Source organism: Arachis ipaensis, chromosome B10 (genome assembly GCF_059453495.1).
Source record: "Arachis ipaensis isolate K30076 ecotype BB chromosome B10, ASM5945349v1, whole genome shotgun sequence".
NCBI classification, from domain to species: Eukaryota; Viridiplantae; Streptophyta; class Magnoliopsida; order Fabales; family Fabaceae; genus Arachis; species Arachis ipaensis.
The window spans coordinates 112,444,097-112,516,185 of NC_142435.1; the positions used below are offsets into that span (position 1 = coordinate 112,444,097).

Consider the following 72,089-nt stretch of genomic DNA (forward strand, 5'->3'; position numbering starts at 1 on the left):
AAGGGAGCTAATCAAGGTTAACACCACCTCATTCTTTTCTCTTATGTGCTGTCTGAACATCCTCATCCATGTAAACCAAATTTGATGATTCATGAGAATGTAATTAATGCAAGCTTGCATGCAAATTGACAAATGCCACCAAACTATCTCTTCAATCCACTATCCATTATACTTCAATAGCCTCATATGTTAACAAAAGAAAAAGGAGAGCTAAAGAGAGTGGCCGAAGCATTGGAGGAAGGAGAATCAACAAGTACTAGCCTTTATCAAGTCCTTTCCTTCAAGAAAAACCAGCAGTCTCACCATCTTCACCAAGCTCTTCTTCTTCAAAATTTAGCAATGAAATTCACACCAACTATTCTCCAAGAACTCCTTTCAATCTGGCCAAAGCTAATTGAAGTAAAGCTAGAACCAATTTCTTGAGCAAGGGTGAACTCCATTGAGGTAGGGGTTAGGTTAGTGTAATTGTATATTTGTGTTTATGTGAATGATGCTTGTTGATGATGAAATGAGTAATTGCTACTAGCTATGATGTTGGTTTGTGTTTGATAATGATGAAGATGATTAAGAGATGATAAGAAGCTTAGGAAACCAAGATGGTTAGTTAGAATCTAAGCCAAATTCTGTCAATATGGTTACTGAAAAATAGGCAGCAACTTGCACAAATTTCTGGGAAAAATATAGCCACTCAAAAATCGTGTAATAATTCTCTGGTAATCCTTGATGAGTTTATACAATCCTCTCAAAATTTCAGAATTTTCTGATGAGTAGGTTGGAAGATAAAAATGTTTGAAAATAAATAGTTTCTGCTAAAAAGTCTGTTTTTGAATTAATTTAGTAGCAACTTTCAACCTATACAACTTTTGATTCTGGTTTTTGGGTTGAAACTAAAGAGAGTTGAAAGATTGGCATGTGAAGAACATTGTGTCCAAATTTTGGGGTAATCCCATTTTTATAGAATTAAATACGCAATTTACAAAATGGAAGGTTCACTGTTTTATTGATATGCATTTCTACAACTCGTTGATAATTCTAGTGATTTGTTTGAGTTACTGGTATTGATCCTAAACTCCAAATTGTGTGAAACCAGTTTTGATAGAACCCTCATGATGTATATTTTGTTCCCTCTAAAGTTATATGGTGATGTGGAGGTATGTGTATTTATAAGGTGATACAGAGGCATGATGAAAAGAAAGAAAATGAGAAACCATGAATAGATAATGAATCATGAGAACTATTTGTTTGAACGGGCCTTTGTGCCAAAGTGCTAATGCGGAAGTGCCCGCCTAACTGATAGCCTGAGATTACTAATGCGGGAATGTCCGCCTAACTGATAGCATATTGTATGTTGAATGAGTCTTGTGCCAAATTGCTAATGCGAAAGTGCCCGCCTAACTGATAGCCTGAGATTGCTAATGCGGGAATGCTCGCCTAACTGATAGCTTGTTTCTACCGTGATGCCAAGATATCCTAACTGACATACCCATGATGATAATTGTGCCTGACTGACACGGTAAAGAAAACATATTCGAGGTTCACCCCGAGTAACGTCGGGTTGCGGATAGACAACCGACGCATGAGCTCATGGCTTGCACTAGGTGCAGGCATGCATCATAAATTGTTTGCTCATAGCATCAAACAATTCTTTGCATAAATCTCATAAAAGTCGGGGTTCATTCTTTCTGATATGCGTTATCTGCTTATTAATTTTCTATTCTCTGTTTCTTGTTTGTATTTTTAAAATGATATGATTTAACTTTGTCCAAAGCTTAGAACAAGATAATAAAGTTAGGAATAATAGTCATAGAGAATAGCGTGATAACGGCATTGATCCCAAAGAAAGATGCCAAGAAAGAGTTATGTCAGACCCCACGATACGGAAGTAGTTGAGAGACTTAGTAAGCGAGATATTACGATAGAGCCAAAACTCTAGGTTTCACGAGAGATATGAGCTTTCACGATGTCACCATACTGGGAACCATATAGGTTCTCACCCCTTCTTTTTCCCTTTCTCCCACAGATGGAAGATCCAGACTTGATCACCGCCACTGGAGTTATATTCAAAGAGGTACCAGAGGAGCAAGTGTTGTCGGACCCTACAGGAGATGCTCGAAACTAGTCTTAAGCTGATGGTTGCAGACTTGTGCCTCGACGATAGAAAGAATGTACGATAGATGGTATTCGTTCCTTAGACTTTACTTTCCCTCACTTCTGTAGCATTTTTGAGGGATAGGACTTGATATTTTCTTTTCTTTTAGTCCGGGTACTAGCTTAGGGGTTTTTATATGAACCAGGTATCTGGGAAGTTGTTAGTTGTATACACATCTATATATATATATATATATATATATATATATATATGTATTTCTAAGTATGTCAAGTTTGTGTGAACTAACTTGAGGTATACATATGCACGAAGCTTTTCTGTAATCTTGTTGCTATTTTAATTTTGCTGTTAGTTTGGTGTTTATTTTATATTGTATATCTCTGAAGATGTTTATAGTTTTGCTAATAGATTTGTTAAGAAAGACATATGATAAAAATAAGCTAACATACACGATTCCATTAGTACGAAAGGCTCATATGTAGTAAATATTATCGAGTCTAGAGTAATATAGGGCTACTGGGAAGTAACACCTGACGACTGGCGGTGATTCGGACCTGCTGAAAATTGGGTTGTTACATCTACTACACAGTAGCCTCATCTCTTATATTTTCCTTATCTATTGTCATGAGAGTGTTGATAAAACCTCTCCCTATATATCATTGTCATTTTAAATCCAAACGTACCATGATTCATTCTTTGCATTAGCTATTCTTATCCATGTGTCATACTTATCGAAGATGTTTTGTTCTCTATACTCCAAAATCAAGGTCTGCAAATCTATAAAAATTTTCAAAAGTCATTCTTAAAGTTTGATAAACTACAATATCAAATCAAAAGCATGTTTAATTTTAATTTATATATGAATTCATTCATTACAGATGAACAAATTCCACACATATTATTATGACATTATAATTTTCATACCATCATGCTAATTTATTTTCATGAATTATATTTATTTATTTATTTTTATTATCATCTATACAATTAGATGAGTCCAAGCCTCGAATGTAATTGAATTCTTTCAAAACTCATAATAAAATTTTCCAATAATACTATTTCAATCTCTATTATTTATTTTATTATCAATACTTCATTCTTTTTTCCTATAACATTTATAAATTTAAATATACTTTTGCATGAACTTAAATTAAAAATTATATTGTTCAAAAATAATCCTAATAGCTCTATGTCATTTAATTGATTATATATTCTTTATTCTCTAACAATATATAACTATTACACTATTTATTTTATTAAATTTTATATCACTATTTATTTAACACAAAAAGTTAAGCAAAAATCTATGCAAACATTTAAAATTTACTATTATTGCACGAAGAATATTGTAACGACCCATATTTTTAGAAATATATAAATATAAATAAGTTATAATTTATTTTATAAATTGGAGTTTCTTATTTTTAGAAATTATTTTATTTTAAGTAACTAAATTAAATTTTATGATATTTTGAGTTTAAAATTTATTAAAATTTTAAATAATTTTTATTATAATAAAATATTTCTAAAAAGATAAAAAAATTATTATTATTATTATTATTATTATTATTATTATTATTATTATTAAAGTTAAAAAAAATGAAACTGGGCCGAAACCTTTATGAAAGCAAATATATATATATAACCTTGACATGTGGACTTAGTAACATATATATAAACCTTTTTTCTTTCATTAATCACCATCACCATTTCTCATTCTGCATTTTGAACCACCGAACCAAAGGAAAGGAAAATAAAAGAGAGAGAAGGCCGGGTGGAATTCCATGGTACCTCCAACCTTTGGCATTTGATTTTTTGAGATCCGTAACTCTAATAAAAAATTTAATCCAATAAAATGTTTGTATATTCCTCTTCTATGTGTTGGTATCACTTTTGTTTGGTGGAAGTTGACGGTGGCATAGCTCCTCTTTCTTTTGAGTTCGGCCAATTGGAGTTTTAGGAGGCACAGATAATTTCTGACATTTTCTTCTTCGGTAGCTCGGTTAGTTAGCTTATCCGTAGCCTCGAGTATTTTGATTTTATATGGAGGTAGGCTTTTGGTTAAAATGGTTTCTTAGTAAGCGGTGAAATATATGAAATGTCATTTTGTGTGAAATTTTTATAAGGAAAATAAGCGTTTTAAATTTGGATAATAAACTTAACTTCTAACCCCGATCCTACTAAGAACTTCCTAGTTCTTACCCCCTATCTCCACCCCCATTTTAGCTACCGGTGCGAAGGCTTATTACGAAGTTGCGGGAGCACAGAGGAATATGTTTACGAGTTGAGTTGCTAGAATTTATTTTTCCCTCGCCTTGTCAGTTAGAGTTTTATTCAAAGGGGTAGGTTCTGTAATTGCTTTTGTATGTAATACTACAATGTATTATTAATATTAAGTATGTGAATATGTGTTGTTTATTCTTGTTGAAAAAGTTATAAGTTTTAGTAAAATCATCGATAGTTTTATGTGTAAAGGCTCAATATTAAATAGATAATAAAAGGAACTAGGTTAGTAACACCTCACTTTTGGTACAATCATGAGGTGCTAAAAGTTAGGGTGTTTGATTTACGAAAATTTGCCTCTCAACAAATTTCCTACCGGCAAGCGCACCGGATTGTCGTCAAGTAAAAACTCATTATAGAGTGAGGTCGAATCCCACAGGGATTGGTAGATCGATCAATGTTAATTGGAGAATTGTGCTAGTTGAGCGAAATCAGAATTGAATTGGGATTGCAGAAAGTAAAATTTGGCTGGAAACTTAAATTACAAGAATTAAATGACAGAAGTTAAATTGCATGAAATTAAATGACAGAATCTTAAATTGCAAGAAATTAAATGGGAATGGGGATTTGGCATGAAATTAAAGAAGCAGAATATAAAAGAATGGGTAGATCAGAGATGGGGATTCATTGGGTTTCAGGAGATATTGAATTTTCCGGATCAAATCATTTTCATCTCTTCCTCAATCAATGCATTCATTGACATTGCTTGGCAATCTTAGATGATTGGATCCCAATGTCTTGGCTCACCAATCACTCTAAGCATGAACAATTGTCCAATATCTTGATTTAATTGCTCATGGAAAGAGTTGAAGTTCGGTCACTGACTATACCACACACATTCATAGATCAAAGTATTGGTAGCATTACATGTCACTATATCCATCCAACCCCCAATCTAATCCAATGTGAGAAAGCAATTCTAGCATGAATTCTTCATCCCTCTCTCAAGGATCCGAAGAATTCCAATTATGGATAGCTTCTTTCTCAAGACAACTATCCAATTGAATTAAGACCGAAAGCTTTCTAGCAAAAATCAAGAGAAAAGAAAGAAGATGATGATGAAAACTACTATTGATCCATTAAATTACAGTAGAGCTCCCTAACCCAATGAAAGGGATTAGTTGTTCATAGCTCAATTCAATTTACAGAGAAGAAGAGTGCATGAAAATTAAAGCCTAGTTAGAAAGTAAAAGAAAAAGAAAGTACAACAACAAAAGGGAAAAGTGCAGAAGAAAAATAAACAAAGTGCTGAACTCCCAGAGCCCCCTCAGGGCCTCCCAGAGAGCTCCCTTTCAATCTTCAATAATTCTCTATTTATACCCATCTTCAATTGGATCTAGTACTTGAATGTGGGCCTTGGCCTTGATTGAAGCTATGAGGAATGATTCTTAGTGATGGGCATTGGCAACTAACTTTCATATTCTGTATAGGTGCAATTTGGAATTAAATTGGCCTTAACGTTAGTGATCACGTTTGAAGGCAAACGTTGAATCAAACGCCGCTTTGAAAATTCAGTTCTACTTGCTATCATCGACGTTTGACTCAACGTTGGAGTGCCAACATTTTCGCAGTCACGCGTACGCATGCGCGTGGTTGGGCTGAAAAAGTATGTTCACGCATACGCGTCATCAACGCGTACACGTCGATGTAAAATTCCCAACTCCCATTTCTGAAATCTTATCACGGACATTGGAGGCAGCGTTTGAGGCAACGTTGGACCTCCAACGTTCGCACATCCACGTGTGCGCGACATCTACGCGTGCGCGTGGATGCTAGATTCTCAAATTCCAAATATGAATGTTGCACATCAAGCCTTGAGACGTTACTTTGTCCTCTTGTCAACATTGCCAATTTTATGCCCACTATAGACTATTATATATGGTTGGAAAGATCTGAATGTCAGCTTTCCAACCCAACTAGAATCACCTCAACGGGACATCTGTAACTCAAGTTATGCTCCTTTGAAGGGGAGAGGGTCGCTGGCGTCGGTGTGCAACGTTGGAGGCAACGTTGGCGCACCAACGTTTACCCCAACGTTGGGAATATTGCCAGATTTGGAAGCTCAAACGTGATGTCCACCCCATACTATTATATATTATTGGAAAGCCCTGAATGTATACTTTCCAATGCTGTTGGAAGCGCATCATTTGGAGTTTCACATCTCGAGTTATACTCCATCGAAGGTGCAGAGGTCAGCTGACCTTACTACAGTTTGGTACCATGTTCGTTTATGCACTTTTCGGGATAGTTTTCTCCCTCAATTTTAGTATCCATGATGAGCGGATATTTTATACGCTTTTTGGGGATAATTTCATATAGTTTAGAGTATGTTTTAGTTAGTTTTTAGTCTATTTCTAGTGGTTTTTAGGAAAAATTCATATTTCTGGACTTTACTATGAGTTGTGTATTTTTCTGTAATTTCAGGTATTTTTCTGGCTGAAATTGAAGGAGCTGAGCAAAAATCTGATTCAGGCTGAAAAAGGACTGCTAATGCTGTTGGATTCTGACCTCCCTGCACTCAAATTGGATTTTCTGGAGCTACAGAACTCGAAATGGCATGCTTCCAATTGCATTGGAAAGTAGACATCCAGGGCTTTCCAGCAATATATAATAGTCCATACTTTGCACAAGGATAGACGACGTAAACTGGCGTTCAACGCCAGTTCTCTGCCCAATTCTGGCGTCCAGCGCCAGAAAAGGATAAAAAACTGGAGTTGAACGCCCAAACTGGCATAAAAACTGGCGTTCAACTCCACAAATGGCCTCTGCACGTGACTCACTCAAATCTCAGCCCCAGCACACACCAAGTGGGCCCCAGAAGTGGACCTCTGCATCATCCATCATAGTCCACTCATATTTTGTAACCCTAGGCTACTAGTTTAGTATTTAAACAACTTTTAGAGACTTATTTTGTATCTCATGACATTTCAGATCTAAACTTTGTATTCTCTGACGGCATGAGTCTCTAAACCCCATTGTTGGGGGTGAGGAGCTCTGCTGTGTCTCGATGAATTAATGCAAGTATTTCTGTTTTCCATTCAAACAAGCTTGTTCCTATCTAAGATGTTCATTCGCGCTTAACTGTGATGAAGGTGATGATCAGTGACATTCATCACCTTCCTCAGACCATGAACGTGTGCCTGACAACCACCTCCGTTCTATATCCGATTGAATGAGTATCTCTGAGATTCCTTAATCAGAATCTCCGTGGTATAAGCTAGAACTGATGGCAGCATTCATGAGAATCCGGAAAGTCTAAACCTTGTCTGTGGTATTCCGAGTAGGATTCAAGGATTGAATGACTGTGACGAGCTTCAAACTCTTGAAGGCAGGGCGTTAGTGACAGACGCAAAAGGATAGTAAATCCTATTCCAACCGGATCGAGAACCAACCGGTGATTAGCCGTGCTGTGACAGAGCGCGTGAGCGTAGTTTTCACTGGAAGGATGGAAGGTAGCCATTGACAACGGTGATCCACCAACACACAGCTTGCCATAGGAGGACGTGCGTGCGTGAATCAGAAGACAGAGGAAAGCAGAGATTCAGAAGACAAAGCATCTCCAAAACTCCAACATATTCTCCATTACTGCACAACAAGTAACTTTTAATTTATGCTCTACTGGTTACTCACAATTCAATTGATAAACATAATTGACTTCCTGACTAAGTTACAAGATAACCATAGATTGCTTCAAACCAACAATCTCCGTGGGATTCGACCCTTACTCACGTAAGGTATTACTTGGACGACCCAGTGCACTTGCTGGTTAGTGGTACGAGTTGTGAAAAGTGTGATTCACAATTCGTGCACCAATCCATCATGTAGTGCCATATATGCTTGGAAAGCTCTGGATTCCTACTTTTCAATGCCTTTAAAATCACCTCATTTAGAGCTCTGTAGCTCAAGTTATTCTTGTTTGAAGTATACCCCTTCAGGCTGTGAGGAGCAACGTTTCCAGCAACGTTGGAGCACCAACTTTGGCTCCAACGTTGCTTCCCTTTGCTTCCTTTCATGGCTTTCTTGTTGCTTCTTTGCCTTATATTTTCTTAGCTTCTTCTTACCTATCATCAACCAAACAAAATGCATCAAAGTATTGCCTTAATCACAAGATAATGCATCATTCATAGCATCAAACAATTCTTTGCATAAATCTCATGAAAATGCACAAAATTAACAATGTTTGATCGAATCAAGACAAGCATGAATTTCTCATCCAAATACTTACTTATTGCCTAAGAAATGCATGAAACTACTCTAAAACAAACTAAAAATGGCTTGTGAAACTAGCCAAGATGCCCTGGCATCACAACACCAAACTTAAATCTTGCTTGTCCTCAAGCAAGTGATAAAACATGAAAATACAAGAGATACAAGTCCTTATTCAGAGAATTCAAATCCTTGGTTCATGGAGTTTCATGCATGAAAATTTAGGTTCATGTTCATGCTGGTTTCTAGGCTCTCATATGCTCTTGAACTCTCACTCTATTGCTTTCTAGGAGACTCTTATTTTTTATCCTTAGCTTCTCTGTTTTTTTTTTTTTTGTTTGTTTGTTTTATTTCCTTCTTTAGAGCTTATTACTTTTTGTAGCTAAGTGTTCTGTGTTGAGACAACTCTTTAGGATAGGTTTTCAGCCAACACTCCCAAACCAGTTGGTTTAAGGTGCTTGGTGTTGAAACACCCCTAAGGACTTAATCACCCAAGTCTCTCCTCAGCACATACACACCACAGGCACATGGTTTGTTATTCATTCCTTAGACCTTGGTGTCCAACACCTCTTTGGGTTGCTAAATACCTTTTGACAAGGTTGCTCTTGATAGTGGACTTTCAGTTGACATTCCCAGGTTAGTTAACCCAAGTTGTCAAGTGATGAAGCACTCCTAAGAACTTACTCATCCAAGCAGATCCTTGCACAAAAACACCACAGACACATGCCTCAAGATCCAAACTTTTGGTGCCTAGCTTTATTTTCTTCTCTTTTCTTTCTTTTTCATTCTCTTTTTCTCTTTTTAGGATCTTTATTAATTCATTTAAGTCTCATAGAATGCACTTCAAGCTCATAATTCAAGAGATATCTTAGCCCTTTACCTTATTGATGAATCAACTTAGCTAGCAAATACCACCACAATACTAGGAGTTAATTCTGCACATTGGATTTCACTCTTGTCTTTCACAGCAAATTCTCATAGTTTCTTTTATTAAGCTCAAGGACACAGCATACAATTCAAGCAAGATGAAAATGAAGTAGTTACTTAGACTAGTAGCCCAAAATTGACAATAAGCAAAGACAAACAAAATGTAAAGGTTCATGAAAATAGGATACAATCATACTTCCAATTCAAGCACTACAAATCAGAGACAGTTAAGTACAATACAACCTCTTGGTGTCTTCTTGTTTCTTCCTTGTCATCATCATCCATAACTTTTGCATCCTTCTTTGTCTCCTTGGATGATGGTGCATCATTTTTCCAAGAGATTGATTGAATTTCTGCAAAGTTATTGGAAGTTGCTTGTTCCCAAAGCACTTGAAAAATAGTTAGCATGCATGTATGCTTGTGAATTCCTGAACTTAATTTGGTGTGTGAACACCAAACTTAGTTCCTTGCCTAATGCAGCAGATTGAATACATGCAGAAACCTCATGTGCTTTTATTAATAAAACAACTATAAACTAGAAAGCAAATAATTGTTAAGTAAGTTCCCTGATTGTTTGGAGTTAGTGACTATTAATACCAAGGGTTGAAATGTGCTTTTAATGAAATTTTTGGTGGAACACCAAAATTAGAATCTTACATTCACCCTTTGAATTATTTTGGTGTGCAACACCAAACTTATCTCCTTGCAATACAGAGAAATCTACTTAACTCTTTTATTGAAATAACTAGAAAAAGAAAACTACATCTGGTTGGGTTGCCTCCTAACAAGCGCTCTTTTAATGTCATTAGCTTGACATTTTGGTCATGAATTTCTTCCTCTTCTTCCAGTTTGTTAAGCAGAATGACCTCAAGGGTAAAGAGGGACCAGTTAATGCCCCTTGCTTTGAGTGACTCCTTCCAGCAAGCTTTCTTTTGTTCTTGACTTGAGTGAACTTGCTTGTTGGATTAGCATTTGGATTGTCCTTTGACCTTCTCTTTTTCATGGATATGATCCTTTGTTTCTCGGTCACAACCCTCCTTTTGGTGCTTGTTTCTAGTGCCTTCACATCTTTGATCTCAGAACTTGGATATTGTTGGATAGTTGGAGCCTCCTCTTCATCAAGAGCTTCTTGAATAGGTGGTTCAATGAACTCACCCCTTATGCAACTCTCTGGTTCATTGGAGTGTGAACTCCCTTGATTGACTTCCTCCCTTTCTTCTACATGATGTTGCATTGAGTCTTTTGGGAGTGAATTTGCATCTTCCTTTGTCACTCCTAGTAGCCTCTGTGGGTATGGAGCTTTGGGCTTGTATATTCTCATAACCTCCTCCTTCTTCATAGGAATCTCACTTGGTACGAATGCCTCTTTTTCTTGTTCTTTTGATTCCTCCCATGTACCCTCCATTTGGTCCTCATCTTTCTTGCTAAGCTCTCCTTCAAAGTAATTTGTATTCGCTTCCATGTTTTTGGAGGCACTGTCTTGTTCTTTCCTCCTTGCTCTGGACCATTGAATGAATTCCCTTGCTGCTATTTCATTCTCTTCCTTTATCTTTATCATTTCTTCAAGGAGGAGTTCTATCCTAGCAAGTTGATCTAAAGGGGGTTGTGTAGATTGTGATGGTTGGTTGGGGTGGGCTTGTGAATGGAATTGGTTGTTTTGTGGTTGTGTGTTTTGAGAGTAGTATGACTCTTGTGGGTAATAGAATGAATTTTGTGGACTGTGAAATGAATTGTATGAGTTTGGGAAAGAGTTTTGTGCTGAGGCATACTCAAATGATGTAGAATTTGGACATGTGAAACTAGGAGGTGAGGTTGGATAATTAGGAGGTGATGGCTCTTGATGAATGGGGTATGAATGAGTAAAATTACTTTGATTTTGATCTTCCCAGCCAAAACTTGAGTAGTGATCAATTTCACCAAAATATGGATCATTTTGTGGCTCTGGGAAGTACCCCATTTCAGCTTCTTGATTCTCCCACCCACCATGAGCATAATAACATGAATCATTCTGTGGTGGTGGAAAGCTTCCCAGGAAATTCGATTGACCAGAATATGATGGATGCTCCTTTCTTTCTTCCAAGATGCTCTGTCTCAAACAATAATCACCAAAAGACATTAGAATTTCCATAGTGAGGCAATATCACAAACTGCTAGTGGTTATCGTGGTTAGTGTACTGGAAAGTATATGAACAAAGAAAAACAACTTAAAGTGCAGAAAATAGAAGTAACAAAAACTATTAACAAAAGAAAAGAAAAATTGCTCAATCTAGTAATTTTCCAATTTAATCATTGTCAATACAAAACCAATCCCCGGCAACGGCGCCATAAACTTGATTCACAAAAATTTGCCTCTCAACAAATTTCCTACCGGCAAGTACACCGGATTGTCGTCAAGTAAAAACTCACTATAGAGTGAGGTTGAATCCCACAGGGATTGGTAGATCGATTAATGTTAATTGGAGAATTGTGCTAGTTGAGCGAAATCAGAATTGAATTAGGATTGCAGAAAGTAAAATTTGGCTGGAAACTTAAATTGCAAGAATTAAATGACAGAAGTTAAATTGCATGAAATTAAATGACAATCTTAAATTGCAAGAAATTAAATGGGAATGGGAATTTGGCATGAAATTAAAGAAGCAGAATATAAAAGAATGGGTAGATCAGAGATGGGGATTCATTGGGTTTCAAGAGATATTGAATTCTCCAGATCAAATTATTTTCATCTCTTCCTCAATCAATGCATTCATTGACATTTCATGGCAATCTTAGATGATTGGATCCCAATGTCTTGGCTCACCAATCTCTCTAAGCATGAACAATTGCCCAATGTCTTGATTTAATTGCTCATGGGAAGAGTTGAAGTTCGGTCACTGACTATACCACACACATTCATAGATCAAAGTATTGGTAGGATTACATGTCACTATATCCATCCAACCCCCAATCTAATCCAATGTGAGAAAGCAATTCTAGCATGAATTCTTCATCCTTCTCTCAAGGATCCGAAGAATTCCAATTATGAATAGCTTCTTTCTCAAGACAACTATCCAATTGAATTAAGACCGAAAGCTTTCTAGCAAAAATCAAGAGAAAAGAAAGAAGACGAAGATGAAAACTACTATTGATCCATTAAATTACAGTAGAGCTCCCTAACCCAATGAAAGGGGTTAGTTGTTCATAGCTCAATTCAATTTACAGAGAAGAAGAGTGCATGAAAATTAAAGCCTAGCTAGAAAGTAAGAAAAAGAAAGTACAACAACAAAAGGGAAAAGTGCAGAAGAAAAATAAATAGAGTGCTGAACTCCCAGAGCACCCTCAGGGCCTCCCAGAGAGCTCCCTTTCAATCTTCAACAATTCTCTATTTATACCCATCTTCAATTGGATCTAGTACTTGGATGTGGGCCTTGGCCTTGATTGAAGCTATGAGGAATGATTCTTAGTGATGGGCATTGGCAAATAACTTTCATATTCTGTATAGGTGCAATTTAGAATTGAGTGGGCCTTAACGTTGGTGATCACGTTTGAGGGCAAACGTGGAATCAAACGCTGCTTTGAAAATTTAGTTCTACTTGCTGTCATCGACGTTTGACTCAACTTTGGAGTGCCAATGTTTTTGCAGTCACGCGTACGCGTGCGCGTGGTTTGGCTGAAAAAGTATGTCCACGCGTACGCGTCATCGACGCGTGCGCGTCGATGGAAAATTCCCAACTCCCATTTTTGAAATCTTATCGCGGACGTTGGAGGCAGCGTTTGAGGCAACGTTGGACCTCCAACGTTCGCACATCCACGCGTACGCGTGGATGCTAGATTCTCAAATTCCAAATCTGAATGTTGCACATCAAGCCTTGAGACGTTACTTTCTCCTCTTGTCAATGTTGCCAGTTTCATGCCCACTATAGACTATTATATATGGTTGGAAAGATCTGAATGTCAGCTTTCTAACCCAAATAGAATCACCTCAATGGGACATCTGCAACTCAAGTTATGCTCCTTTGAAAGGGACAGGGTCGCTAGCGTCGGTGTGCAACGTTGGAGGCAACGTTGGCACACCAATGTTTACACCAACGTTGAAAACATTGCCAGATTCGGAAGCTCAAACGTGCTGTCCACCCATACTATTATATATTTTTGGAAAGCCCTGAATGTCTACTTTCCAATGCCATTGGAAGCGCATCATTTGGAGCTCCACAGCTTGAGTTATACTCCATCGAAGGTGCAAAGGTCAGTTGACCTTACTACAGGTTGGTACCATATTCGTTTATGCACTTTTTGGGACAGTTTTCTCCCTCAATTTTAGTGTCCACCATGTAGTGCCATATATGCATAGAAAGCTCTGGATTTCTACTTTCCAATGCCTTTGGAATCATCTCATTTAGAGCTCTTTAGCTCAAGTTATATTTGTTTGAAGTATACCTCTTCAAGCTGTGAGGAGCAACATTTCCAGCAACGTTGGAGCACCAACTTTGGCTCCAACGTTGCTTCCCTTTGCTTCCTTTCATGGCTTTCTTGTTGCTTCTTTGCCTTCCCTTTTCTTAGCTTCTTCTTACCTATCATCAACTAAACAAAATGCATCAAAGTATTGCCTTAATCACAAGATAATGCATCATTCATAGCATCAAACAATTCTTTGCATAAATCTCATGAAAATGCACAAAATTAATAATGTTTGATCGAATCAAGACAAGCATGAATTTTTCATCCAAATACTTACTTATTTCCTAAGAAATGCATAAAACTACTCTAAAACAAACTAAAAATGGCTTGTGAAACTAGCCAAGATGCCCTGGCATCAGTGTTACAAATATCCCTCGTCATACTGTAACTGCTAAAAACATTATACTAAATGTATCATTCAATGACTGTTATGTTATTGTTTTATTATCAAATTAAAGCATGTCCTACAAAATAAAATTTAGATATTTACATTTGGCATGTATGACATTCATATATGTCGTATTCTTCTCTACAATTATCAACTTTTAAGGTATATTTTTCTACTTTGAATTCTTTAACTTTTACAATATATATTATTCAATATAAGTTGTGACTTTGTACATATTCATTTTCTCAATTTATCTTATTCATGTTAGACCTTCACTATAAATTGTAAATATTCAATAACTAATTGCTTTGAGCAAAAAATTCATCAATAAGCTGTTGTGGGCCGAAAAAATTTCCAAGACAATTAAAGATTATATTCTCGGATTATACAATCGATTTCGTTAATGGATATCTATTTTTGAATTTTTCAGTTCACATACAATCAAATGCTAAAATTGTTCTTAAGCGAAAAAGTATTTCCCACACAATTATCTTGATTGAATGACTCTTATCACTCAATTATTTTTTGAATAAGTGCCGACATAATAACCCGACTAAGCTTGGGGGCTCACCATATCATTATTCACTTATTTTTTAACCGAGTTATAACTCATTTTATTTCTAAGCTTAGCCTGGATCATATGATCGGCAGACAAAGCTTAGGGTGTAACACCCTAATTACCCTAAGCCTTACCTCTAGCCGTAAGGCAAAGGCTAATCAGAGGTTATGACAGTTCTAAGGCTTATACATATTTTTATATAGAAGGAAATAATATATATTCTAGAAGCCCGATGAAGGATATAGCTCAAAGCAGGATTTCAAAAGCGCAAAACGTACTAACGAAGCTACTAGATTAAGGCACAAGAAATAGATATAGGATAACATAGATAAGTATATAATAATTATAAGAAACTAGCCACTGCTCGTGGAGTTTAAAACGACTAGCCATATACAGACGACCAGAAACTGAAGTTTTAAAAGAACTTATACAAGTTTTGTCCTCTTAAATACATGCCTCTAGGCAAAATAAAATACAAAAGATGAGAGAAGTATAATCAAAAGAGACAAAAAACTCCAAAAAGGTATCCGGATCCTCCGCTTCTGTCACCATCCAAGCAACTCACCGAGGTGAATTACAACCTGCATCTGAAAAATACAATAGAAATATGGTATGAGAATCGGAGGTTCTCAGTATGGTAACAGTGCCCAGTGATGTAGGATATAAGACCCTGGGATGCCAAAGGCAATCCTAGACTTCATACCCATTACAATATTCATCTTAAGGCATACTAAAACAATAAAGCATAATCATATAAAACCTTAACAAAACTTAAGACCTGAGCATATCAAGAGGGTATTCTATCTTAAAGGATTTCTACTCTAACCAAACACTGCTGTCCCATAGCCTTCACCAACCTATCCTCCATGCGATCCCATCGCCACCGCCTTCCGAACCTCCTCAATCCCAGTAGAAAACACAATTATATACAATGCAACTAAATCACAAGTAAAATCATATAAGCAAGTAATACAAGTAGCATCTAGGCATGTTATCCAAATAGACAAACCATTACAAGTCGGCAAAGCATACAAACAGATAGAAGATGCACATGATGAATGCCTGTCCTATTGGCTGTGATATCACATTGTCGGTTCCACTGCCAACCCGACACATCTCCATGGAGACATCGCCCTTCGGAATCATTATATGGGAACCCCCGAGATATAGTGCTCGGATCACTATCCAGGGTTTTGCGCCTGTACGCTCTATTGATCCGAAGAGATGCAAGCGGGATACTATTGCCACCGACCTCGCATCTCAACGCAAGCGGGACGAACCACCGCGCTTACGCCACCGCCGCTACCTCGACAGGCGGGATCCAACCGCCGCCCCTGCCGGGCGCATAGTGTCTTATAATCTCAATATACAATGATATATCAGTGGTTTTCAGAAAACATTTTCAGTAGGCCATGGATCCGCCATCTCATTCTGAGTCCTCGACTCATCTCAACCACTGTCAATCCAACATCTCCATTCCTCTTTCTCACTCCACCAAGCCCATCCTCAGTACACCAGAAACCTAAACCTCCGTTCGCTAAATTTTCATAATAACCATCAACTGAAACCCTTAGCTTATTCCCCAGATTCCCATACTCGAAATTTAGCCCAAAAGCCTTAAAATGGTGTTATAGAAGCTTTCGACCTTGTTGGGAAGGTGAAATAGTTGAAAACAAAGTTTAAATTTGTGAAACCTGGCATGTGCATCCGCACAGGGGTGTGCGTGCGCACGCCCAGGAAGATTTTTAGAGTGTGCATATGCACAGGGGTGTGCGTATGCACAGATACTAAAACTTGTAAGGTCTGTTCACTCGCACAAGACGTGCTAGCACCCCAACAGACGACCCTTCCCGACTTGTGCGTGTGCACAGGGCTGTGCGTACGCACAGGTCGCAATTCTTCATTGATGTGCGTGCACACAAGCTGTGCTAACGTTGCAAGCAGAGAGCCTTTTCCTGCCTGTGCATACGCACAGGTCTGTGCATCTGCGCAGAATGAGATTTTTGCAGCATTGTGCGTGCGCACATATCAGAAATCCTAAAAAATTCTGCAAGTTTGTAGAATTTCAGATTTTTAACACCATCTTTGAATGATCATAACTTCCTCTACAAAATTCCAATTATTTCAAACTTTATATTGTTTTGAAGAGTTTTCAATAAACTTTAATTCTAAACCAATTTCAACCGATTTTTGAAAACTAAGGCAAAAGCTATGATCAGACAAAGTTCACCAAAAATTAACTTTTATCCAAAATCAAACTTTCCACAATTTCTTTGTAAAATATAACCAAAACCAAACTAACCCATTCCAAACTCCATTTTTCCACCCAAATCAACCCTCTATGTCATATTACACCAAGCTTACCACACTTTCCTTCACCTTTCCTCATATACAATCTCAACATCAATATGTCACATTATCATCACACCTCATTACAATTTTCTAACTATATTACCAATTCATCAACATCAACATCACAAATAGTAACATAATTTCCTTCCCAACTTCACCCATCATTCATCCTCAGCATATCATTATCAATCATTATTATCAAACTCAACAATCATCATTTTCATCATAAATCATTACATACCATCAATCAATAACTCAACAACCATTCAAATCTAACCCTATCCTATGGGTCACTAGCCTAAGTGTCCATGAATATTATATACTGCATAGAGAAAACCGAAACCATACCTTGGCCGATCCCTAATATGCATGAAAACCTCAAATTGAGCCCAAGATAGGCTTTTAATCACAATCTAAGCCACCAAGAATCTCCAACAAGCATCAACAAGCTCCAAACTCACCATAATCAAGCTATATATATACATAAATCAACCTAGGGCTCATTATAATTGAAATTTCACAAGAGTTTCAATGCCTCTTACCTTGCCCAACAGTTTTGGAAGCCAAAAACAACATCAATCAAAGGCTAGAATGTACCTAAATACCCAAAAATCACAAAACCTCACTTAGTCAAAACCCTAGATTTTCGAAACTTTGAAGAGAAGAACTAAGAAGATTTCATGGTTACCTCTCCAGTTCCTGAGATGGGTTTTGTAGATCTCTTCACAAGGAACGCGTAGTCACAAACAGTGCGGCGATCGAAGCTCTGTAGCTCAAGATATGAGCTTGGAAAAATTGAAGTGAATAGTAAAAATGGAGGTTCTCTTCTTCTCCTTCTCAGCTATGTGAGTGTGTTTGTTTGTGTGTTATGGGTGTTTGGGTTCATTAATGAACCCTTATATATGTTGGGCTTGGGCCCAACTTGGGCCCGGTCCAACCCGTTAGCGTTTTTAGCCTGTTCGGCCCAACTTTGGGCCAAACCTTTAAAATTAACGCCCGGTTTTCAATTTCTAATGTTTTTCTAAGGTTTTCAACTGTTTTCACTTTTTCTCGTACAGTACTAGGCAGACTTGAACTGGTTCAACTGCCGGTTCGCAGTTTTTTACGGTTTTTCACAGAAAATATTTTCTGACTCGGAAGGACCTACTGAGTCCAAAAATCATATTTAAATCCCCAAATTCTCATCCTAAGTTTTCGGAATTTAATTTGGACATTTAAATGATTTTATTCGTGAAAAATCTGGTTCTTACATAGGGGCTGTAATCCGTCACCTTATAACTCGGTCTTTATTGTGCATTATGAGTTATAACTCGGTGTTAACTATCATTTATTCTTTGCTTGTAACCGACACCTTCATTACCGACTTAATGACCATCATTTCCATCTTAATGACCAAACAGTCATAACACGAATAACATTCATCCACTTTATGCCTACAAAAGGCACAAATTTCTATATCTCAAGACAGGCAATACATGATAAGTTCTATATCATATCTTATATTTTATATTCATAGAATTATTATAATACACAACACATGATATGTTCTATTTCATGTCTTACATTCTATATTTATAGAATTATTATAAGGACACTCACGTGATAAGTTTTATTTCACATTTAACATTCTATATTCATAAAATTATTATATGCCTCTTCAACACTTACTGACTTGAGCGTCGGAGTGTCTTTTGTAGGTACTCACTCCCTGATTCTCTCATTGCCGACGTATATCTCATCTCGGCAGACAAGCTATACACCGACTAACCTCTACAAGAACAAACTCATTACATAATACATATGGTGATAAATATTTAATTTTTTTAGAGGAGTTAAATTGGTAAATTTTGCAAGCAATTAGACATTTTAAGTGAAAATTGAATTTAAATACCCTAAATAATCTATCTAACGCAAAAAGTTTAAGCAATAAAACTTGTCATGATCGAGTTTTTATATTGGGATTGATCCGTTCAAATAAGCCTAGGTAGATAATTTTATAACATTTATATAAAAAATTAGTTACCATTCATCAGTCATTAACCAATTATTTGATTTTGAGAGTAGAGAAAAAAATTCAAAGAGTTGCAACCACTCTTGGAGATGAGAGTGGCTTCATAAGGGGATTTGGGGACTATATCACCACTGCCTCGTGGATTTCCTGGATAGCCTTCCAAGTTGCTTCGGTTTATTTTTTAAGCTTAGTCTGGATCATATGATCGGCAGACAAAGTTTGGGGACTGTGATCCGTCACCTTATAACTCGGTCTTTATTGTGCATTATGAGTTATAACTCGGCGTTAACTATCATTCATTCTTTGCTTGTAATTGACACCTTCATTACCGACTTAATGATCATCATCTCCATCTTAATGACCAAACGGTCATAACATGAATATCATTCATCAATTTTATGCCTATAAAAAGCACCAATTTCTATATGACAACACACAACACATGATAACTTCTATTTTATATCTTACATACTATATTCATAGAATTATTATAAATAAAACACATGATAAATTTTATTTCATGTCTTATATTCTATATTCATAGAATTATTATACATACACATGATAAGTTCTATTTCATGTTTAACATTCTATAATCATAGAATTCTTATACCTCTTAAACATTTACTGATTTGAGCATCGGAGTGTCTTTTGCAGGTACCCACCCCCTTGTTCTCTCATTGCCGACGTATACCTCATCTGGGTAGAGAGCTTACAAGTATTCACCGGCGGATGAGCTATACACCGGCCAACCTCTATGAAAACAATTGGCCATCACCTTATAACTCGATTTTTATTGTGCATTATGAGTTATAACTCGGCGTTAACTATCATTCATTCTTTGCTTGTAACCGACACCTTCATTACTGACTTAATGACTATCATTTTCATCTTAATGACCAAACGGTCATAACATGAATATCATTCATCAATTTTATGCCTATAAAAGGCACCAATTTCTATATCTCGACAAGACAGACAGACAACACATCACATGATAACTTCTATTTCATGTCTTACATTCTATATTCATAGAATTATTATGAGGATACACACGTGATAAGTTCTATTTCACGTCTAACATTCTATATTCATAGAATTATTATATAGCTCTTAAACACTTACTGACTTGAGCATCGGAGTGTCTTTTGCAGGTACCCACCCCCTTGTTTTCTCATTGCCGATGTATACCTCATCTTGACAGAGAGCTTACAAGTATTCACCGGCGGACGAGCTATACACCGGCCAACCTCAGTAAGAATAATTGGCGCCCACCGTGGGGCTGGTAAACTAATTTTCTGCTCCACCGAATAGATTCAAAGAATTTGAATTACATTCAAATACTTGAATCAATTTTCAAATAACATTTACATATTTTAGCAATTTATGTTTTCTAATTTTTTTTCTCAACCTCTATTCAAAACTCACTTTCATAAGGCCAAATAATATTCATTAAGGATTTTACAAACAATTCATTTAGAATAATGAAATGACTATTGACACTAATCTTTAATTTGTTATACTTTCTATCAATAATTCAAATTCTAAAAATATGCACTTCAAACTCCTAAAAATTTAAATAAATCAATGTATGTCACCTACAAATTTTCTTTAATTTCATGCTCTTTAATTACTTGCCATGTTCTATATTTTTTATTGTTGACCAAAAGCGAGAAGAGTACAAAACCTGCTATATAGTCGCTTATAATTTCGCTATATAGTCCCATCTCTTACATTTTCCTTATCTATTTTCATGAGAGTGTTGATAAAACTCCTCTCTATATATCATTGTCATTTTAAATTCAAACGTACCATGATTCATTCTTTGCATTAGCTATTCTTATCCATGTATCACACTTGTCGAACATGTTTTGCTCTCTATACTCCAGTTGAACAAAGACTTCTTTATACTCAAAATATTCCTGAATTATTATTATTATTATTATTTAAGTTTCATTAAGTTTGCTCTCTAAACTCTAAAATCAAGGTCTGCAAATCTATAAAAAAAATTTCAAAAGTCATTCTTAAAGTTTGATAAACTATAACATCAAATAAAAAGCATGAACATTATTTGCTAGTTATTTCTTTAACACTTTTTTAATTTCAATTTATATATGAATTCATTCATCACACATTAATAAATTCTAAACATATCATTATGGCATTATAATTTCCATACCATCATGCTAATTTTTTTCATGAATTATATTTATTTATTTATTTTTATTATCATCTATACAATTAGATGAGTCCAAGTCTCGAATGTAATTGACTTCTATCAAAACTCATAATGAAAATTTTCAATAACACTATATTAATTCAATCTCTATTATTTATTTTATTATCAATACTTCATTCTTTCTTCTTCCTACATTTATAAATTTAAATGTATTCTTACATGAACTTAAATTCAAAATTAAATTGTCCAAAAATAATTATAATAGCTCTTTGTCATATATTCTTAATTTTCTAGCAATATATAACTATTGCACTATTCATTTTATTAAATTTTATGTTATTATTGATTTAGTACAAAAAGTTAAGTAAAAATACGTGCAAACATTCAAAATTTACTATTATCACACAAAGAATATCACTCATCATATTGTAACTGCTAAAAACATTATACTAAATGTATCATTCAATGACTGTTATATTGTTGCTTGGTGAATACTTGTAAGCTCTCCGTCAAGATGAGGTATACGTCGGCAATGAGAGAACAAGGGGGTGGGTACCTGTAAAAGATACTCCGATGCTCAAGTTAGTAAGTATTTAAGAGGTATATAATAATTCTATGAATATAAAATGTTAGACGTGAAATAGAACTTATCACATGTGTATCCTTATAATAATTCTATGAATATAGAATGTAAGACATGAAATATAACTTATCATGTGTTTGTTTATAATATTTCTATGAATATAGAATGTAACACATGAAATAGAACTTATCATATGTTGTGTTTGTTTATAATAATTCTACGAATATAGAATGTAAGACATAAAATAGAACTTATCATATGTTGTGTATTGAAATATAGAAATTAGTGTCTTTTATAGACATAGAGTTGATGAATGATATTCATATTATGACCGTTTGGTCATTAAGATGAAAATGATGGTCATTAAGTCGCTAAAAAAGGTGTCGGTTACAAGCAAAGAATAAATGATAATTAAGGCCGAGTTATAATGTAAAACCCGGTTAATTAATGAATAATTAACCCATAAATTAAAAAATTTATTCTAGAAAATTAAAAATACGAATTTTATAGTTTAATATGATAGAGAAAATTAAAACGAGAATTTTGACACCAATTTTAAAGAATTTGGCCCAAGATTGGGTCGAACCGGGCCCATATTGGGCCCAAGGCCCAACCCAACTCAACCCAATTAAACAAAACAGCACTCTTCTCCCGTCTTGGCACTCATTCCATGTTGAAACACAGCAAGGAAAGGGGGAAGAGTTTTTTCAAAGTTCAAACCATCATTTGTGATTCAAAGTGACATAACTTTTCGCTCCAAGCTCCGATCGTCGCACCATTTATGGCCACGCAACCGCGTTGTCGAGCTCTACAAAGCTCACAACTTTATTTGAGAGGTAAGCCACGAATTTCTCTCTGAATTTCCAGTCCTTGATTTTGAAATTTAGTGGATAAAGTGTTGAGATTTTTGAGTTTTTGATGTTATGAGATCTAATTAGCTTGAAGGAAAAGCTTCTTCATGTCTCTTTGATCCTTGGGCAAGGTAAGAGATCTCAACCCTACTGAAATTTTTGAATTAAGGCATTTGGGTATTGAGTTGTTATGTTTGGATGTGATAATTGTGGTTTAGGTAGTGTGTATGTGTATGTTGAAGCTTATTAATTGAGGTCTTGGAAAGCTTGGAATGGGCCTTTGGTGCTGAGAAATTCGTTTGAAGGGTGTTAGAACCTTGAAATTTGAGGGAAAAGGTGAAATTGGAAGTGTTCTGGGTTGAGCGGGGAATCGGCCAAGGTATAGTTTCGGTTTCCTGTATCTAAAATGTAATGTAATGTGAAAACTTAGGCTAGAGACCCTAGGATAGGCATTGAATTTGAGATGTTGATTGGTTATAATGGATTATGTGGATTATGTGATTATTGATTTTGAAGGTTGGTATTTGATGATGTATATTGTGAATTTTGAACTTGGATTATTGAGTTAAAGTTGATGAAATAGAGAATTGATGTATTGTGAAATGAATATGGAAGTTGAAAATGTGGTTGGGGTTGAAATGGTAAGGTTTTTGTTGGTTTTAAAAGGATTTTGAAGTGTCTATTTTGAAAATTGGAGGTTTGTGGATTTTGTGAAAATAGTGGTTTTTGGCCCAAATTTGAAGGAGCATAACTTGGTCTTCGGACCCCCAATTTGTGTCAAATTTTTTTAGAAATAAAATTGGGTCCGAGATATTTATGCCGTTTAAAGAATGGAGGGAAAATATTTTAAAATGAGGAAGTTATACTCGATAAAAGTTTGGTACGTAAACTGGGTAAAATGGGACTTAGCAGCTTTTCGTATTTCTGCATAACATGCGTACGCATGCATCTCGTGCGCGGGCAAAATCACATGCCCACACGTATGCATCGCCCACGCGTGCACGTGACATGGGGATTTTGTGTACGCGAAACTCTCATGCATGACCAGTCGATTCTGCCTGGTCCGCATGCGTGCGCGAGAGAGAGCAATACGTACGCGTAATGGGCTAAAACTCACGCTCACGCGTACGCGTGGCCCATGCGTACGTGTGGCCCACATGTACTCGTGACGGGAGATTTCTTTGGCGCTCACGCGTATGCGTGACCCTGTTTCCAGTAAATATGATTTTTGTGTTTTTAAAACCGGATTTCAAGCTTCTAAGCCCCATTTTCATCCTTTAAGTCTCAAATCATAATAGAATGCCTAGTGATTAAGAAGAAGCTAGGGAAGGGAGTAACTTATGAATGAAGAAAAAGGTAAATTATGAGGAATTATGACTAATGATGATTATATGAGTTGTTGAGGATGATGGTAGAAGAGTCTTGAATGATATGAGCCGAATAGCTGTATGTGATAATGAGTTATGGCTAGTTATGAATTATGATTATAAGCTGGATGGCTGAGATAAATATCGATTTATGGCTGACTATGGATGCATATATGCGGGTTGATTGATATTGTGTTTGTTGCACTTCCCACTTATCTGAGATACGAGTTTTCCTGGATAAAAGCAGTGGCTAGCCACCATGTGCTCCAGGTTGGGACTCGATACTCTGCTGACCCTATGTTGTAAGTATGGCCAGACACTGTAAAAGTTCTGGATGAGCTCGCCCCCGTGGATAAACACCAGTGAGGGTGTTGTATGTGATTATGATTATGTTTGTGAATAACTCGAGTTGGGGATGAGCGACAGAGGAACAGTCCAATGGTTAGCTACCAGGACTTGTCGGGTTAGCTTTATAACCGACAAATGAGACTCATCAGCCACTAGGATAGGCATGCATCATATGCATTTATATGTTTGTTTGGTATGATTTGTTTGGAATGCCTAATTGACTGCATAAATATTTGCTACTTGTTTAACTGCTATATCTGCTTCTTGTTTGTGATTTCCTTGCTTTATATAATTGTGTTTGCATATAAAATTACCGGAGGCGGTTGGGAGGTTCAGAGGAGTTGGAAAGGGGGTTTTAGTTAGACTGAAGATCCTTAATTAGTTGCCTATTTTTGTTTCTCAAGTTTAATTATGTTTATACACTTTAATTATGAATTTGGGAGTTCTAGGATTTCCTTCGGCTTTCCCATGACATTATATGTTAGATATTTGGGCACTGTTACCATACTGAGAACCTCTAGTTCTCACCCATGCGGATTTTGTGGTTTTCAGATGCAGGACATGAGGCTCCTCGCTGAGGCATGCTAGAGACTTCTATTTTAGCGAAGATCCTTAGCTCTCGGGACTTTATTTTGGTTTTATGTACTGACTTAGATACTTATTATCTCCATTGTATATATATATATATATACTGTATTGACTCTTCTTAGAGGTTATTTTGGAGAAACAGGTTCTGTAACTTGTCTTTTGGGTTTCTTTTGGGTTCTCCTACTTTATATATGTATGTATACTTATATGCTCAGACCAGTTATCTTCACAAACCGAGTCTTGAGCTTTGATATCTGTATTTTTTGCACTCTTTTGTAGATATACTCGTGTTAACTTATCCTTTACCCCGCTTTGCTTACGTTATCACACTCGTGAGTGTTGCGCTTTTCTGTTTAACGATTTTGATTTACCCCTTTTTCTTTAAAGGCTCCTAGTTATAAACATTTTCACACTACTATATATACTAAATTTTATTTTTAGAGGTCGTAATACCTCGCCACCTCTGTTTTATGGCTTAAGCATAAAAGTCTGTATGGTAGGGTGTTACATAATGGTATCAGAGCAGCTCGTTCCTGTAGAGCCTGAGGGACAGACTGACTATGCTTCTGTGCATTCTTTGTGTATGTGTTTATGTGCTATTAGGATATCTGATTGATATAACTGGTATAAACATTCATGAGCATGCATTTGGGACTTTAAAGCACTAGACTTCTGATATTGAGACTGATCAACTTGATATCGATTGTTTGGTGTGTATAGGAACCTGATGGCACATCGTGGACGCGGTCAAGGCCATGGGAGAGGTCATACTAGTGCTCAAGGACCAGAAACCAACCCGAATAACCCGGTAAACTTTATGGCGGCGTTAGAAAACATGGCTGCTCTTGGGCAACAGATAAATAATGTGGCGGAAATGGAGCTTAGGGCCCGATGACGTTGGCAACCTTCTTAAAGGTTAATCCACCAAAGTTCAAGGAAACCACCAATCCAACTGAAGCCGATACCTGGTTTTAGGCCATGGAGCGAGCACTGCAAGCACAGTTGGTGCCTGAAGAGTAGTGTGTCGAGTTTGCTATGTATCAGCTTACTGGAGAAGCATCACATTGGTGGCAAGGAACCAAACATCTCCTACAGCAGGGTGATGACCCTATTTCATGGGATGCATTCCAGTTGGAGTTTTATAAGAAGTACTTTCCAAATTCTGCCTGGCCGGCAAAGGAACTTGAATTACTGCAGCTGAAGCAGGGTACTATGTCCGTATCCGAGTATACAGACAAATTTGAAGAACTATGCCCCTCTTTTCTCGTATCTGTCAGGAAGCTCCTGAAGGCTTTGAGGAGTGGAAGTGCATTAAGTATGAAGAAGGGCTCCGAAGCGACATCTTCAGTTCAGTAGGGCCAATGGAGATCAGAACTTTCTCTGAGTTGGTGAATAAGAGCAGAGTGGCTGAAGACTGTGTAAAATGGGCAGCTGTAGAGAAAGGAAGCCATAGGGGACCTTTCCCATAGAACCGAGGGAGGAGCTTTGCTTCTAGAGGTTAGCCTTTCAAGCGGGGAGGCTTTGTACCACAGCAGGCTCATGGTCAAAATAACTTCAGAAGGCCTAACAACAACAATTTCTCGGGAAGAAGATTTGGAAAGCAGCCTCTAAATGAGCAAGCTTGTGCTAGATGTGGGAGTCACCATCCTGGTGTTCCGTGTAAAGCCGGTTGAGGCTTATTTTACTCATGTGGTAAGCCGGGGCATAAAGCCACAAACTGTCTAGAGAAGCAGAGACCAGGTATTGGGAGAGCACAACAGCCTGGTCGGGTGTTCACTACCTCAGCTGTGGGTGCCGAAGGGTCTGATACACTTATCCGAGGTAAATATGATATGGCTGGTCAAACTTTAAATGCTTTATTTGATTCGGGAGCAACACATTCATTCATTGCATTTGAAAAGGCTAGTGAGTTAGGATTGAAGATTGTGGTTTTAGGCTATGATCTGAAGCTGTATAATGCCACTCATGAAGTCATGGTGACTAGCTAGGTTAGGACGTCCGCAAGTTTCATTTAGGGTTAAACATCATGATTTTGTCCATGATTTGATTTGCTTGCCGATGACCGGTCTTGATCTTATCTTGGGGTTGGACTGGTTGTCTAAGAATCATGTCTTGCTGGACTGTTTTGAGAAATCGTTACATTTCATGCCAGAAGGATCAGAAGGGCCAGTTGTGGTGAATGGCTATTACTTAAACTATGTGGTAGTAAATTGTTCTAGGCAGGAATATCAAGGCGTAATGCTGTTAGCTGTGAGTATGTCAGGTGAAGAATAAAATTTAGAGCAAATTCCAGTTGTTTGCGAATTTCCTGAGGTGTTTCCAGATGACATTGAGAAATTCCCTCCTAGCCGAGAGATTGAATTTGCAATTGAGTTGGTACCTGGAACGGGGCCAATTTTGATTTCCCCTTACAGAATGCCACCTTTAGAAATGGCCGAACTCAAGGCTCAGTTGGAAGACTTAACGAGTAAACGCTTTATCCTCCCTAGTGTTTCTCTGTGGGGAGTGCCGGTATTACTGGTGAAGAAGAAAGACTGGAGTATATGGCTCTGTATGGATTACAAGCAACTGAATAAGGTCACAATAAAGAATAAGTACCCGCTACTGAGGATTGATGATCTCATGGATCAGTTACAAGGAGCTGGGGTTTTCTCTAAGATTTAGTTTGCGATCCGGTTATCACCAGATAAGGGTGAGAGATGAGGACATCCCTAAGACCACTTTCAGAACTCGTTATGGTCATTACGAGCACACTGTAATGTCTTTTGGGTTGACGAATGCTCCTGCAGTGTTTATGAATTATATGAACAGAATTTTCTGCCCGTTTTTGGATAAGTTCGTTGTCATCTTTATTGACGATATACTAATTTATTCTAAGACTGAAGAAGAACATGCGGAACACTTGAGGATCATGTTGCAGATACTAAAGGAAAGAAAACTCTATGCAAAACTGTCCAAATGTGAATTCTGGAAGGATGAAGTGAAGTTTCTTGGCCATGTAGTGAGCAAACAGGGAATAGCAGTAGATCCTTCTAAGGTGGAAGCAGTGATAGAGTGGGGGCGACCGGCCTCAGTAACTGAGATAAGGAGTTTTCTGGGCTTAGCTGGCTACTATCGAAGATTCATCAAAGGTTTTTCGCAAATAGCTTTGCCATTGACAAGGTTAACCCACAAGGACGCGCAATTTGTTTGGACTTTTGAGTGTGAGGAGAGCTTTCATGCGTTGAAGCAAAAGTTGACCTACCACCACGCCTGTGTTGGTGTTACCTAAGCCAAATGAACCATTTGAGATGTATTGTGATGCCTCACTAAAGGGTCTGGGGTGCATGCTGATGCAGCACCGGAATGTGGTGGCGTATGCCTCATGACAATTGAGGCCTCACGAAGTCAATTACCTGATGCACGACCTAGAACTTGTTGTGGTTGTGTTTACCATGAAGGTGTGGAGACACTACCTCTATGGGGTTAAGTTTTGAGTTTTCTCTAATCACAAGAGCTTAAAATACCTCTTTGATCAGAAAGAGCTTAATATGCGACAGAGGAGGTGGATGGAGTTACTGAAGGACTACGACTTTGAGTTGAATTACCATCCGGGGAAAGCAAATGTTGTGGCAGATGCGTTAAGTCAGAAGTCGTTGTATGCTACTTGGATGATGCTTCGAGAAGAAGAGTTGCTCAAAGCATTCGAGAGCTTGAAGATCGGTGTTCAAGAAGTGTTTGGAACTCTGTGTTTGAGTCGATTACAAATCGCAAGTGATTTTAAATCCAAACTTCTGAAGGCTCATCAAAACGATGATGTATTACCAAAGGTGTTGCCAACCATTGAGCAAGGAAAACGGTGGAGAGTGTCATGGGATAAAGATGAGTTATGGAGATTCAAGGATAGGATCATTGTGTCGGACGTGGGAACCTTACAGCAGAACATCTTAAAGGAAGCGCATAAAAGCAAATTTTCCATTCACCCTGGAAGCACTAAGATGTACCATGATTTGAAAGCGATGTTTTGGTGGCCTGGTATAAAAAATGATGTGGCAGAACATATTTCAAAGTACTTAACCTGTCAAAAAGTGAAGATTGAATGCCAGAGACCTTCCGGAACGTTGCAACACTTGGAGATTCCACAATGGAAGTGGGAGAGCATTGCGATAGATTTTGTATCGGGATTGCCGAGAACTAGAGCCGGTTTTGATGCTGTCTGGGTGATTATGGACTAACTGATGAAGTCGGCTCACTTTCTACCCATTCGGATGAATTATACTCTTGAGGAGTTAGCACGCTTGTACATAAAGGAGATTGTGAGACTTCATGGTGTGCCTACTACTATAATTTCTGTTAGAGATCCCCGTTTTACTTCAAGGTTCTGGGGTGCATTTCAGAGAGCTTTTGGAACCCGTTTGAGCTTGAGTATAACTTACTATCCTCAAACAGATGGTCAATCTGAGAGGACGATCCAAACCCTAGAAGATATGTTGAGCGCTTATGTTTTGGACCAGCCAGCGAACTGGGATCGGTATATGCCACTAGTGGAGTTTGCATACAATAACAACTACCATGCGAGCATTAGAATGGCTCCATATGAGGCTCTGTATGGGAGGAAGTGTTAATCTCTGCTATGCTGGTATGAAGCTAGGGAGAAAAGTTTATTGGGGCTGGATGATAGCTGAAACTACTGAACAAGTCAAGAAAATTAGAGACAGGATGCTCACTATTCAGAGCCGTCAGAAGAGTTACGCCGATCAGAGGCGGAAGCCCTTAGGCTGCGTTTATTTACAGAGACAGGACACTGAGACAGGGACACAGAGACACAAAATTGTGTTTGGCAGAGGAGACATGGACAGAGACAATGTGTCCAGAGACAGTGAATTAGTGTATTTTGTGTCCATCCTGACAGGAAGGACACGGAGACACTAACAAGGGACACAACTTATTTTTTATTTTTTCTTTCATTATTTTTGTTAATTTTTCATAATTATATTTTTTATTATTATATTTTTCATCTTAAATTTTTTGAATGAAAAAAAATGAGAATAAATTGGATTTTCATAATTTGTTCTAGTTTATCACCAAACAGAATACAAGAATACAATTTTGTGTCTCTGTCCATCAGTGTCTTGTCCTGTCCTGTTCTCAATGTCTTGTCCTATCCTGTTCTCAGAAACAAACACAGCCTTAGATTTTGAGGAAGGAGACCATGCTTTCCTTAAGGTTACTCCAACAACAGGAGTAGGTAGAGCGATTAAGACGAAGAAGCTGAATCCTCGATATATCGGTCCGTTTTAGATTCTCGAGAGGGTTGGACCGGTGGCGTATCGGATGGCTCTACCGCCTCACCTTTCAAACCTGCACGACGTATTTCACGTGTCATAGCTTTGGAAGTATACTCCTGATGCTAGCCATGTGTTAGAACCTGAATCGGTCCAATTAAAGGAAGATTTGACTCTGCCGGTGACTCCGATCAAAATTAATGACACGAGTATTAAACGGTTGCACAAAAAAGAGGTTTCATTAGTCAAAGTGGCATGGAGTCGGGCTGACATTGAGGAGCACACTTAGGAGCTTGAGTTAGAGATGCGAACAGACTACCCGCACCTATTCTCAGGTAACTAAATTCGAATTTTGTGGGCAAAATTCCTATTTAGGTGGGTAGAATGTAAAACTCGGTTAATTAATAACTAATTAACCCATAAATTAAAAAATTTATTCTAGAAAATTGAAAATTTAAATTTTATGGTTTAATATGATAGAGAAAATTAAAACGAAAATTTTGACACCAATTTTAAAGAATTCAGCCCAAGATTGGGCCGAACGGACCGAATCGGGCAAACTGGTCCCATATTGGGCCCAAGGCCCAACCCAACTCAGCCCAATTAAATAAAACAGCACTCTTCTCCCCCTCTTGGCACTCATTCCATGCTAAAACACAGCAAGGAAAGTGGGAAGAGTTTTCGCAAAGTTCAAACCCTCACTTATGATTCAAAGTGACATAACTTTTTACTCTGAGCTCTGATTGTCACACCGTTTGCGGTCAAGCGACCGCAGCGTTGAGCCCTACAAAGCCCATAACTTCATTTAAGAGGTAAGCCACAAATTTCTCTCTGTATTTCCAGCCCTTGATTTCAAAATTTAGTGGGTAAAGTGTTGAGATTTTTGAGTTTTTGATGTTATAAGATCCAATTAGCTTGAAGAAAAAGCTTCTTCTTGCCTCTTTGATCCTTGGGTACGGTAAGAGATCTCAACCCTAGTGAAATTTTTTAATTAAGGCATTTAGGTATTGAGTTGTTATGTTTGGATGTGATAATTATGGTTTAGGTAGTGTGTATGTATATGTTGAAGCTTAATTGAGGTCTTGAAAAGCTTAGAATGGGACTTTGGTACTGAGAAATTTGTTTGAAGGGTGTTGGAACTTGAAAGTTGAGGAAAAAGGTGAAATTAGAAGTGTTCCGGGTTGAGCGAGGAATCAGCCAATGTGTGGTTTCAGTTTTCTATATCTAAAATGTAATGTAATGTGAAAACTTAGGCTAGAGACCCTAGGATAGGTATTGAATTTGAGATGTTGATTGGTTATAACAGATTATGTGGATTATGTGATTATTGATTTTGAAGGTTGGTATTTGATGATGTATATTGTGAATTTTGAACTTGGATTATTGAGTTAAAGTTGATAAAATAGAGAATTGATATATTGTGGAATGAATATGGAAGTTGAAAATGTGGTTGAGGTTGAAATGGTAAGGTTTTGGTTGGTTTTAAAAGGATTTGGAAGTGTATGTTTTGAAAATTGGAGGTTTGTAGATTTTGTGAAAATAGGGTTTTTGGCCCAACTTTGAAGGAGCATAAGTTGGTCTCCAGATCCTCGATTTGTGTCAAATTTGTTTAGAATGAAATTGGGTCCGAGATGTTTATGCCGTTCAAAGAATGGAGGAAAAATGTTTTAAAATGAGGAAGTTATGCTCGATCAAAGTTTGGTGCATAAATTGGATAAAATGGGACTTAGCAGCTTTTCGTATTTCTGCATAACATGCGTACGCATGCATCTCGTGCATGGGCAAAATCGCATTCCCACGCGTACGCGTCGCCCACGCGTGCACGTGACATGGGGGTTTTATGTACGTGAAACTCTCATGCGCGACCAGTCGATTTTGCCTGGTCCGCATGCGTGCGTGAGAGAGAGAGCAATGCGTACGCGTAATGGGCTAAAACACACGCTCACGCGTATGCGTGAGAGTGGATTTCTTTGGCGCTCACGCGTGTGCGTGACCCTATTTCCAGCAAGTATGATTTTTGTGTTTTTAAAATCGGATTTTAAGTTTCTAAGGCCCCATTTTCATCCTTTTAGTCTCAAATCATAATAGAATGCCTAGTGATTAAGAAGAAGCTAGGGAAGGGGTAACTTGTGAATGAAGAAAAGGGTAAATTATGAAGAATTATGACTAATGATGATTATATGAGTTGTTGAGGATGATGGTAGAAGTGTTGTGAATGATATGATCCGAATGGCTGTATGTGATAATGAGTTATGGCTGGTTATGAATTATGATTATAAGCCGAATGGCTGAGATAAATATCAATTTATGGCTGAGTATGAATGCATATATGCTGGTTGATTGATATTGTATTTGTTGCACTTCCACTTATCTGAGATACGAGTTTTCCTGGATAAAAGCAGTGGCTAGCCACCACGTGCTCCAGGTTGAGACTCAATACTCTGCTGACCCTATGTTGTTAGTGTGGCCGGACACTGTGAAAGTTCCGGATGAGCTCGCCCCCGTGGATAAACACCAGTGAGGGTGTTGTATGTGATTATGATTATGTTTGTGAATAACTCGAGTTGGGGATGCGCAACAGAGGGATAGTCCAATGGTTAGCTACTAGGACTTGTTGGGTTGGCTTTATAACTGACAGATAAGACTCACCAGCCACTTGGACAGGCATGCATCATATGCATTTATATGTTTGTTTAGTGTGATTTGTTTGGAATGCCTAATTGACTGCATAAATACTTGCTACTTGTTTAACTGTTGTATCTGCTTCCTGTTTGTGATTTCCTTGCTTGATATAATTGTGTTTGCATATAAAATTATCGGTGGTGGTTGGGAGGTTCGGAGGAGTTGGAAAGGGGAGTTTTAGCTAGACTGAAGATCCTTAGTTAGTTGCCTATTTTTGTTTCTCATGGTTTAGTTATGTTTATACGCTTTAATTATGAATTTGGGAGTTCTAGGATTGCCTTCGGCTTTCCTATGACATTATATGTTAGATATTTGGGCACTGTTACCATACTGAGAACCTATGATTCTCACCCATGCAGATTTTGTGGTTTTCAGATGCAGGACGTAAGACTCCTTGCTGAGGCATGCTGGAGACTTCTATTTTAGCGAAGATCCTTAGCTCTCGGGACTTTATTTTGGTTTTATGTACTGACTTAGATACTTATTATCTCTATTGTATATATATATATATATATAGTATTGACTCCTCTTAGAGGTTATTTTGAAGAAACAGGTTCTGTAACTTGTCTTTTGGGTTTTCCTACTTTATATATGTATGTATACTTCTCTGCTCGGACCGATTATCTTCACAAACCGATTCTTGAGTTTTGATATCTGTATTTTTGGCACTCTTTTGTACATATACTCGTGTTAACTTATCCTTTACCCCGCTTTGCTTACGTTATCACACTTGTGAGTGTTGCGCTTTTCTGTTTAACGATTTTGATTTACCCCTTTTTCTTTAAAGGCTCCTAGTTATAAACATTTTCACATTACTATATATACTAAATTTTATTTTTAGAGGTCGTAATACCTCGCCCCTCTATTTTATGACTTAAGCATAAGACTCTGTGTGGTAGGGTGTTACATATAACTCATAATGCACAATAAAGACTGAATTATAAGGTGACGGATCACAGCCCCCAAGTTTTGTCTGCCGATCATATGATCCAAGCTAAGCTTAAAAAATAAATTAAGTTATAACTCTGTTAAAAGATGAGTGAATAATGATATGGTGAGCCCCAAGCTTAGTCGGTTATTATGTCGGCATTTATTCAAAAAATAATTGAGTGGTAAAAGTTATTCAATCAAGATAGTTAGTGTGGGGGATACTTTTCTGCTCATGAACAATTTTAGCATTTGATTGTATGTGAACTGAAAAATTTAAAAATAGATATCCATTGACGGAATCGATTGTATGATCCGAGGATATAATGGTTAATTGTCTTGGAAATTTTTCTGGCCCACAACAACTTATTGATGAATTTTTCGTTCAAAAAAATTTGTTATTGAATATTTACAATTTATAGTGAAGGTCATATGACGTGAATAAGATAAATTGAGAAAATGAATACTTACAAAGTCGCAACATATATTAAATAATGTATATTATAAAAGTAAAAGAGGTTTTGAATAGAGGTTGAGAAATAAAAAAAATTAGAATACATAAATTGCTAAAATATGTAAATGTTATTTGAAAATTGATTCAAGTATTTGAATATAATTCAAATTCTTTGAATCTATTCGGTAGAGCAGGAAATTAGTTTACCGGCCCCACGGTGGGCGCTAATTGTTCTTGTAGAGGTCAGCCGCTGTATAGCTCGTCCGCCGAGATGAGGTATACGTCGGCAATGAGAGAACAAGGGGGTGTGTATCTGCAAAAGACACTCCGACGCTCAAGTTAGTAAGTGTTTAAGAGGCATATAATAATTCTATGAATATAGAATGTTAGACGTGAAATAGAACTTATCACGTGAGTGTCCTTATAATAATTCTATGAATATAGAATGTAAGATATGAAATAGAACATATCATGTGTTGTGTATTATAATAATTCTATGAATATAGAATGTAAGACATGATATAGAACTTATCATGTATTGCCTGTCTTGAGATATAGAAATTGGTGCCTTTTGTAGGCATAAAGTTGATGAATGATATTCATGTTATGACCGTTTGGTCATTAAGATGGAAATGATGGTCATGAAGTCGGTAATGAAGGTGTCGGTTACAAGAAAAGAATAAATAATAGTTAACGCCGAGTTATAACTCATAATGCACAATAAAGACCGAGTTATAAGGTGACAGATCAGAGTTAAATTTCAATTTAGCCCCTAAATTTTGGCTCGATACTCAATTTAACCCTTAAAATTTCGTTAGCCCCAATTAGAATCCCCAAATTTGCAACAATGGCTCCCGGTTACCCCTGCGGTCATCTCCACTTTACTTGACACTGTGCGGCCTGTTTAGTGCTGAGTGTGCTTGGTAATGATTATATGACTTAGAGAATGTATTAGATAACTTAATCTGGCCCCTACAATTAAAATTAATCCATAGATAAAGTCCCAAGATTCTCAAACTGATCATCCAGGATCGTCTTCCCAGAGCTCTGCTAGGTCACGTTCATATGGAACCAACTATTCCCATCTATTTCACCATAGCAATCACACTCACTACCCCACCTAATTCCTATCCAAACTACCGACTCTCTCCTCTTTCCTAAACTATATATCACCAACAACTCCAAACCCACCATACCCTAAACACATGCAATTCGTGGTGGCTCGTGATAGTAACAACAACAAAAGGGGAGGCAGGAGTGGCCTTCGAAGCTCGCAGTGCCTCACACCTCTCTTTTTTCCAACTTAGTCGAGATCATGAGTCTCACAAGAGTGGCATTCAAATCCTTATTTCTCTGCTCTTCCATCAATGTTTGAAAACCTCCACTCACGATGTCGCCTCGAAATGCCGTCGTTTTGGTCCCCTTTCCTTCAACACAAAGTCCCGCCGCAACAGCAACAACATTAACATTGCTCAAATCCTCAGTGCGTTATGGTACAACAACTTTGTCTCCGCTTTTGCTTTTCTCTCTGTCTGTCTCTCATCTGCCCCTTTTTTTTTTTAAATTCGAATGTTTTTATTGTTGTTGTTGTTGATGATAAAGAGAGTTATAGTGAAACTTGTACATAAAGAGAAAAATAGTGGTGGTTATAATGGTGGGATGGTTAAGAGTCCTTGCTGTAGGTGCGATTTGTAAGGAGAATTTTAACACTATCCATATTTAAAACGACGTCGCTTTCATGGAATTTGAGCGCGAAATTAATACGACATCGTCCTAGATGTGTCATGTGTGTTAAGTAAATGTGTTAGATCAGCATTTCGATTATAGAGATTATTGTAGAGATAATAAAAAACTATTATTATAAATTTGGAGATTTTAATTGAGGTTAACAAAATTATAAAAGGTAAATTGAATATTGAATAAAATTTCAAGGGCTAAAATAAAATTTAACTCGTAATGTATGAAAATATCCCTTAAATGTCCCTGCTTTGCTATACAAACTTCTCATAATAAAAAATAAAAAAAATAAAAAAATGCTTCGGATCAAACAATTGAGTTGTGACGGTGTATGTACACATTGGATGAATGATTTGCTCATGTAGTCACGACTCCCGTGCTCTCTGCAGCGTCTATTCTTCTTTCTTTCTAATTTCTACTGTCTTCCACTAAAACTCCAAAATGAACATCAACATGGCTCTCACCAATCTCCCATTCTGTTCTCCACCACATCTCCACCGCTGCACCTCACTCACTCTCACTCGCTCCACCACAAAACCCACTCTTTCCGTAACCAATTGCCTCTCCCTCCAAGAACCCTTTACTGCTTCAATATCTAAACTCAGCGTCGGTCAAGATTTGCCGCCAAATTACGGCGATTGGCTTCCCAAACCTGACCTCGATAATCGCAGAAGAGCCGGAATTCTTCTACATCCGACCTCGTTTCGGGGACCGTACGGCATCGGCGATCTCGGCCAAGAGGCATTTCGTTTCATTGATTGGCTCCATCAATCTGGTTGCTCCCTTTGGCAGGTTGCCAAAACGTGTTGATTTCTTCTCTTTGTTTGAAAATGATTTCAATCTGAAAATATCTGATTCTTGTTGCAGGTGCTACCACTTGTGCCTCCTGGCAGAAAGGCTAACGAAGAAGGTTCCCCTTACTCCGGCCAGGTTCTATTTTTTTATTTTATTTATTTGTTTTTGTCTCTTTTTGTTTTTGTTTTTAGGTGTAGAGGAGTTGACTGAGATTGAGGGTCAACTCTTACTTATTTATTTTTTTTAAGTAATGCTCTTGTGCTGAAAGCTTACCTGCTTTTCTTTTTTTCTTTTTTTTTTTTAGGATGCAAATTGTGGAAACACCTTGCTCATCTCACTGGAGGATCTTGTTAAGGATGGATTATTGGAAAAGCATGAGCTTCCAGAACCCATGTGAGATTTACTGCTATGTTTTTCACTCCCCTTTCTAGTGTTTCCTGTTTGCTTTTCTTGTTCTTATGGTTATATTCTTAAATGAACGCAGTCATGCTGAGCGGGTGAATTTTTCACTTGTTGCTGACCTTAAGGATCCCTTGTTAACTAAAGTAAGATATTCATCACTGCCATTCTTCCCTTTCATCTAATTAAAAATTGTTACATCATGTCTTTAACTTTGGTATAATGAACGCAGTACTTAATGTTTATTTTTCCTTTTATTTTAACCGGTTTTTATAGGCTGCAGAGAGGCTGATTTCAAGTGAAGGGGAACTCAAAACACAGCTTGAGAGTTTTCACAGGGACCCTAACATATCAAGTAAGAAACCCAGTTAGTTGCACTTCTAATTTTTACATCCCAACATGCCTATATGTTAGCTTGTAAAACATTTACTTTGACTTCAAGATGTTTGTCTGCAAACAAAATCTGATTTGAATAAACATGCTGTAAGATTAGTATCTCTTTGATATCTTGCTTTTCTTTTTTATATTTTATTATTTTTTTTTTGTTGAGATTCTTGATCCTGCTACATTATGCAGTTTCCTCTCTGCTAAGTACATTCTTCAATTCTCAACAAGGATTTTTCTAAAAAATATATAAGTATTAAAATTCTAGACTTGTTCAGTAAGAAGATGTTTAGTTGGGAGGATAGGGGTAATTGGCTTTGGCTTTGGCGTCAACATGTTCCGGAAAAGCACAAATTTTTGGCCTGGCTATGTCTTCGGGAGGCTCTTCCTACTGCTGCATTTCGTTTTAGAAGGGGCATTTCGCACACGGATAGCTGTCCACGATGTTTCTCAAGTCAGGAGTCGGTTTTACATTGTATTCGGGATTGTCCAAAAGCCCAACTTGTTTGGCAAGCTTTAGGGATCTCCGATCAACCAGTGGATTTGATGAGTTGGTTCTTACATAATAGCAAACAGCGCCCCTTTAGATTCTTTTCTGGTCTCTGGTGGATTTGGTGTTCGAGAAACAACGAGATCTTTCATCCTCACGAGCATTGGACCACAGACAAGGTGATTGGTATGGCTTTGTCCTTAGAAAAGGAGCTCCGAAATATTTTTGAGTTGCAACGACTATCTATCCCCTCAACCATTAGTGGCTCTTGGATTCCCCCCTCAGTGGGTACCTTTAAGATTAATTGTGATGCTAGCTATCCTGGCAGTGGTGCTCGAGTTGGTTTTGCTTGTGTTAGCAGAGATTGGAAGGGAAGGTGGCAACGAGGCTGTTTGGGAACAATTGAGAGTCGTAGCATTTTGCAAGGAGAGTTGTTTGCTATTTGGAGAGGCTTTCTTTTAGCATGGGACTCGGGACAAAGAGACATTATATGTGAGACAGACTGTGTGGAGGCTTTTACTATTGTCAATAATTTACAAGATTGCTCTGGGTTTACTGATCCTTTGGTGTTAAAAATCCGAGATATCATGTCTTGGAAATGGCGTGCTGATCTTCGGTTGATCTTGAGAGATGCAAATACAGTAGCAGACATCATGGCAAAGACTGCAATGAGGACTATTTCTCCCCAAGTGGAGCTTCCATTGCCTTGGAAGGAGTTTGAGAGTAGTATTCAGCGGGACTGCCTTTCTTAAGCAGTTTCTTGTTTTTTTCTCTTTCTTAGTTTTTGTTTATTTTCTTTTAAGTCACCAAAAAAAAAAGACTTGTGATGGATTTCTTTTCTCCAAAGCTCATGTAAGGACACTTGTCTTAGATATGCACAGTTGTCACACATATTCTATGATCCATTTTCAAGTCTTAGACATGGAAAACTTCAAAACTTTGTCAACTCTTTACGAAGTAGATCAGTGATGGGTGTTGTTATTGTTTCCAAGGCGAACAATGATTAAATTTTATCATACGTTTTTCTCTTGTAATGATGTGATCTCTTCTCCATGTTGTATAGGCTGGCTTGAAGATGCAGCTTATTTTGCTGCTATTGATGATAGTTTAAATACAATCAGCTGGTACAATTGGCCTGAACCTCTAAGAAACCGCCATCTTGCAGCTCTAGAAGAGATTTATCAACAAAAAAGACACTTCGTAAGATCATAATGAATGCTTTCCAGTACTTGTAGCCAGAAGTTGTTTTGCTGAGTCACTTATGCTTTTGCATGCAGATAAATGTGTTTATTGCTCAACAGTTCTTGTTCCAAAGGCAATGGCAGAAAGTTCGTAACTATGCAGAGAGTAGGGGAATTAGGATAATGGGAGACATGCCCATATATGTTGGTTACCATAGTGCAGATGTTTGGGCAAATAAGAACCAGTTTATACTGGTTAGTTTTCTCTAAAAAATCTGACTCTGAAGTTGTCTGATATACATTTTTTCACTCCATTTTTCACCTTGTGATCATAAAAAATCTCTACTTATCTGGCAGAACAGGAAAGGTTTTCCTCTTTTAGTTAGTGGAGTTCCACCCGATGCATTCAGTGAAACTGGTCAGCTGTGGGGCAGGTTTGATCTTAATCCCAGGATAAATATTTTGCCATAAATTTACTAGTTGAACCTTTTCCATCTTTTTTAATTTTTTCTCACGAACTTTTTGTTGTTATTGAAGTTATGTGGTAATTAACAACCATTCCCCATGATTATGTTATTTTTGTTCCTCTTCTCTTTCCATAACTCTTTAAACACCTATGACAATATCCTGATTGATTATTTTTATAAGCCTTTTTAAGAAAATTTCCCCATCTTCTCCACCGTTATATTGTAATATTGCTAACATGTCACAGTACATTGTAAGGCCTCCTATCTCATTCGGGTCTCTGATTTCTTATTTTTTAAAATTTTCATATTTTAATGAGAAGTCCTTTGTATGATTGGAATGCCATGGAGAAAGAAGGATACTCGTGGTGGATACGCCGCATACGCCGTGCACAGAATTTATATGATGAATTTAGGATCGATCACTTTAGAGGACTTGCTGGATTTTGGGCTGTTTCCTCTGGTGAGTCTACTCTAAGTTTATTTCAACATTTTACCTGGTGTGATGATTTTTTAACATGTGTATGCTCTATAATGTGCAGCAGCAAAGGTAGCTATGGTTGGAAAGTGGAAGGTCAGATCCTATTATTTTTTTCTATCTTTAATATGTTTGGTCAAACTATAATATGCTATGTATCATTTGAATGATAGGTAGGACCTGGGATATCCTTCTTTGATGCCATTTTCAGAGCAGTTGGAAGAATTAATATCACAGCAGAAGACTTGGTATATAATATCATAACAAATTCTTAAATGTTTCTATGTTATTTTATAATTTGTTGTGAGACGGATGTTGCTTGTCAATCATATATCAGTGAAATAAGTATATGAATCTTTCTAAGGCAAGCCCGTGTAACTTTTCTGGAGTTGTTATTTTATGACAGGGAGTTATCACAGAGGATGTAGTTCAACTAAGAAAATCCATTGGAGCACCTGGAATGGCAGTCCTCCAGTTTGGTAATTATTAATTGCTTATTTTGTTTACCATCGTTTCTTGTCCTGCAGTCCTGCTCTAAAGTAGTAATTCTAAGTCTCATTTCCTGAATAATTTTATCATCTATTTATTCTTCAGGGTTTGGAAGTGATGCTGCCAACCCACATTTGCCTCATAATCATGAGTGCAATCAAGTTGTATATACAGGGACTCACGATAATGACACAGTAAGAATTTCTTGTCTTACATTTCTTAACACAGCATGTCTCTCTTCATGGGAAGGAGACCTGGGTATACACTTTGAAATCTGTAAAAGCTTTGTTGAAGCAACTGATAATATAAGATTTGTGATATGGGCACCTATTTTTCTTTAAACTTTATGATAATGATAATGGTGTTTTACCCATTGTGATAGCTACATGATATTGACATATATCTAGTTCCAAATTATTGTATGTCTTCAAATATATTAGCAGTTAACATTAATAAACATTGATAAGAAAGTTCTTTCTGCTACAGATCCAAGGTTGGTGGGAAGCTTTGAAGCAAGGAGAAAAATCAAATGTGGGTGCTAAAGCCTGTGTGTAATAGTGAGATGCGAGTTTTTAATCAAGTCGGATGGGGTTCATCGCCTTTATTTCATGTTTCAGGTGATAAATTATCTCTCACTAAGTGAGCCAGATGACATTTCTTGGGCACTAATCAAGACAGCACTGGCTTCTGTTGCTCAAACAACAATAATACCTATGCAAGATGTTCTTGGACTGGGGAGTTCTGCCAGGATGAACATTCCTGCCACTCAGGTAAAAGTTTATTCCGAGTTTTCAGTTTGTTCCAGCAACTAAACTCTACGAAAAAGAGAACCATTTTAGCCTCAAAAAGATATAATAAAATTTATGAAATTGTTGATCTTATGACCAATGCAGTTTGGAAACTGGGGTTGGAGGATTGAAAGTTCTGTGAGCTTTGATAGCTTGGAGAGAGAAGCAGCTAGACTTAAAGAGATGCTTTCAATGTACGGCCGATGTTGAATGTTGAATCCTTTTCTGATAGTAAAGTAGAAGAGTTTGCTTGGACACTGCAGCATAGCAGTTGAGAAGTGGAAAATGCTAAACCCTTGATGTTTGTTCCTAAGTTGACAAGTACGGATGTGTTGATCAATGCAAGCCAAGTTCCTGATCAAGAAATTTGAGAATGTTGGATGCTTCTATCAAAATTTGTAATGTGATCTAGCAAGTTCCGGGTCCTTGGCTGTATGTTTTGGTTTGGTGATCTGATGCCATACCTTGAACCGTTTTGGGAAACTCAAAGCAGCAGCTACCGCATATCCACAAATGTCTGATGTCATCATGGTGTGGGGCAATTTTCTCAAATTATTGTATGTTTTTATTTTTTATTTTTTTAAATGACAAAGCCAAGCTCTTGCTCTTGCATTGTTTTGTGAATTAAACCATGTTCATAAAAAATAATAAAAAATGACATTTGTTATCAACACGAAGTCCATAGGAAATAACTGGCCTAACATTTTGAGAGTCCTACCTCTTTAATAATGTATAAATAAAACACATACAAGCAGCTATGGCATACCCACAAATTTCTGATGTCATCATGGTTTTATATGTTTTATACGTAATAAAAAAGTGTCTTTAAAATTTAAAGATAAATTCTATCATACTATTATTAGGCTAGTTATGCTTTATGATACAGAGTGTTGGGTAGTCAAAGGAGAACACGAACATAAGTTAAGTGTGACATAGATAAAGATGTTAAGATGGATGAATGGTTATACGCTATTGGATAAGATTATAGAATTGCGTCTCAAGTGATTTGGACATGTGAGAAGAAGACCGATATAGTACTCCAATCAAGAGGGTGGATGAGATGGAAGATGGACAATGAGTGAAAAGTAGAGGAAGATCTAAGAAGTCTATCTATAAGGTTGCGCAACCTATCAAGACATTGTATGCTGAGACAACATCAACCACAATGTAATCAATACTCAGTGTCTTTGATTTTGCACCCTTTTTGAAAAGTGTTATATAAAGAAATGTACTCAAGAGGTCGAATCGGCGTATCCCCCAGTCCGAAAAGGTTATCTGGGTATGCTTTAGATCCTTTTGTTCCAACCCAAGTTTGTCGAAAGCGAGTTTGAACAGAATATCTGTCGAGCTACCTTAGTCTATTTCTATGAAGGTTTGCGTTGGTGAGGATCATTGTTATCACCACGGGATCATCATGTCCAAGTGTTTATCCCTTGAGCGTCCTCTTTAGTAAATGAGATGATGGGCAAGTCGGAGAGTGCTGTCTTCCCTAACTTGGTAAACTTTTTTCAGATGCCTTTTTTGTAATGATTTTGATCTTCCTCCTCTCGCAAATTCTCCATTAATCATATGTATGTGCTTTTCAGGAGTTTGAGGTGGATGTTCTTGTCGTCCCCTTTCTTCTTCTCTTTTTCTTTTTCTTGAGTCAGCTGACCTATCAGCAAAGTATCTATTTAGTCGACCTTCCCTAACTAACTTTTCTATGATATTCTTTAAATCGTAGCCGTCGTTAATAGAATGTCCATAAAATTTGTGATGTTCGCAATATTCTATCTAACTTTTTGTCTCCTTGTGTTTAATTGGACGAGGAGGTAGAAACTTTTTGATATGACATATTTCTCTAAAAAATTTTTGTCCTTTAATTTATTTTTTTGTATCTTTCTAAAATTGTTGGTCACTATTTTTTATGACATTAACAACTTATGTATTAGTGTATTATACCAAATTAGTGTAATATTCATGTATTACACTCCTCCCTTTATAATATCCAAAAAATTAGCCTTTCTCAAAAGTCAAAACAGAGACAGTGACTGACACCCACCAAAACGAGAAAATTCAGCCCCAACTCCGTCTAGGCCCTCTCCCCAGTCCCCCTCGCAACGATGTCGTCGTCGTCCTCCTCCTCCTCCTCTTCCGAATCGGAATCAGAACCTCCGACGGGCATATGCCTGATCCCCTCCCTACCTGATGACGTGGCACTGAACTGCCTAGCACGCATCCCTAGGCCCTACCACCCCGTCCTCTCCCTTGTCTCGAAGCCCATCCACTCCCTTTTCTCCTCCCCTCACTTTTACCACGCCCGCTTTCTTCTTAACTCCACCCAACACCACCTCTACCTCACGCTCCGCTCACGCGCCTCTACCCTCCTCTGGTTCACCCTCCATCGAACCCCGTCCCGCATCCTCCTCGTCCCGCTCCCCTCTCAACCCTCCCCCGCCATCGGCTCTGCCTACGCCGTTCTCGGTTCCACCATCTACGTCATCGGCGGCTCCATTAACGACGTTCCCTCCTCTCACATCTGGCTCCTCGACTGCCGCTTCCACCGATGGCGACGTGGACCCTCTATGCGCGTCGGCCGCGAGTTCGCCGCTGCGGGAGTCGTCGACGGAAAGATTTACGTCATTGGAGGCTGCGTCGCTGACAATTGGGCCAGGTCGGCCAACTGGGCGGAGGTTCTTGACCCCGCCTCCGAGAAATGGGAGCGCGTGGCGAGCCCCGCGGAGGTTCGGGAGAAGTGGATGCACGCAAGCGCCGTGGTGGACGGCAAGGTGTACGCCATGGCGGATCGCGGCGGCATCGCGTTAGATCCCAGATGCGGCGCTTGGGAGAGCGTGGGAACGGAGCTGGACCTCGGGTGGCGAGGGAGGGCGTGCGTGGTGGATGATATTCTTTATTGCTACGATTACTTGGGGAAGATTAAAGGGTTCGATGTGAAGAGTGGGGTATGGAAAGAGCTGAAGGGGTTGCATAAGGGGTTGCCTCGGTTTCTGTGTGGTGCTACCATGGCTGATTTGGGTGGGAAGTTGGTTGTGGTGTGGGAGTGTGGTGGTGGGAATGGGAAAGACATGGACATTTGGTGTGCTGAGATTCAAGTTAGCAAGAAGAATGTAGAACTGTGGGGTGAGGTTGATTGGTTCCAGAAGGTTCTTTCTGTTCCAAAAGGCTCTTCTATTGTGCACTGTTCTTCAGTTGCTTTGTGACACTTGATCCAACAAGTTCTTTTCCAGTTTGATCAGGTGGCATTTACAGCTCCATTGTTGTATGAATAAATGGGGTTTGCTCAAAATAGTAATGTGCATTTTACAACTGTATATTGTCTTGTGTATTTTAGCACTTTAATAGTTCAACATTCCCTTTGTTTGCGTTATGGATGCGGATGAGTAACTTGTAGATTGAAGGTTGTGTTTGTGATAAATCCATAGTGTATTCCACTATATATGGTACTTTTCTCCATTCTATTTTGTTCCCTTTACTGTTAGACAGTAATCCAAAGTTCCAAACATTTCTTAGAAAGTAACTGCTAATCCAAATTCTCAAACAATAGGAATTATATATTAACATTACCTAAAAAGTTTTAAAAAGAGTTTTGGTATGGCTAGTATGGATAATGAGTTAAGTATATATAATGTTAATTGAACACCAGTGTATGCCATGTAGAAGAGAATGAAATTAGGGTCACTTTACAACAAGAGCAGACGTATCTGAAGAAAGCGTACACAAAACTGATATAACCATATCATATTACAATGCACATGCTCTACGAGTGTTTATGCACATGCTCTACGAGTGTTTATAATGGAACGAAAAAATCAAAACTGTATATACTGAATACTTGCTGCTTGCAGTTCCTCTCAAATTATGTAACACTAATCGTGCATGAACATTAAATATGTGCCATGTTGGTGCCGCACTACATCAATTCTTTCCAAACACAAAGGAAAAGCATATTCTCCTGCACTAAATGAGGTTTGAAGAGAAATTATAACCAGCTTGAGCTAGCAATATCCATCTTCACTCTTTAGAAAGCCTAGGATTTGTTCCAGAGCCTGAGAAATACACAGCCTCAAGTCAGATAAGTGAAAGCGTTCCAATGGTAATTCTACTAATGTTTTCAATTGTATGTAATCAAGAGCAAACAATTAAGTTTAGGAATCAGAAGGTAATAAGGCAGAAAGTGACATGACCTCAATTGCAATAGCAGTTGGAGTCAAATCTGATACATCTTTTTGGCCCAGTTTTGCTGCTATATCTGCAAAATAACACAATAATCATATACAGATTTTCTAGGAAGCATACCATGAGATAGTTATGTTACTCTAGTGCTATATTCCCACATATTTAAGTAAGGTACTAGAGAAGAAGAAATAATATTATTGAGAACCATACTTTCCAAGGAGACCTTGGCATTGGCATTTGCATATGCTTGGCTTCGTTCTTCAAAAAGAGAAGACAAACGCATGAAAGTCTGCAAATTAAATCCAAAGTGTAAGTCAATATTGATCCCAATTGCTCCACTTTGTGATCAAATTCATATTGATTACTACCTTAGTGTATGCATCTCCTACTTCAGAATGTAGAAGTGGGCGAGAATTAGTTCCTACAGCTGTTATTCTCTGAGCCAATGCTTCTACAGGTACATCCAACCATATGCTAACCCCTTTGTGCATATATTTCCTAGCAATTCCACATACAATTAAGTATGAGTGAAGACTCAATAATCTCCATAAGAGTTCATCGTTAACATGAAGATTAAATTGGTATACCAATTAATAGGCCTCACAACAGCACCTCCGCCCGTGGATATAACATGTCTATGCGTCATTGACAACTTCCGCAACACCTCAGTCTGCAACCGTGAAAATAACCACAGAAAATGAATGGCTATATTGTGATGATAATAATAAAACAGCAAAAGAATCCCAAACATTGATATGATACAATAACAAGAGTCCTTATTATACAAAGGTAAGGAGATTTATATCGCATAAACTGAAGATATTTTTTAACTGACCTCTTTATCACGGAAAAAAGTCTCTCCATAGTGCTTGAATATATCAGCTACTGAAGTTCCATCAACCTCCTCCTCAATCAATGTATCGCTGGTCCCATGAAAAAAGATTGCTACAGAAAATGTTGAGATGGAACTATATACATATATTGTTCCCTTGAAATAATTTCTGATCTTAATTACAGTACCAACCTATCAAAAAACGAATAACAAAGCACTTGTGACAGAATCTTCCCTACAGTTGTCTTTCCAGATCCCATCATTCCTGCAATCTCAAAACCCAGAAATTGAAGAGGACCAGAGTAATTAACAATTATACTTGGCATCTATAGTAATTAATGTATACAACATAAGCACGAGTATTTGAACCAAAAGACTAACCAACAAGATATATACAGCGTCCACTTAAATACGGCTCCACCTCTTTGGATTTACTCTGAAATTTAAATGATTCAATCAAGTAAGATAATAATGGCATATCCATAACCACACCATAAGAAAGATGAAATGTGTCATACTTTTTTACCTTCAGAATCAACTCTTCACTGAGAGGAGTCTTAAAGCTTTCAGATTTCAATGTTGAAGCTACAAATTTGAAAAAATAAAAAAATAAATAATGAACACGAAAGTATGATTGCAATAAAAATTATATTAAAAAAGTCATTAATTAATTATCTTAGCAACCTGGAACTTTGTTATAAGAACATGCAATCTTCAAAGGGAGCTTTCTCTGTTGAATCTTCGTCGAAGGCACTGAAACAAAAACCCGAAGCTTCTTATGTTCCATAAAACCACAAGACACGTTAAGAGAACCACTTGGTACTGTTCTTCCACCCTTATCTGAATACACCATGGCTGGAAACTGTAACCTTTGAACAGCTTTAGATTCCATGGCTTCACTTCTACTGAAATGGTTTCAGTCGATATATCAGTGTTATTTTTTTTGGTAACTTATATCAGCGTTATTTATTATGCCGACAAAAATTAATTATATTTATCGAAGTGATAAATGAAAAAAATAAATACAAATGTAGAATAAAACGACAAAATTGCTAGTCGGGAGTGAGAGAATCCAGAATAAATCAAACAAATACATTTAAAAAAAAAAAACTCCGACACTCGATTCACACTGTTTCTATGATTTTGGCTTGAATTCGGTTCTCAATATGAATGTTGAAAACAAAATATATAGAAAATTAAAAAAAAAAAAACAGAGAGAATTTGAAATCTTAAAACTCTGACCTCGTACTTGTTACGTGGACAAAGGCTTTCACGGTTCGGAGGATTCGGGCGCCGAAAAAGAAGAAGGAAAATATTAATGTAATATGAATGAATTGGTGGAATTGGTGACGAAAAAGAATGTGGAAGAGAGATCAAATCATGGTTGTTTGAAAACAGAATAGTGTCATACATTATTATTATTATTATTATTATTATTATTATTATTATTATTGTGGTGGATGATTATTAGTGAGACTGTAGAAGAGGATTTAGAATTGGAATTGTTTCACAATCTTTCTGTCACTGCGAATTTTTTTGTCATTTATATTGTTTTTTTCTTATGAACAGAGATGGCAGTATCAAATGCATGACACACACCACCATACGCACTCATGCAATTATCGCTTCTTCTATTCACCAAAAAGTGAAAAGAAACGGTTGTCTGGTGAAGAATAAAAAGCTGGAGAGGCAAGTAAGGGCCAAAATATGAAAAAGTTGATAAGATTAAACCTTTTTTATTTTTTTGTTATTGAGATAAGATTAAACCTGACATGCGTATGATAGGTTGTTAATTAATAATATTCTTTTAATGATATTCTTAATTTATACATACACTTGGGATAATTATTTAAGCAATTAATTTTTACATACAAGCTTTTTAACTGTCCAAATTTTACAAGTTCTGAAATTCTATTAGCCCTAAAACACGCTTCTTATGGGACGTATCTTTCACGCGCTTTCTTAACAGATTTTTCAATCAATCAACGCGCGAATATTTTACTTCCTTCTTCGAAAGGATTTCATTTCCTTCTTCTGCGTTTTCTTGTCTTTTCTCTTCGATCTCTTTCGTGTGTTTCTCTCTGTATTTTCCGTCACCGTTTACGTAAGTTTCTCTCTGCTCTCTTTCTTCGTTTTTCTCCATTTCTATTGTTTCTGAAATCAAGCTCTAAATTCATTTTGAAGATAATGGATGATTCAACTTTAGATTGTTAGTTGAACCAGAGTGAAGTGGATTTTGAAATTGAATCCAATAAAGTTCCTGAGGTATGGTTTAATTCCAGTTAATAATTGAATCTGAATTTGAATCTAGTTAATAGTTTATGATTGTGTAGCTTAATAATCCGTGAACCTTGTCTGTTAAATTTGTTGTTCATTGTTTCTTGTTTGAATTGAATCTAACATATTAGTTCTGATGAATTTTCTGTATTTTATATCAGACGTTTGGGTATAAATAAGAAATATTTGGGTGTATTTTAAGAAAATTTGGGTGTATTTACAGTTTATAACTTTTCATCTGACTGAGGGTGAATTGTCTTATTCTTTTAGTTGAATTATTTTAGTTTCTGTTTAATAATGATTCATGAATCTGATTGTTGTTATTTTTTATGATGGTTTTATAGTTCTATTTGCATTCTATAGTTTATGCTTGTATTTAATATTGCGTATTTTTTGGGTGTATTTTGTAGCCACAGTGTTGTTGATGAGCAGTTTTTTCCCAAGGTTGAGATGACTTTTAACACCCTTGAAGATGCTGCAAAATTCTACAAGAATTATGCGAAGGCTGCAAGTTTTTCTACAAGAGTTCGCAGCACAAATAAGAAGAGAAACGTAATTAAGAATCAATTGATTACGTGTAGTAGAGAGGGAAAATGGAAGTTGAAAATATCTCCCACCGAGAAGACAAATCCCTCAGCTGGTTTAAATTGTCCTGCAAGAATTTATATACACATATTGAAGGACGATGGTGTTTGGATCATTTCGAAAGTCATGTTGCATCATTCACATTCTTGCTGTCCAAATCAAGCAGAGATGCTCAAACAGCACAGGAAACTAAGCATGTCTGTGCGTCGTACCATAGAGAATAACGAGAAAGCCGGTATCAGACCAAGCAAAACTTACCAATCATTTGTTGCAGCAGCCGGGGGTTACCGTGATTTAAATTTTATCGAAAAAGACGTGAGAAATTACATCACGAGAGAAGTGCGGAATATTTTGGAACTAGACGATGCAAAAGAATTTGGGAAATACTTATTAAGAATGAAAGAGAAGAATCAGAATTTCTTTTTCGAGCTCGAACTCGAGGACGATCAGTCGATTCAGCTTGCTTTTTGGTCGGATGCAAGGAGCAGAGCTGCCTGTGAGTATTTCGGAGATGTTATTTCATTCGACACCACCTATAATACAAACAGGTAATATGCTGTTCTGGTTTATGATGCTGAATTAATGTTGTTTTATGAATCTGCTGCAAAGGTGTATATTGGATATTTTTGGGTGTATATAGTCATTATTTGGGTGTATTTAATGATTTTAATTCTATTTTGTCGTAATCTGTTTCAGATATAATCTGGTTTGTGGTTCTTTTGTCAGGGTGAATCACCACGGTCAGTCAACACTTCTTGGATGCGCTTTGATGAAAAACGAAGATATTCAATCATTCATATGGTTATTTCAATGTTGGCTTCGTTGCATGGGAGGAAAGGCTCCGAAAGGAATTCTCACCGATCAATGCGCATCGATGCAAAGGGCTATCGAGGCTTGTATGCCCACAACAATTCACTGTTGGTGTATCTGGCACATCATGAAAAAGATTCTAGGCAAAATAAACGGCTTTAAGGGACACATAAAAATCGAACAAGAAAGGAGCCATGTTGTTTGAAACTCTCATACCAAAGAATCATTTGATAGGAATTGGAATGATTTTCTGTTGAAGTATGGTCTTGTGGACAACAAGTGGCTTTCAAGTAATGACGTTTAAAATCTTTAGCAGAGGTATAAATTACATTTTTTTTGGGTAGTCTGATTTGGGTGTATTTTGTGGTGCGGAAATTTACAACCACAAACTAACCGGCAAGTGCACCGGGTCGTACCAAGTAATACCTCAGGTGAGTGAGGGTCGATCCCACGAGGATTGATGGACTAAGCAACAATGGTTAAATGATTTACTTAGTTAGGCAAACAGAAAAGAGTGTTTCGGTATTCAAAAGCATTAAACAATAATTCAGAAATTCAGAAGGCAGGCAAGTAAATAAGTTGAAAATAATATATGGAGAAACAGTTAAGGCTTCAGAGATATCTATTTTTCGGATTGACTTTTCTTACTAACTATTTTAATCATGCAAGATTTAATTCATGGCAAACTATATATGACTAAGCCCTAATTCCTTAGACCTTCTTAGTCTACTCTAACTTTCATCAACCACCAATTCCTTGGTCACTTAATTCCAATTAGAGGGTGAAGTTCAATTCTAGTTTATATGCCACAGAAATCCTAATTACCCAAATATAAGAGGATTATATGTCACGTAACCCGTTAAGTCCAGATAATTAGAAATTTAGGAGAAATTATTTTCAAGCTGTTGTTCAAGTAAAGAGATTTTCCAAGTTATACAAGAACTCAATTAGAAAGAGGGTCATACTTCCGTTCCACCCAAATTCATAAAATAAAGAACGAAAATAATTCTTGAAATATAAATCAGTAAATGAATTAAAATAGAAAAATAATAGAATCAGTCCATACAATCGACAGAGCTCCTAACCTTAACAGTGGAGGTTTAGTTGCTCATGGTTCAGAGAAAATAAGGATTCTGATAAAATGTATTTTGGTTAAGGTGGAATAAATAGTTAACTAATTGGAATCCCTCCCTTTTATATCTAATCCTAATTAATTTAAAATCTATCTTCTAAAACTAAAATAATATCTTTTCCTATTTTAAAATAAAAGTTTAAATCAGAATTTAAAATCAGCGTTTTCTGCACTTCGCGCTTGTCACGCGTACGCGTCAGTCACGTGTACGCGTCGATGGTCTTCTTCGCGTGTCACGCGTACGCGTCAGGTATACGCACGCGTCGCTGAGCAACTTCGCTTTTTACACGTACGCGTCAGGTATGCGCACGCGTCGTTCTCGCTGGTCATCTCCTTTAATTCTTGTGCTGATTCCATTTGTGCAAGCTTCCTCTCCATTCTCTAAGCTATTCCTTACTTATATAGCCTTCTTCTCTTTTTCTACGGAAGCTCCATCAAATCCAACCAAATGCTACCTAAAATAAACAGAATTGCACAAGACTCAAAGTAGCATCTATAGTGGCTAAAAGATAATTAATTCTTGATTAAACTCAAAAATTTAATTGCAAATTCACTAGGAAAAGATAGGGAAGATGCTAAAGCATCACAACACCAAACTTGAATTGTTGCTTGTCCTCAAGCAACCAAACTAATATAGGCTTAGAATGTGAATTTGCATGAGAGTGAGAGTTTGATTAAGCTCGTGTCTCTTCTTATAGTGGGGTTTCCAACTGCAATCCTGAATAATTTTGGCATCTCACATCAGAGGGATGTCAGTGTCTTTCGGAATTAGAATCCGGATCATATTATGAGTTCTCTAATTTTTGTACTTCAATTTAATCCTTGAACACAGCAAATTTTCTTTGATTCTCTTTTCTTTTGTGCTTTACACCTTGAGCCTAGCCGTGACTTTAAATGTTTTGTCTCAAGCTTCACTTGACACAGAAACACCACAAGCACTTAACTGGGGAACTCTTTTGAAGTTCTGATTTTTCTTTCAGCTACTCCCAGATAGTGGTGCTCAAAGCCTTTGGCATACTCTGCTAATTGCGATTGATCTCGACTCTAAATGTTTTGTCTCAAGGATTACTTGACACAAGAACACCACAAGCATATGACTAGGGAAACAACTCTTTGAGCTTTTAATCATGTCTGACCTCCCTAGTCATTGATGCTCAGAGCCTTGGACCTTGCTTTTATATCCCTTTTTTTTATATTTTTTCTTTGCTGTTTCTTTTGCTTCAAGGATTAAACTTTTACTTATTGCAGAGACTTCATAATAGTTCTCTAAATTCCTGTTCCTTGTACATCAACATTCTTTGATTCAAATTCAAATATGCACTGTTCATGTCATGCATTCAGAGTCACAGAAAATACCACCACATTTAAGTGAATAAGACTACTCTTCAATATAAACTCAATTTCTCATGCAATACATCACTTATTTTTCTTTTTCTTTTTAGATTCAAGTTCAGTGAGCGGTACATGAGACAAATAACAGAATGAAACAAATTCTAAGAACTGAAAGTACTAAAGATCGTGCAGGCAATCAAAGTAACAGAAAACAGAAAACAACTAAATAAGAACGGAAGAGAAATAGAATGAAAGGAACTCAACCACCTCAGTTATGCTAGTGGCCATCTCATTCCTCCATGAAGAACATTCATCTCCCTTTGGTGCTATTAAAATAAGCAGAAAAGCCATAAGCGTAGCGACAACACCAAACTTAAAGGTTTGCTTGTCCTCAAGCAAAGAAAAACTGAAAACAAAAACAAATAGTATGATGAAAGAAGAATAAAAGGATAAAAGAACAAGAGAGAATTAGTATTGGGGGGTGGATGATTTGAAATCAGGCGCTGATTTGGTTTAATTGGGCGTCGCATGCGACGCGTACGCGTCTGGGACGCGTACGCGTGGGCGGCCAGAATGGGAAAATGACGCGCACGCATGATGGAGCTTGTGTGCCCAGCACAGCTCCAACCCCACACCATCACAACTCTCTGGCCATACACCCATTTACGCCGATTTGCAGCGTCACGCGTACGCATTAGGGACGCGCACGCGTGGGTGGCTAAAAGCGCAAACGACGCGCACGCGTGAGGTATGCGTATGCGTGGGCTTGTTTGTGCGGAAAACATAGTTCTAGCGCCACTCCTGCTCAACTCTTTGTTCGATTTTATTTTTCACGCACACACATCTGACGCGTACGCGTCAGCGACGCTTGCGCGTCGTGTGCCCCCTTTTTTTTCCCGAAGTGTTCGGTTCCTGTTCTAAAATAGCTGCATGATCAGAACATACTTAAAACGAAAGAAAACAGTAAAAACTCAATAAAAATCAAATAAATAAGAAAATTACTACTACGAAAAATAACTTAAGGATACGAAATTATCGGGTTGCCTCCCAACAAGTGCTTCTTTAATGTCACTAGCTTGACACTTGATTGTTAAATTTTCTTCCTCTTCTTCCAGTTGGTTAAAAGAAATGTCTCCAACGGGGGAGAGGTAAAAGTTAGTGCCCCCTGATATAAATTCCTCCGAACAAGCTTTCTTTTATTGTGATTAACTTGATTCACCTTGCTTGTTGGTGTAGAGGTTGGATTATTTTTTTCTGACCTTCTCTTTTTCATGGATATTTTCTTCTGTTTCTTGGTCACAATCCCCTTTTCAGTGCTTTCCTTGGTTTCCTTCACTTCTTTGATTTCAAAATTTGGGTGTTGTGTGATGGTTAGAGTGTACCCTTCATCAAGAACTTCTTGAATTGATGATTCAATAAACTCACTCTCTATGCCAGTCTCTACTTCATTGGAGTGTAGATTCCCATAATTATTTTCATCCCTTACAACCTTCTTTGTTTGTGCATCTTCCTCTTTTGTTTTTGCATCTTCCTCTTCTTCCATGTGTGAGGATGGACAGTTCTCTAATTCATTGGAGTATAAACTTCTTTGATTGATTTCCTCACTTTCTTCTATAGGATCTTGCATCATATCTCTTAGGAAGGAATTTGCTTGTTCCTCTTCCTGGGACTTGATAATCACCTGCACATATTTCTTTACATTTTTGACACTTGTATTTATATCATGTATGAATTCTTTCATGAGAAGCTCAAGATCTGATGGTACTTGAGATGAATAAGGAGATGGTGGCTCTTGATATGAATAAGAAGGAGATGATGATTCTTGATAAGAGTAAAAAGATGATGGTTCTTGGTATGAATAGGGAGATAGTGGCTCTTGATATGGGTAGAAAGATGATGGTTCTTGATATGGATAGAAAGGTGGTGGTTTTTGGTATGAATATGGAGATGGTGGTTCTTGATAGTTGGAACATTGAGTACTGAAGTTTCTTTGGTTTTGACTTTGCCAACCAAAATTTGGATAGTTCTCCCATTCATAATAATATGAATCACTCATTGGGTGTGAGTAGTAACCCATGTGATCTCTCTCCATTATTTTTCTTAGCACAAAACACCAAAAAGAATTAAACGCACCATGTGGTAAACATGAAGGCAAAGAAGAAAGAACATAAAGAAAATTTAAACTCAATAAATAAAATAACTAGGAAGAATAAAACAACTAAGGGGACACTGGTGCACTAATTATGAATCACACTTTTCACAACTAGTACCACTTACCAGCAAGTGCATTGGGTCGTCCAAGTAATACCTTACGTGAGTAAGGGTCGAATCCCACGGAGATTGTTGGTTTGAAGCAATCTATGGTTATCTTATAAATCTTAGTTAGGAAGTCAATTATATTGATCAGTTGAATTGCGAATAAACAAGAGAGCATGGATTAAAGGTTACTTGTTATGCAGTGATGGAGAATATGTTGGAGTTTTGGAGATGCTTTGTCTTCTGAATCTCTGCTTTCCTCTATCTTCTGATTCACGCATGCACGTCCTCCTATGGCAAGCTGTGTGTAGGTGGATCACCGTTGTCAATGGCTACCATCCATCCTTCCAGTGAAAAGGGTCCAGGTGCGTTGTCACCGCACGGCTAATCATCTGCAGGTTCTCAGTCGTACCGGAATAGGATTTACTATCCTTTTGAGTCTGTCACTACGCCCAGCACTCGCGAGTTTGAAGCTCGTCACAGCCATTCGATCATTGAATCCTACTCGGAATACCACAGACAAGGTTTAGACTTTCCGGATTCTCATGAATGCCGCCATCAATCTAGCTTATACCACGGAGATTCTGATTAAGGAATCTAAGAGATATTCATTCAATCTGATGTAGAACGGAAGTGATTGTCAGACACACGTTCATGGATTGAGGAAGGTGATGAGTGTCACTGATCATAACCTTCTCCATAGTTAGGCGCGAATGGATATCTTAGATAGGAACACGCATGTTTGAATGGAAAACAGAAATACTTGCATTATTTCATCGAGACACAGCAGAGCTCCTCACCCCCAACAATGGAGTTTAGAGACTCATGTTGTCAAAGAGTACAAAGTTCATATCTAAAAAATGTCATGAGATACAAAATTAGTCTCTAAAAGTTGTTTAAATACTAAACTAGTAGCCTAGGTTTACAGCAAATGAGTAAACTATAGCAGATGGTATAGAGATCCACTTCTGGGGCCCACTTGGTGTGTACTGGGGCTGAGATTTAAGTAATTCACGTGCATAAGGCCATTTTGGGCGTTCAACGCCAGGTTTGGATCCATTTTTGGCGTTGAACTCCAGCTTTTAATCCTTTTCTGGCGCTGGATGCCAGAATTGGGCAGAGAACTGGCGTTGAACGCCAGTTTACGTCATCTATCCTTGAGCAAAGTATGGACTATTATATATTTCTGGAAAGCCCTGGATGTCTACTCTCCAACGCAATTGGAAGCACGCCATTTCGAGTTCTGTAGCTCCAGAAAATTTACTTTGAGTGCAGGGAGGTCAGAATCCAACAGCATCAGCAGTCCTTTTTCAGCCTGAATCAGATTTTTGCTCAGCTCCTTCAATTTCAGCCAGAAAAATACCTGAAATTACAGAAAAATACCCAACTCATAGTAAAGTCCAGAAATATGAATTTTTCCTAAAAAATAATGAAAATAAACTAAAAACTAACTAAAACATACTAAAAATATATGAAATTAACTCCAAAAAGCGTATAAAATATCCGCTCATCACAACACCAAACTTAAACTGTTGCTTGTCCTCAAGAAACTAAACAAATAAAATAGAAGACTAATAGGTTGAGAAGCAATAATATCTCAGAGTTTTTGAGTGAAGCTCAGATTCTAATTAGATGAGCGGGACTAGCAGCTTTTTGCTTCCGAACAGTTTTGGCATCTCACTTTATCCATTGAAGCTCAGAGTGATTGGCATCTATAAGAACTTAGAATTCAGATAGTGTTATTGATTCTCCTATTTCAGTATGATAATTCTTGAACACAGCTATTTCATGAGTCTTGGCCGTGGCCCTAAGCACTTTGTTTTCCAGTATTACCCCTGGATACATAAATGCCACAGACACATAATTGGGTGAACCCTTTGGATTGTGACTCAGCTTTGCTAAAGTCCCCAATTAGAGGTGTCCAGAGTTCTTAATCACACTCTTCTTTCGGCTTTGGACCTTGACTTTAACCGCTCAGTCTCAAGTTTTCACTTGACACCTTCACACCACAAGCACATGGTTAGGGACAGCTTGGTTTAGCCGCTTAGGCCAGGATTTTATTCCCTTAGGCCCTCCAATCCACTGATGCTCAAAGCCTTGGGATCCTTTTTATTACCCTTGCCTTTTGGTTTTAAGGGCTATTGGCTTTTTCTGCTATTTTTTTTTGCTGCTTTTTCTTGCTTCAAGAATCATTTTTATGATTTTTCAGATTATCAATAACATGTCTCATGTTCATCATTTTTTCAAGAGCCAACATATTTAACAGTCTTAAGCAACAAATTCAAAAGACATATGCACTGTTCAAGCATTCATTCAGAAGACAGAAAGTATTGCCACCACATGTAACTAATTAGAATTTCTCTTATTAAAACTCGAAATTTTATTGCCTCTTATTCAAAAGATCTACTATTTTATTCATGTTTGCTGATGATGAGAAAAATAAACTATAGCTTAATTGGAGATAAGATCAAAATAGATACTAATTATTACTATATGACTCCTAAGGTGAACTTTTCTAATGACACTATCACAGATTTAAAGGAGAAATTGGAATTTAACAACCTTTATTCTGGGGGAACAAGGGTTCCTCTGATCCTTGGGGTGCTCGGTCCTGCAAGAGATAACTTCTGGCGCTTCAAGTCCCTTAAGTCACGCCCTTGCTCCTCTTGTTCTTTAAACATATAGGTAAGAATTTGACTGTGTTTCTTCTGTTCTTTTATTATTTGCTCCATAGCTTCCCGTATCTTGGTGATAGACGTCTCAAGATACTCCCAATATTCAGATTGAGGGATTTCTGGGAGGAATTCCTGCGTTTTCTTCTTGGTGGGATCCTTCTGCGCTTGTTGTTTTTCCATTGATGCCTTGGTGATTGGTTTCTCAACTGAGATGTACTCAGTTATTCCCATCCTTACTCCAGCATCCTTGCAGAGCAGCGATATCACGCTTGGATAAGCCAACCTGGCCTCCTTAGAATTTTTGTTAGCAATTTTGTAGAGTTCAGCTGAGATCAGCTGATGAACTTCCACTTCCTTTCCCATCATGATGCAATGGATCATCACTGCTCTTTTAACTGTGACTTCAGAACGGTTGCTAGTAGGCAACAGAGAATGCCCAATGAAGTCCAGCCATCCTCTGGGGAATGGTTTGAGATCTTCTCTCTTGAGTTGATTTGGGACACCCTTTGTGTTGGTGGTCCACCTGGCTCCAGGGATACATATGTCCTCTAGAATCTTATCCAGACCCTTGTCTGTTCTCATCATTCTCCTGTTGAAGGAATCTGGATTATCTTTCAGCTGAGGTAACTTTAAGATCTCTCTGATCTTGTCAGGGGTGGTATGAACAATCTTTCCTCTGACCATGGTCCGATATTCATAGAAGGCAGTTCCAGATAGTTTTTGCTTGTCAGTCTGCCACATATTAGCATAGAACTCCTGGATCATATTCCTTCCCACCTTCGTTTCAGGATTAGCTAGGACTTCCCAGCGCCTGATTCGAATTTGCTCCTGGATCTCCGGATATTCATCTTCTTTCAGATCGAATCTAACTTCCGGGATCACTGATCTCAGACCCATTATTTTGTTATAATGGTCTGAATGTTCTTTAGATAAGAACTTCCCTTGATTCCAAAGTGGTTTTGGAACGCTCTCTTTCTTGCCTCTTGGAGTGGGTTGTTTTCCTTTGGGGGCCATGATCTTAGTGATCGCGGATAAACACACCAAACTTAGAGGTTTGCTTGTCCTCAAGCAAAAGAAAAGAAAGGAGAGGGATAGAAGGAGAGCTAGGTGCAATTGTTGATGGGAGAGGAGGGAGGCCGAACTCAAATTTATAGGGGGGGAGGGTGGGTTTTCGAAAAAGAAGAGATAAAGATATGATAAAAAGATTTATTTGGAAAAGATAAGATAGAAGATATGATAAGAGAAGATATAGTTTAAAATTGAGAGGATATGAAAGATTTTTGAAAAAGATAGATTTAGATTTTGAAACAGATAAAGTGGAGGTTTTGAAAAAGATATGGATGAGTTGAAAAGATAGATTTGTAAAAAAATTTTGAAAAGAGTTGGATTGAATTTGCAAAGAGGCCTGGTGCTTATGGATTAAAATACATTTGATATTTTTAGGGTAGGGTTTTTAGAAATTATGGAATTTAGAAATCAAGGTTCTTAACATGTTTATGCAAGAAATCATGTATTGAAGTATGAAAATCAAGATTTAGAATGAAAAAATTGAATAAAAATGAGTTTTGTCTCCTCCCTGCCATCCTGGTGTTTGAACGCCCAAACACTGCCTGTTTTGGGCGTTCAGCACCCAATTGCTGCTCTCCTGGGCGTTCAACGCCCAGCTGCTGCCATTACTGGCGTTCAACACCCAGTGGGTTCCCATTTCTGGCGTTGAACGCCCAGATTGCTACCATTACTGGCGTTCAACGCCCAGTGGATGCCCATTTTGGGCGTTGAACGCCCAAAATACACTTTTACTGGCGTTTTCTTGCCAGTGAGCTCTTTTTCTCTGTTTTGTGTGCCGAGGTCTTCTGTAAATGATTCCTCCCCTTAGTGTCAGTGAACTTTATATAAACAAATAAAAATAAAAATAGGACAAAATGCTTAGAGGATTGTTGCCCCATGGCTGGGTTGCCTCCCAGCAAGCGCTTCTTTATTGTCTTTAGCTGGACCTTGCTGAGCTTTTAATCTAGCTTCAGCCTTGAGCATTCTTGCTCAATGTTGCCTTCAAGATAGTGCTTGATTCTCTGTCCATTGACAATGAACTTCTTATCAGAATCAATATCTTGAAGCTCCACATAACCATATGGTGATACACTTGTAATCACGTATGGTCCCCTCCACCGGGATTTCAGTTTCCCGGGGAATAGCCTGAGTCTAGAGTTAAACAACAGAACCTTCTGTCCTGGTTCAAAGATTCTAGATGATAGCTTTCTGTCATGCCATTTTTTTTTATTTCTCTTTATAAAGCTTGGCATTTTCGAAAGCTGTGAATCTGAATTCCTCTAGCTCATTTAGCTGGAGCAATCGTTTTTCTCCTGCTAATTTGGCATCAAAGTTTAGGAATCTGGTTGCCCAGTAGGCCTTATATTCCAGTTCCACGGGCAGGTGACATGCCTTACCATACACGAGTTGGTATGGAGAGGTCCCTATAGGGGTCTTGAATGCTGTTCTGTAAGCCCACAGAGCCTCATCCAAGCTCCGTGCCCAATCCTTTCTACGGGTACTTACTGTCCGTTCTAGGATTCTCTTTAATTCTCTGTTAGAGACTTCAGCTTGCCCATTAGTTTGTGCATGATATGGAGTGGCCACTTTATGGCGAATTCCATACCGAACCATGGCAGAGTAAAGTTGTTTATTGCAGAAGTGAGTGCCCCCATCACTAATTAGTACTCTAGGGATGCCAAACCTGCTAAAGATATGTTTTTGGAGGAACTTCAGCACTGTTTTAGTATCATTGTTGGGTGTGGCAATGGCCTCAACCCATTTTGATACATAGTCAACTGCCACCAAAATATAAGTGTTTGAGTATGATGGCGGAAAGGTCCCATGAAGTCAATTCCCCATACGTCAAACAACTCAATTTCCAAGATTCCTTGTTGAGGCATGGCGTAACCATGAGGCAGATTACCAGCTCTTTGGCAACTGTCACAGTTACGTACAAACTCTCGGGAATCTTTATAGAGCGTGGGCCAATAGAAGCCACATTGGAGGACCTTGGTGGCTGTTCGCTCACCTCCGAAATGGCCTCCATATTGAGATCCATGGCAATGCCACAGGATCCTCTGTGCTTCTTCTCTAGGCACACACCTACGGATTATTCCGTCTGCACATCTCTTAAAGAGATAAGGTTCATCCCACAAGTAGTACTTTGCATCAGTAATTAATTTCTTCTTTTGTATCCTGTTGTACTCCTTGGGTATGAACCTTGCAGCTTTATAGTTTACAATATTGGCAAACCATGGTGTTTCCTGAATGGCAAATAAATGCTCATCCGGAAAAGTCTCAGAGATCTCAAGAGAGGGGAGGGGCGTCCCTTCTAATGGCTCTATCTGGGACAGATGATCAGCTACTTGGTTCTCTGTTCCTTTTCTGTCTCTTATTTCTATATCAAACTCTTGCAGAAGCAACACCCATCTGATGAGCCTGGGTTTTGAATCCTGCTTTGTGAGTAGATATTTAAGAGCAGCATGATCAGTATACACAATCACTTTTGATCCTACTAAGTATGATCTGAACTTGTCAATGGCGTAAACCACTGCAAGTAATTCTTTTTCTGTGGTTGTGTAATTTTTCTGGGCATCATTTAAAATGTGACTAGCATAATAAATGACATGCAGAAGCTTGTCATGTCTCTGTCCCAATACTGCACCAATGGCATGATCACTGGCATCACACATTAGCTCAAATGGTAACGTCCAGTCTGGTGCAGAAATGACTGGTGCTGTGACCAGCTTAGCTTTCAGTTTCAGTGTTTCGAACGCCTGCAGGCACTCTGTGTCAAACACAAATGGCGTGTCCGCAGCTAGCAGATTGCTTAGAGGTTTTCCGATTTTTGAAAAATCCTTTATAAACCTCCTATAGAATCCTGCGTTCCCCAGAAAGCTTCTGATTGCCTTAACATTGGCAGGTGGTGGTAATTTTTCAATTACCTCTATTTTTGCTTGATCCACCTCTATTCCCTTGTTTGAGATTTTATGCCCAAGAACAATCCCTTCAGTCACCATGAAGTGACATTTTTCCCAGTTTAAAACTAGGTTGGTTTCTTGGCATCTTTTCAGAACAAGTTTTAGGTGATCAAGACAGGAGCTGAATGAGTCTCCATATACTGAGAAGTCATCCATGAAGACTTCCAAAAATTTTTCCACCATATCAGAGAAAATAGAGAGCATGCATCTCTGGAAGGTTGCAGGCGCATTACATAGCCCAAATGGCATCCTTCTATAAGCAAACACTCCAGATGGACATGTGAATGCTGTTTTCTCTTGATCCTGAGGATCTACTGCAATTTGGTTATAGCCTGAGTAGCCGTCCAAAAAGCAGTAATAATCATGACCTGCTAGTCTTTCTAGCATCTGGTCTATGAATGGTAAAGGAAAATGATCCTTTCTGGTGGCTGTATTGAGCCTTCTGTAGTCAATACACATGCGCCACCCTGTAACTGTTCTCGTAGGAACCAGTTCATTCTTTTCATTATGAATCACTGTCATGCCTCCCTTTTTTGGGACGACTTGGACAGGGCTCATCCAGGGGCTATCAGAAATAGGATAAATAATCCCAGCCTCTAGTAATTTGGTGACCTCTTTCTGCACCACTTCCTTCATGGCTGGATTTAGCCGCCTCTGTGGTTGAACCACTGGTTTGGAATTATCCTCCAATAGGATTTTGTGCATGCATCTAGCTGGGCTTATGCCCTTAAGGTCACATATGGACCACCCAAGAGCTGTCTTGTGTGTCCTTAGCACTTGAATAAGTACTTCCTCTTCCTGTGAATTTAAAGCAGAGCTTATGATCACTGGAAAAGTATCACCTTCTCCCAAAAATGCATATTTCAAGGATGGTGGTAATGGCTTGAGCTCGGGTTTATGAGGTTTTTCCTCTTCCAGAAGAAATTTCAGAGGCTCTTTCATGTCCTCTGAGTCCTCCAAATCAGGCTGAACATCTTTAAAGATATGTTCCAACTCTGATTCGAGACTCTCAGCCATGTTGATCTCTTCTACCAAAGAGTCAATAAGATCAACTTTCATGCAGTCTGTTGATGTGTCTGGATGCTGCATGGCTTTGACAGCGTTCAACTTGAACTCATCATCATTGACTCTCAGGGTTATTTCCCCCTGTTGGACGTTAATGAGGGATCGTCCAGTTGCTAGGAAGGGTCTTCCTAGAATGAGAGTAGCACTCTTGTGCTCCTCCATTTCCAGCACAACAAAGTCAGTGGGAAAGGCGAATGGCCCAACCCTGACAATCATGTCTTCAATCACGCCTGATGGGTATTTAGTGGAGCCATCAGCAAGTTGGAGACATATCCGGGTCGGTTTAACTTCGTCAGTTAAGCCAAGCTTTCTGATAGTGGATGTAGGTATTAAGTTGATGCTTGCCCCAAGATCGCATAAGGCTGTCTTGGTGCAATTACCTTCTAATATGCATGGTATCAGAAAACTCCCAGGGTCTTTAAGCTTTTCAGGAAAGCTCTTCAGAATGACTGCACTGCATTCTTCAGTGAGGAGAACTCTTTCTGTTTCTCTCCAATCCTTTTTATGACTCAAGATCTCTTTCATGAACTTGGCATAAGAAGGTATTTGCTCGAGTGCTTCTGCAAATGGAATCTTTATTTCAAGAGTCCTGAGATAATCTGCAAAGCGAGCAAATTGCTTATCATGTTCCTCTTTCCGGAGTTTTTGAGGATAAGGTATCTTGGCTTTATATTCCTCAACCGTAGTTGCTGCAGGTTTATTGCCTACAGAAGTGGTTGAAGAAGCCTTTTTAGAGGGGTTGTTATCAGCATTTGTGTGTGTCTGATCCCTCACTGGCAATTGAGTGCCAGAGTTAGAAACTGGAGTGACGTTAGACGCCAACTCCTTGTCTGTTCCTGGCGTCTGAACGCCAGAATTGTGCCCATTTTGGGCGTTCAGCGCCAGATCTTGCCCAGTTTGGGCGTTCAACGCCAGATCCTTGCCCATTTCTGGCGTTGAACGCCAGTTTTGCCTTGTTTCTGGCGTTGAACGCCAGTTTTGGGCATGGTCTGGGCGTTCAGCACCATCCTTCCACCAATTTTCTGGCGTTTTAGTGCCAGAATTATTTTTCCCTGGGCTCTTACTGTCCTCAGGTGAATTTCGGGTGGTTTGCTCATTCCTTAGCTTTTTGCTGCCTTGAGGTGGGGTATTTAATGTTTTCCCACTTCTTAATTGAACTGCTTGGTATTCTTCTGTTATTTGTCTTGACAGCTGCTGCTTTGTTTGCTTAAACTGTTCTTCCATATGTATATTAGCCATCCTTGTCTCTTGTAGTCTATCTTTGAATTCGGCTAATTGCTTTGTTAGGAAGTCCAATTGCTGATTGAATTCAGCAGCTTGTTTCACAGGACTGAGTTCAGCAGTTGCTGTTTTAACCTCTTCTTTCATGGAAGGGTCACTGCTTAGGTACAGATGCTGATTCCTGGAAACTGTATCAATGAGCTCTTGAGCCTCTTCAATTGTCTTTCTCATGTGGATAGATCCACCAGCTGAGTAATCTAGAGACATCTGAGCTCCTTCTGCAAGCCCATAGTAGAAGATGTCTAACTGAACCCACTCTGAAAACATTTCAGAGGGGCATTTTCTTAGCATCTCTCTGTATCTCTCCCAGGCATCATAAAGAGATTCATTATCTCCTTGTTTAAAGCCTTGGATGTCCAGCCTTAGCTGTGTCATCCGTTTTGGGGGAAAGTATTGATTCAGAAATTTTTCTGTCAGCTGTTTCCATGTCCTTATGCTGGCCTTATGTTGGTTATTTAACCACCTCTTAGCTTGATCTTTTACAGCAAATGGAAACAGTAATAGTCTGTAGACATCCTGATCTATTTCTTTATCATGTACTGTGTCAGCAATTTGTAAAAATTGTGCCAGAAACTCTGTAGGTTCTTCCTGTGGAAGACCGGAATACTGGCAACTTTGCTGCACCATGATAATGAGCTGAAGATTCAACTCAAAGCTACTGACTCCAATGGAGGGTATGCAGATACTACTCCCATATGAAGCAGTAGAGGGGTTAGAATATGACCCCAGAGTCCTCCTGGACTGTTCATTTCCGCTTAGGTCCATGATGGAGAAAGGGAGATGATGTAAAATAGAGAAAATATTTTTATTTATTTATTTATTAATTTATTTCGAAAATAAAATAAAAATAAATAAAAGTGGGTGAAGATTTTCGAAAAATTGAGGAGAGAGAAAGTGGTTAGGAAGTTTAAAAAAAATCTGAATTTTAAAAATTGATTTTCGAAAAAGATGCTTTAAAATAGAGAGAAAAGATATTTTTAAATTTTAAGAAGAGAGAGAAAAACAATAAGATAGCACAAGATTTAAAATTTTTAGATCTAATGCTCCTTGTTTTAGAAAATTTTTGGGGGGAAAACACCAAGGAACACCAAACTTAAAAATTTTAAGATCAAGACACAAGGAAAACTCAAGAACACTTTGAAGACTCACAAGAACACAAGAACACAAAGGAAGAACACCAAACTTAAAATTTTTTTAGAAAACCAAAATAAATTTTCGAAATATTTTTTTTTTGAAAAATCAACAAGAAAACACCAAACTTAAAGTTTGGCACAGGATTTAATAGAAAAAAATATTTTTGAAAAAGATTTTAAAAATATGATAGCCAATTACCATGAACATAAACACCACGTTCTAACTAATTGAGCTATAAATTTAAAGTGTTTTAACAAGGGATAAATAATAAAAGACTCTAAACCAAAAAAGAAAAATTTTTCCTAATCTAAGCAACAAAATAAACCGTTAGTTGTCCAAACACGAACAATCCCCGGCAACGGCGCCAAAAACTTGGTGCACTAATTATGAATCACACTTTTCACAACTAGTACCACTTACCAGCAAGTGCACTGGGTCGTCCAAGTAATACCTTACGTGAGTAAGGGTCGAATCCCACGAAGATTGTTGGTTTGAAGCAATCTATGGTTATCTTATAAATCTTAGTTAGGAAGTCAATTATATTGATCAGTTGAATTGCGAATAAACAAGAGAGCATGGATTAAAGGTTACTTGTTATGCAGTAATGGAGAATATGTTGGAGTTTTGGAGATGCTTTGTCTTCTGAATCTCTACTTTCCTCTATCTTCTGATTCACGCATGCACGTCCTCCTATGGCAAGCTGTGTGTAGGTGGATCACCGTTGTCAATGGCTACCATCCATCCTTCCAGTGAAAAGGGTCCAGGTGCGCTGTCACCGCACGGCTAATCATCTGCAGGTTCTCAGTCGTACCGGAATAGGATTTACTATCCTTTTGCGTCTGTCACTACGCCCAGCACTCGCGAGTTTGAAGCTCGTCACAGCCATTCGATCATTGAATCCTACTCGGAATACCACAAACAAGGTTTAGACTTTCCGGATTCTCATGAATGCCGCCATCAATCTAGCTTATACCACGGAGATTCTGATTAAGGAATCTAAGAGATATTCATTCAATCTGATGTAGAACGGAAGTGATTGTCAGACACACGTTCATGGATTGAGGAAGGTGATGAGTGTCACTGATCATAACCTTCTCCATAGTTAGGCGCGAATGGATATCTTAGATAGGAACACGCATGTTTGAATGGAAAACAGAAATACTTGCATTATTTCATTGAGACACAGCAGAGCTCCTCACCCCCAACAATGGAGTTTAGAGACTCATGCCGTCAAAGAGTACAAAGTTCAGATCTAAAAATGTCATGAGATATAAAATTAGTCTCTAAAAATTGTTTAAATACTAAACTAGTAGCCTAGGTTTACAGCAAATGAGTAAACTATAGCAGATGGTATAGAGATCCACTTCTGGGACCCACTTGGTGTGTGCTGGGGCTGAGATTTAAGTAATTCACGTGCATAAGGCCATTTTGGGCGTTCAACGCCAGGTTTGGATCCATTTCTGGCGTTGAACTCCAGCTTTTAATCCTTTTCTGGCGCCGGACGCCAGAATTGGGCAGAGAACTGGCATTGAACGCCAGTTTACGTCGTCTATCCTTGAGCAAAGTATGGACTATTATATATTGCTGGAAAGCCCTGGATGTCTACTTTCCAACGCAATTGGAAGCACGCCATTTCGAGTTCTGTAGCTCCAGAAAATCCACTTTGAGTTCAGGGAGGTCAGAATCCAACAGCATCAGCAGTCCTTTTTCAGCCTGAATTAGATTTTTGCTCAGCTCCTTCAATTTCAGCCAGAAAAATACCTGAAATTACAGAAAAACACACAACTCATAGTAAAGTCCAGAAATATGAATTTTTCCTAAAAACTATTGAAAATAAACTAAAAACTAACTAAAACATACTAAAAACTATATGAAATTAACTCCAAAAAGCGTATAAAATATCCGCTCATCAGACACCAAACTTAATTTCAGAAATTAAGAGAAAAGAAAAAAATAATGGTTTAATTGAATAAATCTAAATAATTTTTTTTTAAATTTAAAGAAATAAGTTAAATGAAATTAAAGCAAAAACTCCTAATCTAAGAAATCAAACAACCAGTAGTTGTCAATCACAATCAATCTCCGGCAATGGCGCCAAAAACTTGGTGCAAAAATTTACAACCACAAACTAACCGGCAAGTGCATTGGGTCGTACCAAGTAATACCTCAGGTGAGTGAGGGTCGATCCCACGAGGATTGATGGACTAAGCAACAATGGTTAAATGATTTACTTAGTTAGGAAAACAGAAAAGAGTTCTTTGGTATTCAAAAGCATTAAACAATAATTCAGAAATTCAGAAGGCAGGCAAGTAAATAAGTTGAAAATAATATATGGAGAAACAGTTAAGGCTTCAGAGATATCTATTTTCCGGATTGACTTTTCTTACTAACTATTTTAATCATGCAAGATTTAATTCATGGCAAACTATATATGACTAAGTCCTAATTCCTTAGACCTTCTTAGTCTACTCTAACTTTCATCAACCGCCAATTCCTTGGTCACTTAATTCTAATTAGAGGGTGAAGTCCAATTCTAGTTTATATGCCACAGAAATCCTAATTACTCAAATATAAGAGGATTATATGTCACGTATCTCGTTAAGTCCAGATAATTAGAAATTTAGGAGAAATTGTTTTCAAGCTGTTGTTCAAGTAAAGAGCTTTTTTCCAAGTTATACAAGAACTCAATTAGAAAGAGGGTCATACTTCCGTTCCACCCAAATTCATAAAATAAAGAACGAAAATAATTATTGAAATATAAATCAGTACCTGAATTAAAATAGGAAAATAATAGAATCAATCCATACAATCGACAGAGCTCCTAATCTTAACAGTGGAGGTTTAGTTGCTCATGGTTCAGAGAAAATAAGGATTCAGAAAAAATGTATTTTGGTTGAGGTGGAATGAATAGTTAACTAATTGGAATCCCCCCTTTATATATAATCCTAATTAATTTAAAATTTATCTTCTAAAACTAAAATAATATATTTTCCTATTTTAAAATAAAAGTTTAAATCAAAATTTAAAATCAGCGTTTTCTGCACTTCGCACTTGTCACGCGTACGCGTCAGTCACGCGTACGCTTCGATGGTCTTCTTCGCGTGTCACGCGTACGCGTCAGGTATGCGCACGCGTCGCTGAGCAACTTCGCTTTTTACACGTACGCGTCAGGTACGCGCACGCGTCGCCATGGAAAGCTCCAAATCACGCGTACGTGTCAGGTATGCGCACGCGTCGTTCTCGCTGGTCGTCTCCTTTAATTCTTGTGCTGATTCCATTTGTGCAAGCTTCCTCTCCATTCTCTAAGCTATTCCTGACTTATATAGCCTTCTTCTCTTTTTCTGCAGAAGCTCCATCAAATCCAACCAAATGCTACCTAAAATAAACAGAATTGCACAAGACTCAAAGTAGCATCCATAATGGCTAAAAGATAATTAATTCTTGATTAAACTCAAAAATTTAATTGCAAATTCACTAGAAAAAGATAGGAAAGATGCTCACACATCATTTTGCAGATCTATACGAAGACCGTCATATATGGATTCCAATTTATCTGGATCACCACTTCTGGGTTGGGATGAGAAGCACACAAAGGAGCGAGAGCATGCATGCATTTTTCAACAAGTTCATTATCCAGAACAGCTCACTTATCCAATTTCCTCGCAAGCAGGGAACAAAGAGAGAGAGAATCGAATGCTGTATATTTTCACACCGTCATACCGTGTGCAACAAAATCCTCCAAAGAAGCCTAATTTCAACATGTGTATACTCACCAAAAGTTCAGGGAAGTCCAAGCTCAATTCAGAGGGAAGGTGAATTGCATCACAAGATTAACGAACTCTGCTCTAGGCTATTCAATGTATGAAGTTGCTGAATAAGTTTCTAGCTCAACATTCAACAAGTTTGTAGTTACGTACGACTTGATAGCAGCCCAAGTGAAATGCCAGTACTTATTATTCGAGTCAAGAGAGATATTGTGCCGTCACTCCCTAAGCGTGTTGAGCTTTGAACGAGTAACTAAAGTGTCACCGAGATACATATTAGAACGATGGAGCAAGAACATAAAGAGGAGACACACACATCAAGAGCAGCCACGACGAGCCATTGTTGCCACCAAGAAGCAACAGGTTTGATGAATTGGTGTTTCATTTGCAAAATATATGTGAATTTGCATCAGAATCCGAGGAGCTCACCACCATTCTGCACCGTGCCTACGATAACGTCGTGATTGAGATGGAAGAACTAAAAGCCAAAAGGAATGGAACATGTTCATTATCTCACGAAGATGCTAACTTGGAATCCGTTAACGAGCTTCAAAGCCCTCCAAGGGTTCGAACAAGAGGACGTCCAAAAAATAAGTTAGGTTCAAAGTTGGATAAACAGATTGCAAATGCCTCAAAGAAGAAGAAAACAAAAGCTGTAAGCGAGGTAAAAGTGATGTTCTTTAAATAGGTGGTATTTGAGTTTAATTCTTTTGTTAATAGTTTTGGTAATATGACTTTATTTTTTGCAGTTAAACCTTTTTTATGCTGCATCAGTGGTGCAACCAAATTCTAGCAAATATCACGGACACGTTATGAATTATTAGTTCAGGGATCTAGTAGTAGGGGATAGGTTTTTGGGTGTATAGTGACAGTATTTCGGTGTAGTACTCTATTTTTTGGGTGTATTTCTGAATTCTCTTATGTTTGACATTTTCCTTTTTTTTTATATTTTTCATATTCTGCTGTTTATGTTAGAGATTAGTGTTTTGTTTATATTTGTTTGTTTTAAATTTACTATATATATATATACATTCAAATCCTAAAGAGGTTAACAATTCAAATTTCTGATTTCCCATACCTCTTTTTTAGTTTTTCAATTGAAATATGTGAGGACTCATTTTGGGTGTATATCGGTTATATTTGGGTGTATTATTAAAGTAATTGGGCGTATCAGTATGTTTGGTGTTGTTATCCTTCATTTTTTTTTGAACTTGTAATTTACAGCTTTTGAATACAGTACAGACAGTTTATTTATGCAAAAAAAATTTATAATAAAACTGGATTAAATATTCACAAAATTTACACGAAGTGTTCAAACTATTCCAAGACTACATAACACTGAAATTAATTACCGTAATATCATATGAATCTATTTGACAATATGGACTCAACAATACTGCAGATGGCTTGGACAATTTCACTGCTTCACTTCCCCTAATGGTTGTATCTCCGTCTTGATTCATTTCATGAAACAGAATCCAGGAAGCAAATTCTACTCTAAAGTGGTCCATCTCCGTCTACAGTTTAAAAGAATATTCTTTTAATCAACTCTGTTAAATTGGTAAACTAATAGAGAATTATATAGTTTTAAATATAATTACCTGAGTCCAATTGTCCCACTCATACTTTCCTCTTTTAATATTTTGAGACTAGATTATTTCAAGTCATTTCATTATATAAACAGCACAATCATAGCTAAAAACCAAAAATAAATTAGCAAAATAAAACAGGACAGCAAGAGAAAATACAATTTTCAGAGTGAAAGATTTATACCTTATTTTTTGGCCTAAAATGTCAATGTATGGCGGTTCAATTTCACGATCATTCTTCTTGAGAGGTGCCCTCGGCATATACCCTCATTCTGGAAATGACATACCCCTAAAAACAAAAAACAAAGGATCACAAAATACACCTTATTTTGAACAGAAATACACCAAATATTAAAATACAAAAAACATAATCAACTTACAACAAATTTATTTAGCTTCATTCTGGGTTCGGAGGGACATGTCTTGTGATATGAGTCAAGGACAAAAAATTTTTTCTTCCTAACATTAGCCACCTATAACCACCAATGCTCCGAATAGCAAACAGGTGTAAATATCTGAAGCATGTCCACATTGAACGGTATTTTAGTTTAATTGGCACATAACCAAAGAATTGTGATAAGAAGTTTTAGAAACAAAAATTTACATATGGATGTGATGCTAATTTTTTCAGGTCCAAAAAGGGTATGAATATTTGGTAGTCTTCAATCATAAATGGCTTTTCTTATTTTGGCTGTAGGAATTTCCCACCTGCACGATTCCCAATAACCATGTTCTACAGAATTTGTGAAACACCATAAGAAATATTTAATACACCCAAAAGATTACACAAATACACCCAAATTTAATTACAATACACCTTACCACAATATTAGGGGGGAGACAGTAAATTTAAATTTCTTCTTCAAATCTTTGAATATTTTGTTGGTTCAGGATTAGGCACATAGCATTAACAAACTAGAAAAATAAAAAATCTGAATTAATTACATCAATCAACATTACAGTCACATGTCATAATAAAATCATTAATCATATTCTAATATTACCTCAGATTCAATATATGAACTAGCTTTTAGAGAGGCAAAGTGGACTTTTGACAATAGAATTGGTTCTAGGGTATTGAGGGTGCACACTGGATCATACTCATTAGTACTTCCATCTGCGTATGTCTTTACACATGTGGCCCACAAGTAGCACTTTTCTCTCATGTCACCTGACATTTCCTTGCTCGTTGCAGGAGTTTCAAAGTTTTCAAAAATTTGGCCCGAAGGCTGCTTTTCAATCAGGGGACTTTTACTCTCTGCAAAATTCATTGCTGCCTTTACCCCATTGTTTGCAATTTTTTCCACCAGCTCCTCTAATTGTTCGATTAGTATTGGTGTTTTAGGACTTTTTCCTTTCTGAGATCCTGGTTGCCCCTCTTGGGTCAATATTTCTTCTTGACTTGAATAAGTGAAGTCAAGGCTGAATGATGGCATTAAAAATTCTTTAGGTACGT

At 37.7% G+C, this 72,089-nt stretch overlaps 4 protein-coding genes across 6 annotated transcripts; 3 read left to right on the forward strand and 1 right to left on the reverse strand.

The window, feature by feature from the left end:
- Nucleotides 1–36,548: 36,548 nt before the first annotated feature.
- Nucleotides 36,549–42,386, forward strand: LOC107621049 (4-alpha-glucanotransferase, chloroplastic/amyloplastic). Of its 2 annotated transcripts, none has more exons than XM_016323095.3 (16): nucleotides 36,549–37,039; nucleotides 37,115–37,177; nucleotides 37,347–37,435; nucleotides 37,527–37,587; nucleotides 37,718–37,796; nucleotides 39,379–39,515; nucleotides 39,593–39,751; nucleotides 39,854–39,930; nucleotides 40,284–40,423; nucleotides 40,503–40,534; nucleotides 40,612–40,686; nucleotides 40,845–40,917; nucleotides 41,033–41,121; nucleotides 41,414–41,458; nucleotides 41,545–41,697; nucleotides 41,821–42,386. In XM_016323095.3, the coding sequence occupies exons 1-16, from the start codon at nucleotides 36,689–36,691 to the stop codon at nucleotides 41,923–41,925; spliced, it is 1,728 nt and encodes a 575-aa protein (XP_016178581.2). In that variant the 5' UTR covers nucleotides 36,549–36,688; the 3' UTR covers nucleotides 41,926–42,386. The 2 variants fall into 2 exon arrangements, with proteins under 2 accessions (XP_016178581.2, XP_088365606.1); XM_088509480.1 differs by having other exon boundaries at nucleotides 40,506–40,534.
- Nucleotides 42,387–43,686: 1,300 nt separating this feature from the next.
- On the forward strand, nucleotides 43,687–45,168 carry LOC107622838 (F-box/kelch-repeat protein SKIP6). Its single transcript, XM_088509483.1, has one exon. The coding sequence runs from the start codon at nucleotides 43,818–43,820 to the stop codon at nucleotides 44,913–44,915; it is 1,098 nt and encodes a 365-aa protein (XP_088365609.1). The 5' UTR covers nucleotides 43,687–43,817; the 3' UTR covers nucleotides 44,916–45,168.
- Nucleotides 45,169–45,340: 172 nt separating this feature from the next.
- LOC107624378 (shikimate kinase 1, chloroplastic) lies at nucleotides 45,341–48,388 on the reverse strand. 2 transcript variants are annotated; one of them, XM_016326877.3, is made up of 11 exons: nucleotides 47,966–48,388; nucleotides 47,408–47,628; nucleotides 47,250–47,308; nucleotides 47,105–47,159; nucleotides 46,916–46,988; nucleotides 46,727–46,814; nucleotides 46,479–46,561; nucleotides 46,260–46,389; nucleotides 46,102–46,180; nucleotides 45,900–45,964; nucleotides 45,341–45,761 (listed from the first exon to the last, which is right to left on the reverse strand). In XM_016326877.3, exons 2-11 carry the CDS (start codon nucleotides 47,613–47,615, stop codon nucleotides 45,711–45,713), a joined length of 891 nt encoding a protein of 296 aa, XP_016182363.1. In that variant the 5' UTR covers nucleotides 47,616–47,628; nucleotides 47,966–48,388; the 3' UTR covers nucleotides 45,341–45,710. The 2 variants fall into 2 exon arrangements, with proteins under 2 accessions (XP_016182363.1, XP_088365615.1); XM_088509489.1 differs by having other exon boundaries at nucleotides 47,408–47,625; nucleotides 47,966–48,386.
- Nucleotides 48,389–49,450: 1,062 nt separating this feature from the next.
- Nucleotides 49,451–50,600, forward strand: LOC107621048 (protein FAR1-RELATED SEQUENCE 4-like). Its single transcript, XM_021113123.2, has 2 exons — nucleotides 49,451–50,133; nucleotides 50,282–50,600. Exons 1-2 carry the CDS (start codon nucleotides 49,451–49,453, stop codon nucleotides 50,598–50,600), a joined length of 1,002 nt encoding a protein of 333 aa, XP_020968782.1.
- Nucleotides 50,601–72,089: the final 21,489 nt, after the last annotated feature.

Bases quoted from the DNA above. Each gene is read 5' to 3' on its own strand.
- LOC107621048 (XM_021113123.2), top strand. From the start codon at position 49,451: ATGACTTTTAACACCCTTGAAGATGCTGCAAAATTCTACAAGAATTAT. The intron at 50,134-50,281 runs GTAATATGCTGT...AATCTGTTTCAG, and splicing joins ACCACCTATAATACAAACAG to ATATAATCTGGTTTGTGGTT.
- LOC107624378 (XM_016326877.3), bottom strand. From the start codon at position 47,615: ATGGAATCTAAAGCTGTTCAAAGGTTACAGTTTCCAGCCATGGTGTAT. The intron at 47,309-47,407 runs GTTGCTAAGATA...TCAAATTTGTAG, and splicing joins TTCTTATAACAAAGTTCCAG to CTTCAACATTGAAATCTGAA. The intron at 45,762-45,899 runs GTCATGTCACTT...TGTATTTCTCAG, and splicing joins CAACTGCTATTGCAATTGAG to GCTCTGGAACAAATCCTAGG.
- LOC107621049 (XM_016323095.3), top strand. From the start codon at position 36,689: ATGAACATCAACATGGCTCTCACCAATCTCCCATTCTGTTCTCCACCA. The intron at 37,040-37,114 runs GTTGCCAAAACG...TTCTTGTTGCAG, and splicing joins CTGGTTGCTCCCTTTGGCAG to GTGCTACCACTTGTGCCTCC. The intron at 40,918-41,032 runs GTAATTATTAAT...TTTATTCTTCAG, and splicing joins AATGGCAGTCCTCCAGTTTG to GGTTTGGAAGTGATGCTGCC.
- LOC107622838 (XM_088509483.1), top strand. From the start codon at position 43,818: ATGTCGTCGTCGTCCTCCTCCTCCTCCTCTTCCGAATCGGAATCAGAA.